This window comes from Camellia sinensis, chromosome 4 (assembly GCF_055761805.1).
Source record: "Camellia sinensis isolate YWXY chromosome 4, ASM5576180v1, whole genome shotgun sequence".
NCBI lineage: Eukaryota > Viridiplantae > Streptophyta > Magnoliopsida > Ericales > Theaceae > Camellia > Camellia sinensis.
The window spans coordinates 112,971,138-113,043,226 of NC_138964.1; the positions used below are offsets into that span (position 1 = coordinate 112,971,138).

General features: G+C 39.8%; 2 protein-coding genes across 17 annotated transcripts; one reads left to right on the top strand and one right to left on the bottom strand.

The window, feature by feature from the left end:
* The first annotated feature begins 29,818 nt into the window (after positions 1-29,818).
* Positions 29,819-44,282, top strand: LOC114289529 (protein MLN51 homolog). 16 transcript variants are annotated; one of them, XM_082865987.1, is made up of 12 exons: positions 29,837-30,718; positions 35,841-35,943; positions 36,050-36,249; positions 36,358-37,199; positions 37,466-37,580; positions 38,324-38,446; positions 41,977-42,032; positions 42,147-42,192; positions 42,330-42,399; positions 42,476-42,554; positions 43,217-43,306; positions 43,396-43,858. In XM_082865987.1, exons 1-9 carry the CDS (start codon positions 30,216-30,218, stop codon positions 42,355-42,357), a joined length of 2,016 nt encoding a protein of 671 aa, XP_082722113.1. In that variant the 5' UTR covers positions 29,837-30,215; the 3' UTR covers positions 42,358-42,399; positions 42,476-42,554; positions 43,217-43,306; positions 43,396-43,858. The 16 variants fall into 16 exon arrangements, with proteins under 16 accessions (XP_082722116.1, XP_082722113.1, XP_082722114.1 ...); XM_082865988.1 differs by having other exon boundaries at positions 43,217-43,301; XM_082865991.1 differs by having other exon boundaries at positions 29,843-30,718; positions 36,355-37,199; positions 38,201-38,446.
* A 14,030-nt stretch (positions 44,283-58,312) lies between these two features.
* Positions 58,313-59,221, bottom strand: LOC145823980 (uncharacterized). Its single transcript, XM_082923559.1, has 2 exons — positions 58,889-59,221; positions 58,313-58,756 (listed from the first exon to the last, which is right to left on the bottom strand). The coding sequence occupies exons 1-2, from the start codon at positions 59,219-59,221 to the stop codon at positions 58,313-58,315; spliced, it is 777 nt and encodes a 258-aa protein (XP_082779685.1).
* Between the last annotated feature and the right edge of the window lie 12,868 nt (positions 59,222-72,089).

Below are 72,089 nucleotides of genomic sequence, written 5' to 3' on the forward strand. Positions count from 1 at the left end.
TAGTATATTTCTACTGGGCTGTGGCTCACCCTTTATGGGAACATCATTTTCAGGTTCAGGTGATAAGCTACCTCCAAGGACTTAGCTTGGAAGGGACTTGGATTTTGAAGACTATCTTTAGTTAATTGTCTTTATTTATTAGTACATGTAAACATCCAAATCTAGGGCTTTTCTTGTATTGAGTTAGAACTCATCTTTTTGTATCCAAGTGTTGGCTTGGAAAGATGTAAGCCTGTAGGGCATTTTATTCGATGTTACATGTAAAGCTTTTATTTAGTAATACTCTGATGAATGAATTAATAAATTGTTTTTCTTTAAATAATGCATGTTAATGATATATATATATATATATAATGGGTTGATTTTGAGGTGTTACATTCAAAGTTTCGGCTGAGAGCCTTGCTTCCGAGCCTCGAAACGTTTTGTGCTTTGACTCGGTCTGCGGACCAAGTCTTATTTTTCTCTTCTCGGAGGGAGGCAAAGGTCTTGCAGACCATCTCTCAGTGGTCGTAGACTACTTTTCGTGGTGGTAGGCCACTGTTCCCGTTTGGAGACTAGTTTCTAATTTTCAAAGCCATCGGCCGCGCACCTCGGCTCGGGACAGCTTAACGTTCTCCGTTTGGCACGGTTTTTGGAGCACACCTTGTTTCCCCTGTCTAGAGGGATGCTGTGGTCTAGGAGACCACTTTTGTGGCCGTACGCCACTTTTGGTGATCAACAGCCAGTTTCAGGGCAGCCGGCCGCGCGCTTTGCCCCCCGAACTCTCGTTTTGCATCCCTGTTGGTTTGCTTTTGGCATGAACTTTATTTTCCTTGTTTGGAAGGTGATACAAGGGTGGGAGACCACCTTTTATCTTGCAGACCACTTCTCTCTCTGCCAGCCAGTTTTCTTGTCAGGAAACTGGTCTCCTTGATTTTTGAGCCACATTTGCTGGTCTCCCACCATACCACTAGCTTGCATTTAGTTGGGAGACCATCAAATGGGCTGGCCGACCACTTTTCCTTGAGGGAGACCACTCACCCTGGTTGGCCGACCAGGGGAAGTGGTCGGTCGACCACCTTAACTGGTCGGCCTGCTCCCTCCAGTTTTGTCTCTGTGAGTTGTTGCCAGCTGTGCCAGCTGGAAGGCACAGACTGCATCCTCCATACACGTGTATGGAGGATCTTTGGCCTTGGTTTTCAGCTTCTTTGAGAAGCTTTGGCCTCCTTTGTCTATAAAGGAAGGCCTCCCCCTCCTTTGTGAAGGTTCAGATTTTGGTTAAGGCACATACACATATCTCTCTCTTTGTCTCTATATTTAGGCTTAGGAAGTGTATTGTTCTTGACCCTTTTGCACCACACCTCATAGCCTAACACTTCCATCGTCAACCTAAGGTTCTTGGAGGTCATTTTCAGAGGTTAAGGAGCTGGGTTTTTGGTCTAGAAGTTGCTGTCTTTGTTAAGCTTCAAGGGTAACTCATTTTCTCCCTTTTTAAGCATTATTTTAATCCTTCTCTTAGCCTCATTTGCATGCTTATTTCAGGTTTGTTGTCAACTGAAAAAAAGCTTTATTTTTAAGCATTATTCATGTTTGTTTAAGGCCATTTTCCTGTTGGAGGTCATCTACCCTCTTGCATGCTTCATTTAGTCTTGTTTTGAGCCATGCCTTAAGGCCTTTGTGTTGACCTTTTCTTGGCCTTTTAGCCACTAAAATCCAATGGATTTTCAGTGGTTGGCATGCTATTTTGAGGGCCAAAATTAGAGAGGGATGACCCTCTCTCTTTTGGCCTTGTTTGTTTGTATATTTGGCCTTTCCAATGAGCCTATATTTTCATACTTCCTAGCCTTGGTTCAGGCCATTTTTAGTGGCTTTTAGGACCTTCCTAGACTCTGTCTAGGGCTGGTTTGGTCACCTCATGTTTACCTCTTGCATGTGTAGAATAATCCTCTTCATAACTTATCAAAGGAGCATGTCATTTTAGCATGTATTGGTCTTGTTTCAGTGGGTTTTTGGCCATCGTTTGGCATACCATGACTCGGTTTTTGCTTGGTTTGGTAGTCCTTCACATGCCTCATACACTTGTAGTGTAACTCATGTTCACTAGCTCACAATGCATGTTGTTTTGGCCTTCCATTCTAGCATATTTTGGCCATACTTCAAACCGATTTTGTTCATATTTTGGGCTGCCTTAGCTCTGTTTTGAGGCCTCTTGGTTGAATGATGCTTGCCATGTATACTTGTAGTGTAATATCCTTGCCTAGCCTTGAGTTTTGGGGCCCCTTACATGCTTAACTTGAGGTGTTTCCATGTCTTGGCATCATTGAGCATGTTACTTCAGAGCCTATACTTGTGCCATGTTCTCATGTTTTTCACTCTTTAAATGCGTTTGAGAGTTGTGCTTGTATACCTCATTTATGGGCCATTGCATGAGCTTCACTTTTGTGCATTTCAAGCCATCATCTTAGTCCATTTTGCTACTGTTTTAGGCTTGCATAGGGACTGTTTGGGGTTGGTTTGTTCATTTGGGCATTGCTTTGCATACCTCTAGTGTAATGCACTTCACTAGTTTCGGTATTTGAGCCATTCAACATGCATAACATGAGTTGTTTGCATGATTCGGGACCATTTTGTATGTTATTTTAGAGCTGGAACATGTGTTGTTGTACGCCATATTTCATCATTTCCATGCTTTCATACAGTTGTATCTTGTGCCCTAGGCTTTGGGCCCTTGCATCTTGCATGTTTGCATGTGTTTTGTTGCCTCATTTTCATCATGTATGGCCACTGATTTGGGTGTGGCTGAGGCCCATCCATTTTGGTTCAAGTCCATTTTACATTGAATATGCCATTGTAGTTCATAGCATTGCGCATGCCATGTAGTTCATCGCATTGAGTATGCTATTTGATATTCGCATTGTGTATGCTAGTCACATTTTGTCATATTATTGCATATGTTGTCTTGCATTGAGTATGTGTGCTTTAGCATTGTGCATTGTGCATGCCATTAGCCTTGTTAGGTTGTCCATGTTGCATTTCATATTGGCATTGTGTATGCCATCATGTCTCTTGCATATTCACGTGCTTAGGTTGCATTGCATGTTTGCATACTAGAGTTGCATTTGTGTATGCCATGCCATATTATTTGTTGCATTGTGTTTGGGATAGGAGTTAGCCCAGACACGGAAAACGAGGGACGTCTCGTACTCAAAGTGACGAAACGTGCCTCGATTCCCGGTCGTCGACATTCTTGACTACCCATGATGGAGTTGTTGGCTTTAGATGCTTACTTGTGCATTCATTTCCATATTGAGTTGCGCAATTCGGCCCCTCGGTCATCATGCATCGAGATGTGTGATTGGTGGCCTGAAGGTCAACAGCTATACCCCCTGTGAGCTCATGTAATGATAGGGAGGATAGTTGTGCATACATTTGTTGCAAAATACTTTGCCATGCCTCTCTCTTGCTCCTTGTTGCAGAAAACCAGAAACCAGAGGCAGAAACTGGTCGGCCAACCAGCTTTTCTGGCAGGCCGACCACCCCTTTTGGTTTCTTATACAAAAGGTGGTCGGCAGGTGGTCTCCAAGGCCAATAGCTGGTCCGCAACCTTCCCACAGATTCCCAGGGTGGAGTTTCAGCCTTCTAGAGCCTTGTGCAGTGTTCTAAGATCAATTGCAAACAAAGGCAAGTCGGGGATCGCGATGGATTTCCCGACAAGGCGACTCGAGCATGCATGCATCCTTTATCATTCAAAGTAGAGCTGAGGCAGCCCATTTTACATAGTTTGCATGCTAGTTTAGATAATTTGTTAATTAGCTAGTGTTGTGTAATAATTAGTTAATTCGATTCTGTATTATTTATTCGGACCCTCCGAGAGAGGACAATGTTGTAATAAGTGTGCGTGTGTGTGATGTATGTCTTCCAACCCCACGTCTTTCTCCCTTTTATTTATCAGCTTATGATGGTTAGTTTTAGGGCACGTTTCAATTAGCATCCTTATGCTCGTATGTTTGCATCCATTCATCTGTTTTGCATGCACCGGGCTCGACACATCATACTAACTGAATCGTATTTCAATTCCAAGTTGAATACATGTTACCTGTAGCATCTCATATGCCATCTTAGAATAGTCGAGCCTATCTTAGTTGCATTCTTGCATGTGCTGCATTAGGCATGCACTTTTAGAGTGTGTCTCTACAAGTTAAAACCCTACCCCAACATGGGGATATTTTGGCTCTCACTTGCTTGCTATGTGCTTTTAGAGTGCGTCTCTACAAGAATGCATGTATCAGTTTGCAAGTCTGGGTATCAGGCCTGCGGGCATCAGATTTGAAGAATCAGTTTTACCTGAGGGTATCAGTTTAGTGGCAGAGATTTGGGCAGAATTCAGTAGAGAGCACAGTCGTTCAGCTATGCTCATATCTGTTTTGGTGAAATCAGGCTGAGATGCTGTCTGTTTTCTTCTTTTGCAAGGTAGTCTCGGAATCATAGCTTCAGAAGGCTCCAACATCCCCCGGGTACATTGGACTTGTGCTAATAGACTTTGTCAAGTCAGAGATTCGATTCAAGGGCAATCAGTGTTCCTTTGCCAGAGGCAGGATAAAAGGCCAGTCAGGCACAGGTCACCAGTTCAACAGTCTCCAGATCAGCGGTCATTATCCGCATCACCTGTGCGCAGTTGGAGCTGAGATATCTGTTTCCACCTCAAAAAGGAGATACACACTTGTTCAGTTAGATCAGCAGTTTTCAATTAGTATAGAAGAGATGATGTGTCAACTCCAGGAAAGTATGCGGGTCATGCAACAGGATGTTGCCCGCCAGGTAGAAATGGCTACACACCAAGCAGAAGTAATAGCCCAACAGGCAGAGTTAATCGCCAGGCTACAGCAGCAAACCGGAGCATCTGCTTCACACCCAGTTCCTCCCCCACAAAGAGTCCCAATACCCGAGGAGACAGCAAATGTCCAGGAAGATACGGACATCCCAACGGGGCCGGCTCTGCCCTCAATCTTACCTCAGCTGTCCAAGGCACCCACACCTACCAATCTACCGGATTCTCCCTTTGAGTTCGAGGTGGACCCCACAGCGCTAAAAGTGAACAAGCTAGAAAAGTTGTTCAAGAAGTCCCAGGGCGTGAAGTCCATTCCGGATATTGAGGATGGATACACCGATTCGGCCGTGACTCTGTCGGACCGGTTCAAGATGCCACATATCGACCGCTTCGATGGTTCTGGAGACCCAATGGTGCACCTCCACCTGCTTTCTGATATCCTGAGGCCAATGGGCTTGACCACAGTCCAGAAGCTGTCACTATTTGGCCGAACCATGTCTGGGATAGCCGCAATCTAGAATGCGAAATTGGAGAACTTTGTGAAACAGAACTGGGAAAAGATGGCTGAGACCTTCATTGCTCAATACTCCTACAATACACAAATCAAGGTCACAACTCGTGATCTTGAAGTCACTCGCCAAGAGCCAAAGGAGAGCTTCTCCGATTTTGTGACCCGCTGCAGGGCTAAAGCCTCGATAATGACCATCAGGCCCGTTGACAAAGATCAGATTCGGATTGTTGTGCGCAACCTCCAGCCCAAGCTCATGCAGAAGATAATCGTTCTCCCCCTCCCCACCTTTGCAGATCTACATGAGATTGGGGTATAGATCGAGGACGCTATGAAGCAGGGCCTCATTGACCAGGAGAAGGAGCAGCCCAGGAGGGCGTTTTCCCGCAGTTCAAATGCGACCACCAGTGGTGATGCAGTTGCAAGATCTTCTGAAGTGGGCATGGTCACCACCACCACATCAAAAATAGCTACCCCATTCACCGGTGCATCCGGAAAGTAGCTCAACAAAAACCAAATATCCACCCCAAGTCAAGAGGGTTTTTACCCTACTTTATATGCCTTTGTCAAAGGTTCTAAGGTCTTACTCCGGAAGGGACATCTGAAACTGTTGGAACAACGACCTCTACCCGATCCTATCCCTCCAAAGCATGACTCGACTAAGTACTGTGCCTACCATCAACAAACCGGTCATGACACTGACAGTTGTTTTCGTCTGCTCCATGATGTACAAGATCTGTTTGATAACAGGGTCATCGCTGCACCAGTCTTGCAAAGTCTATCGGCACTCGATCAGTGAACTTGGGGGATAGTACGAATATGTGATCAGGGGATGAACCACCTGTGGGCGGCACTCAATTTACTCCAGATGCAACGTATGGCATGCACTGTTTTGAGCATTTGTGAATGCTGGTTTTCGTACTTTCTGACTCAGGTATTGAGTCAGTTTTGTTATGTCGTTTAGAGTCTGTCCCGTTGTATAAAGTCAGTCTTTTCATACTGAGTCAGTTGGGTCTGTCTTGTTGTATCGAGTCGGTCCTGTTTTGTTAGAGTCGGGTGATCCCGCAGGCGTTACCTCGGGCATCACTATTTTGTTTTGTGTTTGTCTTTTCGCTTTCTTTTGAGTTTATTTCTGCCAGGGAGCCAGTTACACCAGAAGGTCTAATTGAAATAGCTGTGGTTTTCATGCTTTTGTGCTTGTTTCTGCTTTGAGCCTGTTGTGCCAGCAAACTTGAATGAAACGACAATGCTTTTCACCTGCTTTTCTGTGCCTTTAAGTCACTACATCGACCCAAGTTTTTCAAAACCTTTTTTGAACATTGTGATGAAAACGAAGAGGGAGGAATTCCTCGGGTTTTGCAAAATTTGATCAATTGAGAGAAAGAGAGGCGTGCTAAGCCCTTAATGAATGAAATGATGTTTGTTAATGTGAGTACTAAGAAGGATCCTGGCTTGATCTAGATTGGTTCCGCACTGTCTTCAGCGCGAGTGACTAGTCGCTTTCTTAAAAGTTTTCAAAAAAATGTTTTACGCAGTCCTGCGAAGACCTGTGTGGAATCGCTCTTGAGATTGTGTAGCTTAGGATTGCTCTCAGCCTCGAGACTCAACCCCTTTGCTTCCAAACTTTGAACCTTAATTCAGAATGTTCAACGGTCAACCACAATGTAAGGCCTGTGTGGCCGGATCAGAAGCAGCCCATGAACTAGGGGCGAGAATATCAGATGTGATCAAAGGAAGCTTGCGAAGTTAGATCAAAAGCAGCCCTTGAATTAGGGGCAAAAATGTCAGATGCGCTCGAAGCGTCAAAGATGAGTCATTTCTGCAAACCAGGGAAGACTGGCAAGAATGCCAAATCCCAGAAAGGGGAAAGAAGAAAGTATTGCTGAAGGACTGTTGTTCCTTTATTTATACTCGTTTCCAAGGCCTCGGGGCCTAGTCCACTTTTCGCTCACTATCTGCTTATTTATTCAACCTCATAGTTCAATAGTTGCTCGGCCTATTAATTGTATTCGGCCTCATAATTGTGCAGGTTAGGGCCGAGTAATGTCTATCAGCTAAAGCGTACACTTCTGATTCTGCTAATTGTTCGACTCCCACAATTGTCCCCCAAACTCTCCATTGACGGCAGTTAATTGGTGTGTTTGGTTTCGAATTTGAAAAGTCAAAAGAGACATAAATTAGGCGGTTTCACCTATCCCAATGTGAATGTCAGAACACGCATGTCTTTTGGTCATCATTATACGTTCCCGCCTCATTCGTGCATATTTTGCATTTATTCTGATTTGAAACTTCAGTCTCTTCGAATGCATACTTTTTGAATATTTGAGCCTCTTGGATTGCCAGCCGGAATCCCTCCTCTATTTCGCGTCTTCTGCAACTTCTTCCAGTCTCTCCTTGTCTCCTTTGCCTCTTGTAAGTTTTCTTCTCTTCTCTTTGTAATCTTATTTTCCGTGTTCATTTTTGATCTAGAATACCTCTCTGAGTCCTTACTAGAATGGCTAAACATTTGAAAGACCTCCTTTCCGAGGGTCATATTTCTGGGTTCCAGCGACATTTTTCTGTCCCTGATGATGTCCATATATCTCTAGTGACGGACAATACCCTTGATATGGAGAGGGAGGACCAAAATACCATCGTCTTTCCTTTCTTATCCATTGCGGAGGGCGGGGTTCGTTTTCCCTTACACCCATTTCTTAGGGCCGTCCTCCGCCATTGGGGTCTGATTCCTTCCCAAACTAATGTGAATTTCTTTCGAATCATAATGGGAATCGTGGAATTGAACCGGCGCCTTAGGATCAACCTTGGCATTCCGGCGATTCGGCACTGCTACGCTTTACCCAAATCCTCCGGTCGGCTCGGGCCCCACTTTCTCAGGGCCTAGGATACCGACCATCACTTGGTAACCATGCTTGCCAATTCTGGCAAACGAGTTGACGATGTAATGGTCAATGTCCGAGGCAACTGGGAATTCGGCGACGGAGAAGATCGCCTAAACCCTGTTCCCAAAAAGAGGGGCGAACCAAGTTGCCGTGTAACTTGTTGTGTTTATTGATCTTTCTTTTATTCGGCTTTTTCTTCAAGTCTAATCCATTGTTTTTGCAGGCAATAAGTTAAAGAAGGTTCTGACCTCGGCTGATGATGCAGTCCTTGCGGAGATTAAGACTGCACTCAAGTATTTTGGCCGTCCAAACGTATAGAAGCAGGGGAGAGCCGCCATATACTCCTGCGGTACGAGCCCACTTATACTACGTTCTCGGCCGCGGACGACATTCCGATCCCATCCGGCAAACACCACCTTACGGCTCTTATCTTCCCCAGCTTCAAGACCCTTAGGCAAATTGGTTTCGAAGCTTTTGATTCGGAGCAAGACATAGAGACGGTGGTCGAGGTAGTTGCCGAACCAACGAGAGAGTTCACTGCGGAGGCTGAAGAGGTTGACGAGGCTCTAAACTCAGTGTTTGAGGCAGCCGGCCTTAACCAGCCTGACCCACCGTCCACTTCGGGTCAGGCGGAGTTTTCCTTCGGAGATATTTTTACAGATTTGGGAGATCTACCCGACGATTTTTTTGAAGGTATGGCTAGGGAAAATCTAACGCAGATGGCGCGAAAGAGAAATACCGAACGCATGGTCGCGTGATGGAAAGCCGAGGCCACCCATTCTGGACCTGCCCCGATTGAATCTTCGCAACCCGTTATTGTAAAAGAGACGGCTCAAGTTGTTGTGGCCGAGTCGGATAAGGAGGCCGAATAGCAGATTCCAGAAGAACGACTGATTCAAGAAGAGCGAGGCAAGAAATGTACCGCCGAGGAAAAGGCCGACTCAAAATGAGAGTTATGCTGGCAAATGGCCTCGTCTAGAGGAGTCGGATGTGGTTGTTCCTTTCGTTGTTCAACCAAAGATCAAAAACACGCCGATCTCCTCTGACGTATCTACCTTGAAGGATCCAGCTGTAGCATTGAGCTTGGCCGCCTCAGTCTCGTTGCTGGCTGACAAGGCCACTTTTCGAGCAGAGCCGGATTTGGTAGCTATAGCGTTAGCTGCCCAGTCGGCCCTTCTGGTATGTGACTTGATCTTTTTTGGTTTGGTAGCTATGATATTTCTTGGTATGTGACTCCTTGTTTTATAAACGGTTGGAAGGATAGCCGAACTAGGTCGCCGCCAGCACGACGTCGTTGAAAGAATTGGCCGCCTAAAGTCGGAAGCTGAAGGTGAGAGGAGCAGGGCCGAGTTCAAGGCGATGAGAGCCGCGATGGAAAGTGCTCGAGCCGAAGCTGAGAAGGAGAGGGCTCAGACTGCTGATCGGCTCAGATCTGACGCCGAGGAAAGGGCAAACGCGAGCGAGGAATCGCTCAAGTTAGCCAATGAGGCGCTTGCCAAGGTGAAGGCCGAGTTGGAAGAGTTGAGGAAGGCCAAGGAAAAAGCCGACTCTGAGGCTTCTGCGGCGTTCGAGGCTGAAAAAGAGCGCCGCCCTTGAGAACTACATAGAAGAAGTCCCCAAATTCGAGAATCGGGGATTCAAACATGGGTGGCTCAAAGCCCTTGCTGCCGCTGGAGTTACATTGGCCATGCCAATTCCATACGAGCAAGTGGACGTTGAGCCACTTGAATCTGATCCTAAGGATTGATTTGGGAGACATTCTAGTTTTATTAAGTATTTTCAATTTCAATGTATGTGTTTGTTTAGTAGATTTCTGTTAGTTCAAGGTAATTTTCATATATAAATTAGTTACTATCTGCGCTCAATTTATTAATGAAAATTTTCTTTTCATTTCACTATGAGTTTTACGCAGTTTTTGATTTTAATGAAGAGTTTTTCTTTTCACTACCTTAGATAAAATGATTACTGTCTGTTGTGCTTGCTAACTATCGATCCAATAGGAAGTAAGATTATGAGATGAGTAGATTAAATATCCAACTGCATAGCTGCCGATTGGATAACAGTGTAACTTGGCAATTAATTTAACCTTAATTTATTTGAACAAGTAAATCGACTCAGTTCCCCGTCGCATGCCCTTGCTCTAGCTGGTTCATGAACATTAAACGCTGAATAACATGAACTTGTGAATATTGTATTGATGAATCGATGCGTGGAACGGCTAGGGCACTCAAGCCGATTAGATTGATGAATCTGTCCTTGCCCCAGCTGGTTCATGAACATTAAACGTAAAATAACATGAACTTATGAATATTGTACTGATAAATCGATTCATGGAGTGGCTGGGGCATTCAAGCCGACTAGATTGATGAATCTGCCCTTGCCCCAGCTGGTTCATGAACATATAATGCCGAATAAAACGAACTTATGAATATTGTACTGATGAATCGATTCGTGGAGCGACTGGGGCATTCAAGCCGATTAGATTGATGAATCTGCCCTTGCCCCAGCTGGTTCATGAACATTAAACGCTGAATAACATGAACTTATGAATATTGTATTGATGAATCGATGCGTAGAACGGCTGGGGCATTCAAGCCGATTAGATTGATGAATCTGCCCTTGCCCCAGCTGGTTCATGAACGTATAACGCCGAATAATAGTGGTTGATGGGGCGCTTGGAGCATATGACTCAGTCGGCGCCGGGCTGTTGACGTTTCAATATTAATGAGATCGCCTCGGAGGTGCTTCCCTCGTAGGGAATAAATGGGCGTGTATTTCGTGAACTAAGGTCCTATTTATGCGCTTAGTCAGCAACTCAGTCCAGCTCTTTGAGGAAGATTAAACAACTGCGAATGTCGAATAGACTTTTTTTCAACAACAGAGGGGAAGCGATGACGCTAGCTGAGCTGGGATAAGATATGAGTCGAAGTGGTGAACCTTCGTGCACAAGAAGTAGGACTTCGAGGGATCGGGAGAGACACCAATCTCTTCGTCGTCGAAGTAGGTCGCCTAAGAGGGACAAGCAGCCACAGGGCAAATCTCCTCAACCCCATTCTGAAAGGGAATCCAACGCGAATCCACGCCCATTGAGTTTTGCGGTCTTCGTGGGGAATAGACCCATGACAGAGGTAGATTCGATCGTTCGAGATCCAAATGTGGCAGTCAAGTTCGCTCGACAGATTTTTCCACCCGAGGTCTAGCAGTCAATGGTGGGTCGGCAGGACTTCGAAGTGTTTCGTGAAGGCGTTCATGGGGCAGTGAGGGGGCTGTACATCGCTTATGAAATCGACATGCGTCTCTGCGCCGCCCGGCGCGATATAGAGCAGAGGGATGAATGCATTCGGAAGTTAGAAGCTCGCGCGGAGAAAGCCGAGCATGAGCTAAGGAAAATCAAGTCCGCCGAGTCTTAATCAGCTAGCCATCCCAACCCGGTTGGGGAAGAGAGGGTGACCCAAAGGCTGATTAGTGATGCTATTGCCGATCGAAACACGGCTAGCATGTTCGCGATTGAGACTGCAAAGGCCTCGGCCTATGAAAAAGGCTTCCATGACGACTGAAAGGTTGGAATTCAGAAGACCAAGGAGAAGCTCGTCGAAGAAGTTTGCCGATGTGAAAATCGTGGGTTTAGGTACGGTTGGATCAAGGCACTTCAGAAAGCGGAGGCTCTCCAGGCAGTAGGTGTGAATTCGGCGCTTCCGTTGTACCAACAAAGTGATTTCCCCTTCTCTGCTTTCGCAATTGAGAAGAGTGATGATGAGGGATCCGCCGAAGAGAAAAGGAATATGTAATGCTTATGTAGAAATTATGTATTTATTGGCTGATTTTAATAAAACGCTTAATTCAATTTGTAGCGTACTTTTTATTTATGTCAGTACACTTGAATGTTCGCATGTTTTTAGACTATTTTTGTGCGGCTTGAACTATTCCATTTTGAATAGATGCATATTTCAGTAATAAACTTTGACTAGATGCATATTCCATTTTGAATAGATGCATATTTCAGTAATAAACTATTCCATAAGTCAGGGCGATGATATAATAAACTTTGATCGGGCCGAGTTAAGTAAGCATTTCATTTCGAATGTTCACGTGCTTTAATGTGTAAACAGTTCTTGCCGGCTCGATTTAACAATATATATTAAATATTTAATATTATTTGGCATGTATGCTTTACGCGCGGCCCTGGCTCCGAATCCGGAGGCTTTTTCGATCCAAAGACGTCCCAAAGACGTCATGCGCCGATGGGGCTTCGAATCCGGAGACTTATCTGGCCAATCGTGATATCCACGAAGGGCGCTCCGAATCCAGAGCCTTTAATCGGCCAATCCCGATATTCACAAAGGGCGCTTCGAATCCGGAGGCTTTTTTTGCCCAAAAGACGTCATGCGTCGATGGGGCTCCGAATTCGGAGACTTAATCAGCCAATCGTGATATCCACGAAGGGCGTTCCAAATCCGGAGGCCTTTTCGGCTCAAAGACGTCATGCGCCGATGGGGCTCTGAATCTGGAGACTTATCTGGCCAATCGTGATATCCACGAGGGGTGATTCGAATCCGGAGTCTTTAATTGGCCAATTGTGATATCCACGAAGGGCGCTTCGAATCCGGAGGCTTTAATCGGCCAATCGTGATATCCACGAAGGGCGCTCCGAATCCAGAGGCTTATCAGAAATCTTTTGAACTGGATTGTACAATGAATAAACAAGGATCTTTTCATTACAAAAGTGGAGCGTATACACGTTGAACCATTCAGAACTAGTATCATTCCCCACAAGTCGGGTTTAATGATAGAATTTTCATAAGTGCGTTGAATTCCAAGGCCATAGAAGACTCCGTCTAGACATGTCTTTTAGCCGATATGCCCCTACTCCCGTGATTGAGTCGACCTGATAGGGGCTGTCCCAATTAGGACCCAACTTTCCATCGGTCGATTTTCTGGCAGCGAGAAGTACTTTCTTCAGGACCAGCTACCCTGGTGAGTAGCGGCGCAGCTGAACCCGTTGATTATACGACTTAGCAAGCTACTGTTAATACCGCACCATGGATGCAAGGGCACGGTCTCTTCGTTCTTCAATTAGAACTAAATCCAAGGCATGCATCATGTCATTTCGGCCTAAATCAAAAACTTTCGATTTCAAGGTTGGGAGGCCGATTTCCAGGGGCATGATTGCCTGTGTTCCAAAGCATAGGGCAAACGGCGTTTCCCCAGTGGATCGCCTCAGCGTAGTTCGAAGAGCCCACAACACACTTGGCAATTCTTCGACCCATTTGCCTTTAGCTTTCTCCAACCTCTTCTTGATGCTGTCCAAGATGGATTTGTTAGAGGTTTCAGCTTGACCATTGCTTTGGGGGTAAGCCAGCGTGGAAAAGTAGGGTCGGATACCATACTTGCTACATAGCTCTCGGTAGATGCCACAATCGAACTGGGTGCCCTTGTCTGAGATGAGAGCTCTCGGAATGCCGAATCATGTTATGATATTTCTCCATACAAAGTGCTTGACATCGGCATCTCGAATGTACGTTAATGCCTCCGCTTCAACCCGTTTCGTGAAGTAATCTGTGGCGATGATCAAGTATTGCTTGTTCCCCGGGGCCCTTGGCAATGGTCCTACGATGTCAAGGCCCCACTGGGAAAACGGCCAGGGACTGGTGATAGAGCTTAACTCTTCAGCAGGCAGATGGGTTAACGCGGAGAACTTCTGGCACTGTTCACATTTCTTCATATCGCATTCGGCATCAGCTCTCATTGTCGGCTAGTAATACCCCTGTGTTATAGCTCTATGGACCAAAAAGCGCCCGCCAGAATGGGCACTACAACTGCCTTCATGTATTTCAGTAAGAAGCTCTTCGACTTTGTCAGGGTACACACATTCCAAATATAGACCAGAGAGGGATTTTTTTATAAAGCCTTCCTTGCGGATCCAAGTAGTATCGCAGGGCTTTGTTTCGCAGCTTGTGCACTTCTTTTTTGTCCTCTAGGAGCTATTTGAAAGACAGGAATGCAGCAATGGGATCCATCCAACTCGGTCCAGATTCTATAACATTGACCTGGACTTCCTCCGAAGGGCCAACGCTCAGCTCCAGGATGAAACCTACTTCGATGGTTCGTTTAATCTCTGAGTTAGTGGCAGAGGCTAGGCAGGCAAGGGCATCTGCATGTGTGATCTGATCACGAGTTATCTGGTTCAATTCATGATGGTCAAATTTTGCCAGCAAGGAGTTGGCCGTTTTCATGTAAGCCGCCATACAGTTGTTTCTTGCCGCGTATTCCCCCTTTAGCTGATTGATCACCAATTTTGAATCACAAAATACAAGCAAGCACTGAGCACCCAGAAGATGTGCATTCCGCAAACCGGCTAGAAGGGCTTTGTATTCGGCTTCGTTATTTGACGCTTCGAAACTGAGCTTGACAGCCTGCTCAATTATTGTGCCGTCGGGAGCCATGATCACAACTCTGGCTCCGCTGCCCCGCTGATTGGATAATCCATCACAGTACAACTGCTAGATGTCCCCAACATAAATTCTCTAGTTTGGGTCCGATCGAATGTCATCGGACTTGAAATCGGCAAGACCCCCAATGAATTCGGCAATAAAGTCAGCTAGCACCTGACCCTTGATTGAGGTTCTAGGTAGAAACTGAATGTCGTACTGGCCGAGTTCAAGAGCCCACTTTGAAACACGTCCCGATGCTTCTGCACTTCGTAGTACTGATCGGAGGGGATAATCTGTTAGCACCCCAATGCAATGTCCTTGGAAGTAATGCATCAGTTTTCTTGCCGCTATGACTAGGGCTAGGATGAGTTTTTCCAGCGGAAGGTAGCGTGTTTCGGCGTCAACCATTGCCTTGCTCACGTAATACACTGGCCGCTGCTCCTCCAGATCTTCCTTTATCAGTACGGCGCTGACAGCCCTGTCAGAAACTGCCAGATACAAAATGAGCAGGTCACCAGCAGCAGGTGTTGTCAAGAGTGGTACTGAGCGGAGGTAAGTCTTGAGGCCGTTGAAAGCGGATTCGCATTCGGCAGACCATTCAAAACCCTTACCCTACCGTAGTGTATGGAAGAATTGTCGGCAGCGATCTGTAGACCGACTGATGAACCTGTTGAGTGCCGCAGCCATCCCCATCAACTTTTGAACCTCTTTTACTAAATGAGGGGAGCTAAGTTCCAAGATTGCTGTGATTTGCCGCGAGTTGGCCTGGATTCCCCGGTGGTTGACAATGCAACCCAAGAACTTGCCGGAGCTGATCCCAAACGCATTTGGAAGCATTCAGCTTCATTTTGTATTTACGTAAGATGCCGAACGTTTCTTCTAGATCCGCTAGATGGGTTTTCTCTTCTCTGGACTTGACCACCATGTCATCAATGTACACTTCCATAGTGTGGCCGAGTTGTTCCTTGAACATAGTCGTGACCAGTCTTTGGTAAGTTGCCCCTGCGTTCTTCAGCCCAAAAGGCATAACCTTATAGCAGTAGGTTCCTCTTGGGGTGAGAAATGTAGTTTTTTCTTGGTCCTCAGGATACATGGCGATCTGATGGTAGCCGTCGTAAGCATCGAGGAAGCTCATGCGCTGATAGCGTGTTGTCGCATCTACGAGTTGGTCAATTCTGGGTAAGGAAAAACAATCTTTGGGACAGGCTTTGTTTAGGTCCGTGAAATCGACGCAAACTTGCCAAGTCTTATTTTTCTTCTTCACAACCATTGTATTAGAGAGCCATGTAGGGTAGGTCACTTCCCTGATTGCCCCGGCGTCAAGCAGCCTATCAACTTCCTCAACAACGGCGGCAGTGTGCTCTGCGGCTGACCGCCGGCTTTTCTGAATAATCGGTTTGCGTTTAGGGTCAACATTCAAACAATGCTGTGAAATGAACGGATCTATACCCGGAATTTTGTATGGAGTCCACGCAAAGACGTCAAGGTTGCTGAGCAAGAAAGAGATTAACTCCTGTCTGTCGGCTTAACTCAGGGAGGAGCCGATCAAAAGAACTTCTCTAGGCTTCCGTCAATTTCAACTCGGTCTAGGCCTTCCGTGGCCTTTTCACTTGGAAGCCGCCCAACATCGTCGAGGCTCTCCCGATCCAGCACCTCAATGGAATTTACTTGCAACTCCTTTGCCGTCTTTTCAGCGAGAAGATAACATGCTTGTGCTGATTTTTGGGAGCTGCGGATTTGCTCAATGCCGCGTTCCATCGGGAAACGTAACAGCTGATGATACGTACTCGGCACGGCCTGCATGGTGTGCAACCAAGTTTGCCCCATAATGAGATTGTACGGCAATGGCAGCTTGACGACCAAGAATTCTACATCCAATGTTCGGGAGCCCACTCGCACAGGTAGTGTGATTTTTCCCAATGAGTACTCTGGATTGGCGTTGAAGCTGAATAGTGGATAAAGAGCCAGAGAGAGTTCTGATTCGGAGAAGCTGAGTTTGGTGAATGTCTTGTAGTACATGACCTCCGATGTGCTCCCTGGATCAATGAGAACGCGCTCAACTGTGAATCGGTTTACGCGTAACTCAATTACCAAGGGGTTAATATGGGGCAGTGCCACTCCGGCCAAATCTGAGTCATCAAAAGTAATGCCTGCGGCTTCATGGGGCCATTTAGCCTGAGTGAGTTGATTTTGAGGGTCGGGATTCGACTGAATCGTATGCACCGCTGATGACATTGGCAGGCTGTATATCATGTGGATCACGCCGAGCGGGGGTGAATCCTGTCTTAAGGCTATTACTTTGGTTGAGTTGCTTTTTCGGACGTACTGTTGTAGGCGGCCATCTTGTACCAATTCTTCCTGGTGATCCTTCAGTGCATAACAACTCTCAGTATCATGGCCATGGTCCTTGTGATACTCACACCGTCTATCCCATCTTCTCGTGTCGCGAGGTCCCACCATTTTTTACGGCCACTTGAAGAACGGGAGGTGTTGGGTTTTGGACATAACCACACTGATCGGCTCTGTCAACTCCGTATATTTCTTGTCGGCACGCCTCGTGAGCCTGCTGTCAACTTGCAGTTGTTCATTTCTTGGTAGGAGCAGTGGTCGCTTGATCGGCGAGAATCCCGTCTCTTATCTTATTTTGCCCGATGTCGTGGTTCAGGGCTTTGAGGTGCTACAGAGTTTAACAGCTGAGCAATTTCAGTAGGAGCCGCCTTGTTGGGCAAATTTCCAGCTTTAACCCGCAAGGCATCATCTTCCACCTTACAGTATTCTTCAACTTTCTTCATCAACAACCAAACTGTTTTAGGGGGCCGTCTGGTCAAAGAGCTGCGAAGGGCACTGTCGGGATGTAGCCCCATCTTGAAGGCTGTGATGGCCATGGAGTCATTACAAGCATCGTCTACCAGATTAAAACATTCCCAGTACAGCGCTGAATACGTGCGAAAGGTTTCCCCCTGTTGAATCTGCATTGCCCAGAGGGAATCGGCTTGCTTTGGCTGGACCTCATTAGTGATAAATCTCGCCCTGAAGGATTTTTGGAGTTGGTGGAAACTTTTAATCGAGGCCGGCTCCAGTTTATAGTACCACCTGACAGCTAGTGGTCCCAAACTGCTCGAAAATATTCTGTACATGAGAGTCTCATCATCTGCATGTAGCGACATGGCTTGCTTATAATGGCAGATGTGATCGGTGGGGTCTGATTTACCGTCGTACAAGGTGAATGACGATGCTTTGAATTTCTTGGGAAGCACTGCCTTTGCAATCCGCCATACAAAGGGATCGTGCTGGTCTTCTTCATCTGAACTGTTTCTTCTTCGCTTATGCCTTATACGAGGACTTTCTTCAGAAGAACTGGTAGTTTCAAGTCGCCCCTTCTTCTTGGACTTCGGGGATAATGAGTCGAAGTCACTTTTAGTGTAGTCTTGTCGGGCTCGGGGTCGTCGACCACCTGCCCTTGGAGGTCACTCAAGATCTAGGCGTACAGCTTGTTTGGACTTCGCCACCTCCAAGGCCAGATCTTGACGGAGACGTTCGTTCTCAGTGGTCATGTTCTCCAATCTCTGTTCATTTTGCTTTGCATGTTCCATGATCGCTTGCATTGTCTCATGCTCCGAAATCGAGGGTGAGGCGAAGTTCAAAGCGCGTCTTGCGGCGATAGTCTCCGGTCCAAGCATGGTTGTTGGAGTAAGGTCGTCTCTCTGTGTGGTTTCATCGGTGACTATCGGAGGGTCTTCTGTTACACCCGCCATGGATGTATTTAAGTATTCCTACAAACGGCGCCAATTGTGGAGAAGTGGTTTGAAAATACTCTTCAGATCTTGGGGAACGCTCGTGATCCTCTGCTAGTCACCTAAAAAAGAATAAACGCTCCGGTCGGGGTTGCTGGAATTAGCACTCCGACGGGCAAGTCAATCTCTATTCTCTGGATTACTTGTATTTTAAGTTAAGTGTAGTAGTTTTCACATACCTTTCTTTGACTGTTGTTCCTTTATTTATACTCGTTTCCAGGGCCTCAGGGCCTGGTCCACTTTTCGCTCACTATCTGCTTATTTATTCGGCCTCATAGTTCAATAGTTACTCGGCCTATTAATTGTATTCGGCCTCATAATCGTGCAGGTTAGGGCCGAGTAATGTCTATCTTCTAAAGCGTACGCTTCTGATTCTGCTAATTATTCGGCTCCCATAGAGCGGGTTTGGGTTGTGACAGAGTGGTATCAAAGCACGTGTTCTACTGCACACACTAGTCCATATAAGCTTAGGATGTCCTAGTAAGAAGTAGGGGCATTGCATCTGCAATTGTGAGTGTGTGGTAATCTTTAAAAATGTGAAAACTGAATTTGAGATCTGGACAAGTAAATTAGAAGAAATGAACAAGATTATTCCTATGTTTATTATTATTTGGTGTCTCTATAGCATCATGGAGAATGTAAGGGGATCTGATACAAGTGAATCCTCAGAGGCTCGCATAAGCTGAATGGAACAGATGCTTGTAGCATTGACCGAAGCTATGATACAACAACAAAGACAACAACCTTTGCCCCCTCCGCCTCGACTGGTACAAGCTGAATCAGATAATAATGACATTATCAACCTGACATAGAAATTCATGAAGATGAAAACGCCAACTTTCTTAGGTGGGATTGAACCGTTGAAAGTGGAAACATGGTTGCTTGAGATGGAAAAACTATTTGAAGTTTTTCCCTATACTGAGACTCAAAAGGTTTTATTGGCCACCTACACTCTTAAAGATGAATCTCAGAGGTGGTGGCTACTAATTCGGAATACCAATGAAAACATGGCATGGGCTCGATTCAATGAAATCTTTTATGAAAAGTATTACCCTCAATGTTTCGGGACTGAAAAGTGTCTGAATTCCAAGAACTTAAGCAAAACAGAATGCCCGTAGCTGAGTACGAGGCTAAGTTCACTGAGTTAGCCAGATTTGCTCCTCACATGGTAGACATGGACTATAAGAAAGCCCACAAATTTGAAGGAGGATTGGACTTAGACATATTTGATTGAGTAAGCATATTAAAGTTTCCAACATATGTGTAAGTTCTTGACAGATCCTTAATGGCGGAAGCCACCCTAGCTTCTATGAGACAAAGTAAGACCCCAACAATAACAACAACTGAATAGAGAGGAAAAAGGTCTGGGTATGGTTTTAGAAAGGGTCGTTCTCATATAAGTAAAAAGCAGAACACGAGGTCTTCAAGCAGCTCGAGTTAGAGCAGTAGGTCTATTCCAGTTTGCCTTGATTGTGGAAGGAGCCACAGGGGTATGTGTTACCGAGCATCTGGCATATGTTTTCGATGTGGCAAGACAGGTCTTGTAGTGACCCGCTCGAGTCTGATAATGCCAACCGCCCTATGGCGAGTTCAGCTAGGTTCGCTTCTACAGTCAAAACAAATGCAAAAGCTAATGCTGGGAAAGAATCTCTGAGACAAGGTCGAGTATTTGCCTTAGTGCCTGGTGATGTACAGAACACCAAAGCTGTGGTGTCAGGTATACTCCTTATATGTTCTCAAAATTCAAGTGTACTGATAGATTCTGGTTCTACGCATTCTTTCGTATCGCATGCTTTCTCTCGGAAATTAACTAGACCACTAGAACCTATGACATATGTGTTATCTGTATCTATAGCGTCTGGACATTCTATGTTATGTGCTTATGTTTATCCGGTGTGTGATATTATGATTGGTGACATGACATTGTACGTTGACTTGTTGCCCTTGAACATTGATCATTTTGATTGTATTCTGGGTATGGACTAGTTGACTAAGTACTGTGCCACCATTGACTGTGCAAGTAAATCTGTTGTGTTTAGACCACCTGGTATGCCTGGATGTATTTTTACTGGAAATGGGGTAGTTCCTCCCCCATACTTGATTTCAGCCATAAAAGTTGTTAAATTGCTTAGGAAAGAAGGTAGGGGCTACTTGTGTTGTATACTGCCTGCATCATTTGATAGTGCTAATGTGGAAAATATTCCTATTGCTTGTGAATTTCCTGATGTGTTTCCGAATGACTTGCCTGGAGACTTAGTTGATAGAGAAATTGAATTCACTATTGAAGTAACTCCGAGAATACAGCCTATTTCCAAGACCCCCTATAGAATGTCAACTTCAGAAGTGAAAGAATCGAAAACTTAACTTCAAGAACTGTTAAACAAGAAATTCATTCATCTGAGCACTTCACCTTGGGGTGCTCCAGTCCTATTTGTCAAGAAGAAAGATGGATCTTTGAGGTTATGTATAGATTATCGAGAATTGAACAAAGTAACTATCAAGAACAAATACCCTCTACCCCGAATAGATGACTTGTTTGACCAACTTTAGGGAGCCTAAGTGTTTTCCAAGATTGACCTTAGATCTTGGTATCACCAGTTAAAAGTCAAGGCAGAAGATATAGAGAAAACTGCATTCAGAACTAAATACGGACACTATGAATTTTTGGTAATGCCATTTGGGGTGACTAATGCACCTGCTGCCTTTATGGACCTTATGAACAGGGTGTTTAAATCATTTCTGGATGAATTTGTTGTTCTATTTATTGATGATATTTTGATTTACTCCAAAAACAGGGAAGATCATGAGAATCACTTGAGAACCATGTTACAGATTCTAAGAGAAAATAAGTTATATGCAAAATTCTCCAAATGTGAATTTTGGCTTGATAGTGTAACGTTTCTGGGGCATGTAATCAACAGAGATGGTATTTTGGTTGACCCTTAGAAAATTGAAGCCATTGTGAACTGGCCAAAACCAATTAATGTGTCAGAAGTGAGAAGTTTTCTGGGGCCTGCAGGTTACTACAGAAGGTTTGTGAAAGATTTCTTGAAACTTGCTATGCCATTGACGCAGCTGACATGGAAAAATATGCCATTTGATTGGAATGATCAGCGCGAAATAGCTTTTCAAGAGTTGAAGACCAGATTAGTGATTGTACCAATCTTAACTCAACCTAATGGTACTAGTGGATTTTAGATTTACAGTGACACTTCATATGAAGGGTTGGGTTGTGTACTAATGCAGAATTGGAAGGTAATTGCTTATGCCTTTAGGCAACTTCGTCCACATGAAAAGAATTACCCAACCCATGACCTCGAATTGGCAGCTGTCGTCTTTGCTTTAAAGATTTGGCGACATTATCTGTATGGTGTGACTTGTGAAGTATATACGGATCATAAAAGTTTGAAATATTTCTTCACCCAATAGGAATTGAACATGAGATAACAAAGATGGTTAGAATTGATTAAAGATTATGACTTGCAGATTTTGTACCATCCAGGAAAAGCAAACACAGTTGCTAATGCTTTGAGTCGTAAATCCATGGGTAAATTGTCATGCTTACTCACTGGTCAGAGAGACTTGATATTTGACTTAGAAAGAAATGAAATTGAAGTCATACTACGTGAACAAGGCAAAATCTTAGCTATTATTTCTGCTCAACCTGCAATCATTGAAGAAATTAGAGAGAAACAACTTAAAGATGAGTTCTTGAAAAAGATTGTGGAAGAATTTGACTCAAAGCTAAGGTTGAGGTTTGTGTTTGAGAATAATGTGTTGAAATTTCATAATAGACTTTGTGTACCAGATTCCGCTGATTTAAGAAAGCGTGTTATGATTGAAACTCACAACTCCAAATTTGTCATGCATCCGGGGAACACAAAAATGTCTCATGCCTGGAGACAGAACTTCTGGTGGCTTGGAATGAAGAAGAGTGTTGCCAACTTTGTGGCTAAATGTTTGCACTGCCAAGGTAGAGTAACTGTTGCTGCAAAATAAGAAATATGAAGCAATGTTAAGTTTCATTACTGAAAACTTGTGAAGGGAAATTATTAGAGACATGAAAGGAAATTACCAATTTCAGAAGTGGTAACAATGGTTGAAGAATTACGAAGGGTATAATGTTCAGCAGTTTGTTGCCTCCTTGCGGTTTCTCTTTGGAGTGCGTCAGTAGCAGCAGCTTCATCCCTAAGTATTTGATGTTGTCTCCTCTTCTCAGCCCTCTGGAATACAATGATCTCTTTGGAATGTTTCATTTCTATTGTTTTAGCAGATGCTTCATGAATGGAATCCCTAGTGAAATCAGAGGGAGAGACCGCCATTTTCTTATCTTCTTTTTAATGGTGTCTCCTGCTCTTTCTCTGCTTCCTCTTCTTCCATGTGAGCCTCAGGTACCTCATCTTCAAGATCAAGCAGGAGTTTTCTTTTCCTTTGTTGTTGCTGCTTGCTCTTGAAAAGATTTAAAGGTTGAACTCTTTGAGGAGAGTCTCCCTGTGAGGCACCTACACCAAGGAATGAACTATAAGTAAAAAGCAAAAGCATCATAACAGAAAAGAAAAGAAATGAAGCAACAGTACGTACCTTTCTTCGAAGCAGCTCCAGTGACTCTAGGAAGAGGTGATGCAGTAGGAGCAGACTTTGTGGTAGCAAAAGTAACAGCTAGGGTAGCATGAGCAGGGGAGGAAGTAATAACTCCAGTCCCCTTGGACTTGGCTTGAGGCACATTTAGTACCACTAATAGATCTTGAGGAGAAATGGCCAAGTGCACCTTTATATTGGCCATCTACCAATTTTGGTACCTTTTTAGCGTATTGCTTTAGGGAGTGAAGAGTAGGTATTCAAAATCAATTAAGTCTTGGATAAACTTGGAGGTTGCCTTTTCTAATCTGGATCTTGGAACTTTCAGTTCTTTGCTTGCAAGGTTTGAGTTGGACTGACTGCAAAGAGGGATAGGGATCCTCTGAGAGAGTCCAAATTGCCTAGCAAATTGGACAGGGCAATAGGGCTCAGAGATACATTTATAAGCTCTAGGGTTCATAGTGCTAATGAATAGTTCCATCGGGATCAAAATAGAAGCCCACATATTTTTGTGCTGAGGACTAGAGCAGGACCTATCGCTAAAAAAGGTCCTCAACTAGGCTGGGCCAATATTGGCTTCGAAGGAACAGAAGAAGGTGTGAGAAGAAGGAGAAGCTGGGAGTTGGTGAAAAGAAGAAAAGTAGAAGGCAAAGTTGGAAGGATATAGGCAGACATTGGCTAACTTCATGCCATAAGTGGTAGGGTTTGGCATTAAAAACTTTAGACATTTAGAGCGTAAATCAGTGAACTATGCAAAACGCCAGAGTTGGAGTATCCAAAATGGGCCTCCTTGATTGGCATCCATGGGTTTTTCACAAAAGAGGGAATAAGCTCTGTAGACATGGCCCAAAACATATGGAGCTAAGGCCACCTTTTTATACAAAACAAAGGCTTTGGCAAGAGGGGCAAATTCAGGCATAATTATCTGAGAAGAAGTACAAAAGAGAAATTTGCAAAGCCAATACAATAAAAAAGAAAAGAATTCCTTATCAGTCACAGGGCCTTCCATTTTGTTCTTAGCCTTGACAAAGTCACTATATGACGAGTTCAGATGGGGAAGAGAAAAAGGGATGTTGAGGTCAGGGTAGTCTGGACCAAAGAGAGTACCAATAGGGGATAACCCTAATAGATGACAGATGTCAAGGATGGTAAGGGCCATCATACCACATCTAAATTGGAAGAAATTGAAAACAGAATTCCAAAAACAAAGAGCAGTAGGTATTAAAAATGGGTCTTCCTCCGAAATAGTGAACCTAGATAGTTGAAGGGCGTCGAATAGGCAAAGTTCCTAGAGATCTAGTGTCGATGCAGGGATGACCCGATCATACCATTCCTCACATTCTGGTCTTACTGTGGGCCAGCAGCGATGTGGTCAGTTCACTCTTCAACTTCCCCAATCAAGATCGCCTTCATAAAGGAGGCAATGGTCCTCCAAGCTCGGGTATAGAGCTAGAAGCTAAGTAGAGGCCTCTTTAAAAATAGGCCCAAGCACATATTCCTGTTGCTCATGGCGACGAGGAATGAAAATGCACCCATCGATAGCATTTTTCTCGCCTGCTTTGTATTTCTCACACTCTTCAGCAATGATCCTCTTTAAAGTTACGGATGGACTTACGCGCTCCATGACTGGTATCTTCAAGGAGGAAGAAGCCATTGACAGAAGTTTTCAGAGGACGAAGCTAAGGAAAAGGGTAAAGAAGAAGAGAGATCAATTGAAATGAACAGTTTGTGTGTTAGGCGAGCAAGTAAATTAAAAGCACGAAAGGAAAGGGTTTTTAAACCTTTCTGTCCGAAAGATACCCAATCAGTCTAAATGGGTAAAATTCATAAGAAGTACTGAAGGTACGGATATGAAAAGTTTCTCTCAAGAGTGATCGTTTGGGAGGGAAACATATCTCCAACACTCAGATTGGCTTTGAAATCAAATATTTGGCTTCGAAGCCAAGGTTTGGCTCCAAAGCCAGATGACAAACATCCAGCTAGGGCTTCGAAAGCAGGTAATTGACTTCGAAACACGTTTCATACTTAAGAGCACAAGAATGCTCAGGTTTTTCTTTGCTTTAGGGGGATTAAAGACTTACTTTTAAGTTTCTTGTTGAAAATAAAATCCTTCGAAGTAAACTTTGAAATACTCTGCAGCTAAAATTTGTTTGTTTTGGACTTCGAAGTTGCAAAAAACCAATATTTGGTTAAGTAGTGAAAGAACCCAAAGGGACTCACTCTGTAAGAATAAAACAGTGCAATCCCTAAAGAAAAGTTTCCATACTTCGAAACACGTAGACTATTTTTTCAAAACAAAGATAATTAATTCAAAGCTGTTGATTGTGTTAACCATATGATTAGAATGAGAAGACCAAAAGCAAAAATTGTCAATTATACTCTGTATGTTGGAGAAATTCAAATTAGGTTTCCAGTATTCCATTAGAAATGTTCTAATTAGGTTTCAAAGGACAAAATTAGTAAATTCGAAACTCTGATTTTGTTTGCTTTGGGCGAATAGAATGGTTACAAGTATGCAATTGGAATATAAAACCAGACCATGCCGAATAGAGAAAGAAAATCTAGCTTTATTGATATGAAAATAATTACATTAGAAAGCCTTCTTGGCTACAAATTCAATTTCATAAAAATAAAGAATAGAAAGAATAACAAGGTCATGAAATTTGCTCCAATAGTGGTCAATAAATTTATGTTCCTTTTTTATTCTGTTCTCTATCCTATCCAAGCTGGGTTGCTGTAGCTGATATGTTCTTATTTGATGGAAAAGTTGTTCAACTTTCATTTCAAACTCCATTTCCTTTAATCCTTGTTCCATCTCATCCATATATAGATCATCCCAGTATGCAGAATCTTTATTCTTGAAGTCATTATATTCGTCAATAAGATTCTCTACTTCATACTGGGTTTGAATTCGATGGGGCGAGATTTTGTCCAAAGATTGAGTGGTAGCCAAAGAAGTTTGATACCAATAGAGAAGAGGTGGGAGTTGATCCAAAAATATCTGAAGTTTTGCTTGAGCAATGGGGTTGAGGACATGACTATGAGTCATAATGTCACAAGCCCATCAAAAGTTCTTAAGAGAAATATCACCTCCAGGAACATTGAAGGGCAAGTGAGAAAAAACTGCAAGAAAAAGTTGAGCTTGATATTGCTCAAATATAGTGGGAAGATCTGGAGGTTGGTAGGAAGGGAGAAACTGATTCTCAAGAAGAGTAAGTTTTAGTTCTTCCATCCAGTGAGGGTTTTGAGGAAGATGAGACGTAGGAGGATCCATCCCAAAGGAACAAGGGAATTGGAGGTTATTCACACATTCAAGCCAGTCAGAAGAGCAAAATTTTGCCTTCTTGGCTAGGAATGACGGGTTGTATCCTTGTGCTTCCTCCGAACGAGGAGTTGCTCACACTATTTTCGTAGGCATGAAAGATGTGTACCACACTACAAGTAAGTTGTTCTCCAAACTGCGTCAACGATCGATGGATACATAGGGGTAAACCACCGAGCTCTGAGCAAAAGAAGGGATAGACAGAGGATTAGCGAATTCGATGAATCGATGGTGAATTCGCTCTCTTAGCTTAGATTCATCAAGTTCTGGCCAGATTCTCCAACCAGTAGACCAGGAGGAAGAAGGAGCAGCTGTGTCCCATGCAGAGGTTGGTGGGGTAGAGGAAGAAGCAGCTATGTCCCATGTAGAAGATGATAGGGCAGACGAAGAGTTTCCAAGGTCCATTTTTGCAAATGCTTGATCTAAGGGTTCGTAATTGGCAAACGTCGGGTCTAGAGGTTGGTACGTTGCAAAAACTTCCATGACTTGCATAAGTGAAGGTGAATAGGTGTAATTAATAAATGCATTGAGATTCTTTCGAGGCCTATAATCATCTTCCATAGACTTCTTATATGCTCGATCAATGTAAGAAAAGGTTTGCTTGGCCACGAGGATTGTATCAGTCTGTTTGAATGCTCAGATAGTGGGAAATGTTCAAGGCGTAGAAGAGAATTTAATGCAGTACAAACATTGCAATGATGGGCGTCGGTTGCAATTCTAAGAAGATACAAAGCCCATGCACATCCTAGGACGTGAGTAAAGTGCGTTGATCCACTAATATCACCAAGTATTGGGTATATTAGTGCGGGGGATAATGTTGGCCGTATAATTTGTAAAAGCCAATCACAATTCAACATGTGGCATGAAGAGGGCAATTTGGAGAGTTAATACAAGTTGCTAACCATAGTCAGACACGTGTCAGCCCGTATTGATAATAATAGGTCTGCGTAGCACTGGAATGATCGAGGGATATAAGGTGATGTGGCCTAACGGTAACTCACAAAGTTCAAATTCAAAATCAAGATCAAGAGGGAAGCCTAACTACAAAGGTGGCATAGTGGGACTGACTATGAGAGAGCGTGTTCAGCAATCATGGGAGGACATTTCGACGGTTAGAAGCCCACTTCAACGGTTATCATTGAGAAGTATAAATAGCAGAGAAGGCCTCAGAGTGAAGGATCCAGACTCAGATCAAAAAACCAGTTTTATTTACTTTGTTTTCCCTTTCAATTTTTACAATTCCTTACATTTCTGTATTTCAAATTCCTGTGCTGCACTTCATTCATAAAAGTAGTTTCAAATAGCTTGTTGCTGTAAATCTCTACGAGGCTGGATCAGATCATTGTAAGTTTTTTATTTTATTTAATGAAATTCTGAAATTATTCTTCACTTAATTGTATTTACTAAATTCTTCTAAACAAGCCACCAGTAAAACTCCTCTTTATTGAGGTTGAGAGAACTAAAACGCAATCGTCTGAAATTGGTTGACAATTAATCTTCTGTAAGGACTGATTGATCCTTACTGGCATGCTTAAAATTACAATATTAACCTTCGAAAGCTAAAAAAGCCAATAGGGATTGGCTTTTTTAACTTTTATAAGAGAAAAAATAAAATAATTATGTTTAGATGTGACATTTTATTTTATTGAATTAAAACATTTATTTTGTCATTTTATGATTGTTTTGGTCAAAAAAATTTATTTTAATTTATGTCATACGAAAGCTTAGAAGTCTGCGTCATCTTTACAACCTTGTGAATGATAGTTCAACCGTTGATTTTGTGCCTGTTGCATGATATCAACTTTGAAAGACTATACAGTTAAAACTATATTATTTTCCTTTATAACTAGAAAATTATGTTTATTTATTTATTTTTGTCTTTTTAAATGAAGAAGTAGATTCTTGGGTAAAAGTTTTGAGGTAGGAAAATAGCTAAAACTCTCATCGTTAGGCTTAGAGCATCTCTACCTTTTTATTATTTATTATTTATTATTTTTTTTATCTAATTTAATTTTAAATTTAAGTAAAAAACTTGATTTGATATGAATTGTTTTAACCTTTTCATCAATTTTATAAATTTTTTTTTTCTCTTATCCCAAATTTCATTTTTCATCAAATTTGATAGGAAAAAAAAAATCATCTTCAATGTTTTATTTTTAAATTTTTTTATTAAATTCAAATTTGATGAATTTTTAATTTGGAAAATTTTTCCCCCTTAATTTGATAAATATTTAATGAAATTATTAAAGATAATTTTTTTATTAAATTTAAATATAAATTTGATAAAAAAAAATACGGGGATTTGGTTAAATCCCCCCATAATAAAACTTTAACGCATTAAGGACAAGTATAAAAATTTTTTCTTGAAAAGTTCAACACATATCACCATTACTAAAATATTAAACTTTAAAATAATATAACTTTTGATTTAGATGTCAGTTTTTAATAAAATTAATATTTTTAAAACTCTCTCATTAATATCTATCAAATAAAATTCATATTGACTATGAAATTCTTTTAAAGAAAATAATAGTAAAATTATTACCGTCGAAATTGATGTAAACAGTAACATATTACTCTGTCTCACAGTAACATGTTACTTTTATTCAAAATAACATATTACTCTGGTAATATCATCCAAAAAAAAAAGAATATTCTACTTTGTCTTTACTCAATTATGTGTCTTCTCCTTAACGGGTTTAGAAACAAAATAAATTGAGTTGTCATCTTCACCAAATAAAGGTTCTGTAGAGGGATTTTGGCTAATTTTTTTAAAACAAATCTAAGATTAGAGATGCTCTTTCAGTGCAAAAAAGGGATAAACTCCTCTTCATATGTCATTTTGCCATATCTCTGTATATTTTTTTTGTGGGTCTCAACCTCATTCAAACCGTCTACCTTGTCACTAAAGGTTATCCATGCAAAAATTAAACTTTATCAGACAATTATAAATAAATGAACAAATGATTTAATTTTACAATAATATTTACCACTCATTTGATTTAATTTTACAATAATATTTACCACTCATTTTATAAAATAATAATAAAAAAGATTTATTATTCAATTAAGAAATAGGCTGTTGAAATTATTTATGTGAATTTTAATTGAAACTTACAATTTGAGGAGTTGTTTGGTAAGAACCTAAAACAGTATACTTATTATCTTTTTATTCTATTTAGATAACATTATCTCTATCATATTATACATCTTTTGATAAAAAATAAAAAGTTATTAAAGCCCCATTTGGGATGCCAATTTGGGTTAAAATAGTCATATAAGATAAAATAGGTTATTTTAATCAAATAGAATAAAATGTCGTATCTAGGTCATAATTATTTTATTTTTTTCTCACAAAAATAAAAAAAACCAAGAAAAACTATCCTAAACAAAAAATTTTAACCCAAAATTAAAAAAAAGTAAAAAAAAACTAAAAAAATTAACCCACATACTCAAATAACCTATTTTCAAATAACACTTGAGTACGTAAAAATATGAAGAAATGAAATCCAAGACCAATCCAATCCAGTACAATTCCGCATACCCATTTGTCACAAGTCTTCGCGGTCTCTCTCTCTCTCTCTTATATATCTATATATATACACATCGGATTGTTGACAACACACCTAAAAAGTGTAAAGTTCTAAACCATCTTTTCTAATTCCACAGCTTAATCTAGGGTTTCCACACCCTAACCTAACCATACATGGATCGTAACCCTAAAACCCCTACAGAATCGAATTCGATTCCTTCTTCAACCTAGGCTCTCATTTTATTTTTTTAATGTTTTTTTGTGAATTGGTGTGAGTTTGCTGAGAAATTTTGAATTTTTTTGCATGGTTTGTCTGTGAATTTTGGGGGAAAAGTTTGGATTTTTGTTGTGCGGAGGTGTAGAAATGGCTGCTGCTGGGGAAGAAGAGGTTGAGTATGAAAGTGATCCAGAGGAGGCGAAGCGGTTGCTGAGGATGCGAAGGAGAGAGGCTAGCGATGATGAAGATGAGGAGGAGAGAGAGAGGCCGCTGAGGAGGATTGATTCTAGGGCTGCAATTGGGTCCGATGGGGAATCGGATGGTCAGGGTGCAGCGGCGGAGTATGATGACGAAGAATCGGAGATAGAGGAAGAAGAGTTGGAGGAGGTGGAGGTGGAGGCTGATGTGGTGGAAGAGGGAGAGCATGAGGTGAGAGGAGGCAAAGACAGTGTCGAAATTGGCAGTGAGGATGAGAAGGAATTGGATGGGGATGCACCGAGATCGGTTGGGGAGTCAATGGAGCTTCTTCAGGGTGTGAATCAGGTTGAAGAGGAGAAGAAAGAGAATGAGCCATTTGCAGTGCCAACAGCTGGTGCTTTCTATATGCATGATGATAGGTTTCGAGACAATGCCGGTGGTGGTCGACACAGGTATATTGCCATTGAGTTCTGAATCTTGATCGTTTGTAGCATTAATTTAATTGCAATGTATGCGTTTATGTTGATAATGAGTATAAATATATTTTCAGAGTATTATGGTGTTGGGTCTTTATGTTCATTTCATAATTATTCATGGTTATAGTTTCCTTGCTTAACTCTTGACTTGTATATTTCTTGTGTTGTTTACAACTTGTCATACGTATTTGTGGAACTTTCATGTAGAAGACTATGAAATGTAAATTTGGTAGGGTTTTTTTTTTTCTTATCAAATTTTTAGCACCATATTGTTAATCTAAGTAAGTGTATTTTTTGACTTTTTACGAAAAAATGTGCAGAAAAGTGGGGAGGTGATGTGATAAAAAAAAAAGAAGATAAAAAGATAAAAAGTGTGCTTATATATCACACCCCAAACAAGTTCTTAGTTTTATTGAAGAGTGTATTTTAGTCCATATTTCTCACTGTTATGCATACAGATTCAATGAAGGGTGTATTAGTGGATAGTTCTCACTGGTATGCATATGGACACTGTTAGTTGGCAGTCCTGCAGAAAAGATAAAGTTTATAAATAAGAAATAAGCTTAACCTTAATGTAGTGTTTGGTTCATTAGAATGGAGTGGAATCGAATAATGATTCCATCAAAATATTCATTCTCATGTTTGGTTGATTAAAATAAATTATGAAAAATACATTATAAATGGAATCATCATTCACCATCGGAAGGGAATGATGTATCAAAAAATCAGTTTGGATTTATGCCTAGTAGATTAACTACAAAATCAATTTATTTACTGAGAAAATTAATAGAAATATACATACAGAAAATGAGGGATCTACATATAATTTTATACATCTAGAAAAAGCTTATGATATGGTGTTTAGAGATATAATATCGTGGGTGTTGTAGGAAAAAGATGTTACCAAATGGTATAGTGATGCGATAAAAGTCATGTATAATGGAGTTGTGATTACAATTAGATCATTTCTAGGAGAAACTAGTGAGGTTCCAATCATTGTAGGGTTGCATCAAGGGTTAGCTTTAAGTCCTTACCTATTTTCCTAGGTCATTGAATTAACTAAACACATTCAATATGACATCCCCATGGTGTATATTGTTTGCTAATTATATAGTTCCAGTAGATGAAACTAAGGAATTAACGCTAAATTTCCAGAGACTGGAGTCTCTATGTCACATAGTATGGGGCTTTGGTAGGGCATCGTGGGGGATGACATGACTTCATGCATTACATTTGTTTTCATTTTAGGATTAGGGGTAGTGTTGAATTATGGAGTCATTTGGTGTGGAGAGAAGCTTGAAGTATCTTCTTTTGCCTTTGCGTATATTGCTGTCAATGAAGGAATGAAGGAGTGGCATTTAGTGATTGTGCAAAAAGATTTATTAATGATTTTTAGGATATTACTTTCCATGAACAGTTGAATGATTGGAATGTTGGAGTTTTTATGGAGTACCTTGGTTGCCTTTTATAGTGTTTCATGTTTGGGAGGAGTTCAAGAATGCTCAACAAGTAGGCCAACTCAATTGATTCAATCATTAAGGTTGCTGAAAAAAATTGAAGTTCCATGATATTGATGCCGATTGGGAAAGTTCCATAGATGCCGATTAGTGTTAGAGAAAATTTCCCATAGATTGGAGAGAGCATTGTTTTCTAGAGGAGATAGGTATACCCACGTGTAGTGAGTTTTGAGCATTATTCCAATCTATTATTTACCATTGTTTAAGATTTCAATTGGGGTTGCAAATAAAATTGAAAAAATAATGAGGAATTTCTTCTTCGAAGGAAAATATGAGGGAGAAGGGCTTAGTTGGTTAATTGGAAAACACTCTGACTTCCTGAAAAGGGGAGTTTTTGCCATTGATAATATTGTGGAAAGGAATATTACTTTGCTTGGGAAGTGGTTGTGAAGATTTCCCAATGAGTGTAACGCTTTGTGGCATTCCATTATTAAGAGTAAATATGGGGTTCATGCTAATGGGAGGGATTTTATAGTGGCTTACATGGTAAACGGTTCATCTCCATGAAAATCTATCGTGGAATGGTTTCATTTTCTCTTACAATATTTTCATTGCATCTATGGCACTTTCCCAATCGACACCGATATTGTGGAATTTCATTTTTTGTTTTAAAAAATGTTGATGTTCATGATTCAATTGAGTTGGCATCCTTGTTGATCATTCTTGAATGTTTCTTTTTGAGGCTCAATGTCATTGATAAATGGGTTTTGTCACTTCATTCTTCGGGGATTTTCTCAAGCAAGTCATTTTTTCAACACAATCATTGATAATCATAATGCTCCTCCTTTTCTCGTTCATACTAGGGAGCTCAGTTGTATGAAGCGGGAGCGGGAGCGGGAGCGGGAGCGGGGAAGCGTGAGCTGATAGAAGTTTCTTAGGTTGGGAGCGCCTCAGGAAGCGATAATATATATATATATATATTTTTAATAGTTATTTCTAAAATATATTTATTATATAAAGGTGAGTTAAATAATTATTTTTAAATATATTTATTATTTTTATCTTAGATATTATTTTTATAGATAATATTTTTAATTTATTTATATATATTTTTAATTTTTAATTGATATATATTATAAATAAAAAACAGTAAAATAATAAAATATGTTAAAAAATAGTAAAATAATAAAAAATAGTAAAATAATGATTTATTTTATAAATCTTATTAGATTTTTTTTATTATATTTGATTTAATTAGATTTATTATATTATTATATTATTATCATTATATAACAAATTATATTATTTATTATATTTATTATATGTTAGAAACGGGAGGGGGAAGACGACGCAGATTGACAAGAAAGAAAGAGAGAGAGAGAGAGAAGAAGAAGAAGAAGAAGAAGAAGAAGAAGAAGCAGGAGGTGAGCACGATCGCAATGGCCATGGCGATGACGATCGAAGGCGATCGCGAGCAGATCGCGAGGGCGAAGACGACTGGAGGTTCGACGAAGGTTTGTCTTCTCACTCTCTTCCTTCACACACTCTCTCCTTTGTCTCTCTCTCCTCGCCGTATCTGACACCAACAAGCTAGGGTTTTTGTTCTTCTTCACCAACGATCCCATCTTGGCTAGGATCGCGTTTCTCTCTCTACGGAAATGCAATTCCAACACGTTTCTTTTTAAGAAACGCGGAATCGCGTTTCTTAGGAAGATTCGTCACCTGTTAGGACGATTCCTGCAACTAAGCTAGGGAGTGATTGTGCCTCTCAAAGTTGAGGCTTTTGTGTTGACTTTGGCTCATAAGGGTCTTATGACCTAAGAAGCATGGACGTGGCCATGTGACACAATACAGACATGCAGACACGCTAATTTTTAAATAACGCAAGACATAACACCTTGGGGATGTAAGGAAATCAAGGAGCCCACAAGTGCACAACAATCATTGGCCCAATCCGTCGAGAAGAAACTTCAGAGTCCATGTACTTAACATCATGGCCCAACATACATTATTTGGAACTCGTAGATTATTTGTAGTGTATTTTGGGAGTTTTTTTTTTATGTATAGATAATCTAGAATTTTGTTTTATTTATCCCTTGATGCCCTTTTGTTTCTTCTTCTTCTTCTTCTTCTTCTTCTTCTTCTTCTTTTGTTTTTTTTTTTTTTTTGTTTTTTTTTGTTTTAATATAAATATGATCTCTACTTATCCAAAATGTAAATAAATAAACAAACAAAATTGATAGGCAAATGTGTTTACCAACTGGTCCTACGGACTGAGCTTATTTACTCATAAGTCCTAAATATATATATATATTTTACGTATTTGCCTCTCATTTTGATAATGAATTTTGTTTGACTCTTTAGATGTATGTTTTGTGTTTGTAGAGTGATCATTTGGTACTGGTAATGATATTGAGAAATTGATCAAAATGATAAATGATTGGGACATTTGGCTTTTGTTTGTGATTTTTGATTTATTTTTAGTTTATTTGTGTTAGTTTGTGTATTGAAATATGATGTGAGAATTGCAAGTAGTTAAATTGTACTTTTAAAGATTTTTTTATAATGGTAAATTTATCATTGAAAATTAGAGCAAGACTTGTTGGTAAATAAATCTGGTCCATAGGTTCGGCTCGTAATCATCCCTAGAATTTTATTATTTAGAGCATCTCTAGCTGGTTAGTATTTAGGTGTACCCCAATACATTGCAATAAAAAAATTCACTCTAGCAATGTAGTAAATGTTGTACTAAAATAACATTCTGATGTTTTCTATGTCAAATTAGCATAGTGCTATTTTATGTTGCACCTTTGACAATTTGAATTTTTTTATATAAAATTACACATTTGCATTATAATTGGAATTTGAAGTCAGATAAAATAAATGAGTGAGAGCTAATTTTGTATAAATAAATTATAAATTAAGATATGTGTTCCATGGACTCTTCTATTTTATCCTAAAGTGTAAGGTAAGGTTGTGGGATATCTGTCCCTCTGTACCCGAAATTGACATTTGGGTCTATTATTTTATGATGTTTGAAGAAAGAAGAATAAACTTACGTTTGCTAGTAAAGAAACATTTCTAACCTCTCACATGGACGAGAGATAGAACTCATATTTTCAATAAATTTACATCTTATTTAAGAATATTATATAATATGCAATATATATATCCATGACGCTTCCGTTGTCCAACTTGTGGATACATAGTCTAATATCTTAAGATGTAGGTTTATGAAGATTTTTTACTATTACTCTTTTACTCACTTGCCCATATTAGAAGACTATAACTTTACCTTTACCATATCACAAAAACAATATGAGATCCCAAGAGGAAAATCAGCAATGAGTCAAATCATGGGCATGTTTTTGTGAAGAACTTGTTAGACACATTAAAGGACTGGAAAAGAGTTGTATAATTTTATATTTTGCATATGCTTCCAGATGCAACTGTCTATGGAACTCCTGCGTTCTGCTTTTTTTGTTATTTATTGCCATTAACATCATGCTCCTGTACACTTGTTTGTAAATTTTTCTTTTTTCATGATTCTTCTTTTTTGTTTTGGTAATATTTCAGTGTTGATTTGATTTTTTAATATTAACCTGCTTTTATTTTTGTGTTGGTTATTTGAATTTGTTTAGGCGGACACTTGGTGAAAGGAAGTTGTGGGAGTCAAAAGACGATAGGAAATGGGGGCATGACAAGTTTGAGGAGATGACTCTCCAAGAAAGGCGCTATGAAAAGGTGAGGGTTTCATTGAGCTATCTGGTTGATGAATGTGGCTCATATTATAAGTGACATTTTCCTATAAAAATCTGCCCTCTAATTTTTTTCATTATATATTTTCCAGGGTACAAGGAACTCTAGAGGTCATTATCGACCTCGTGGAAAAAATCGAGGTGCAGATCGAGGATTTCCTAGAGTAAACAAGTCTAAAGCATATGACAATAACACTCAGAACCATGCACCCAAGGGTTTTAGAGGAAGAGGCCCTAGAAGGTATGAACCTTCTAGAAACAACAGTGAAGCACCTCAAACACAACTCAGAAAGTAAGTATAAAGTTCGAATTTTATCTTGTTTATTCTATTTCTATGGGTTCATCAAGATTCTTTGAATAATGTTTTGAATAACATGCTGCATTTTGCTGTATTTAGTAGATCTGGGAAGTCAATTGAGAAAACTCTGCATGTTACTTCTGGGAGAGCACCTATGGCCACATCAAATTCGGAATCCAATCCAGTTCCTGCTAGAAAACAAGTGTTTGCATCAAGCTTGAATTATGCTTCCCCTCCATTCTATCCTTCTCTCTCGTCCAATAAAGAAACCACTTTGACACAGAACAAGGATGTACAAGCTGGAACTACCAACAGGAACCTTCGGTCTGCTGTTATGGATGAAAATTTTTCTGTGTCTCAGTCCAATACAATGATGCGAGGAAAGGATGTAGTTGATTCCATTGGCATGGAAAAGCTTTATATCAATGATTCCGTTTCTCCAGTTGCTGGAAAGCCTTCAACCAGCTTGCAGTTGCCACTTTCCAGACCTTCTTTAGTCAATAATACCCAACCTCTTCGGCCAAGGGCTCAGGGAAGAAATCTAGTGCCCTCTGGGCAGATGACTTGTCAACCAGGAGCACCTCATAGCCAAGTCACTAGAGCTTCTCCACCAAACCAACTCCACACTGTGCAGCGAAATCCTGTTCAAAGCCGAGTTCAACCTTCTTTTCAAGCTTCTGTTCAGTCTCCTGGTAGTGGATCTCAAACTACATCTCCACCAAAAGCAGCTTTGTCAATAAATTATTTTGAACCTGGAGAATTGGAATCTCCTCCAGAATCAAGTAAATCAAAGAATGCATCGATTGGAAAAGGAAAAGGCAGTGTTCAAGGTAGCGGAAGGGGCTCTTTTCTGTATGGTGGCACTCAGGTTATGGGAGCCTCTGGGAATATGGGCAGTGGTCACGGTGATCAGAACTTTCCTGGAACTCCAGCCTTCTTGCCAGGTGAAGCTTTACAATCATGTTTTTACCAGTCAGAGATAAGAAAATCCTATTGAACTGCTATTGTTGGGATGTACTAATTTGGATAGACCTAAGCTTGTTGGCTTTTATTGTGTACTTTTTTGTGGTTGATAATCAGTTCACTACGAAGTTCATTTTTGGTCGTTTGGATTTTGAAACTATCAAGATTACTGCTTCTTGTTCGTTAACCTTTTCTTAATGTTCTCAGCCACATTAAAGTTCTAATTTTGTAATGGTTTGACATGCAGTAATGCCGTTTAGTGGCCAGCATTCTGGTGGCATGGGAGTTCCTGCTGTTGGTATGGCCTTCCCTGGTTATGTTGCTCAACCCCAACTTGGGTTGGGAAATTCGGAGATGACATGGTATTGTAGCTTTTCCTTTACTCATGTAATTTTATTCGTATTGTTGCATCTTTTTCTGCTTGTAATTCATAGACCTTGGTTACCTAGTGTCTTGTATGGCATCCATTTTGGGTAGCTGATTAATTGGCAGTTTGCTGAATGATACATCCTATGGAGTGGGAAGATATGATTTTTTTTTCCCAATTATGAGTGACCTGTTAATAATAGATCTTTTCAAATTATCCCATAAATGTTCTGGTTGATTTATTGCTAGTGGAAGAGAATAGTTGCATGATTTTATTTTATTTTATTTTTTTGCTTTGAATCATTATTCTCAACTTTTTATTTTATTTATTTTTAATCACATTCTTTCTCATATGTTATTCGTCTTCAGAAAAATTGTACCTTATTACTACTACTGCTACTAGTACTACAACTACTATGAAAATTAACAGTTTTGATATTCTTTTATTTGTAAGCGGTGACAGTGGTCTTTCCTTTTCTTTTCTTTATTTTGTAGATTGGGGGGATTTGTACATTCCAGTAGATAAATAGGGGGTGGTTTGTTTTATTTTTTGTATCTTCTTTTTTTACTCTTTTTTTTTTGTTTTGTTTTTGTTATTTTGTTTACACTGTTGTAGGGTCATGTGAGACCCCGGGATGGTGTTCTGCAAGTTGTACATGAGAGGCATACATTTACTCGTCAAAAAGAAACTAGGAACAAAATAACAGGTTAGTGATGGTGGTTTGTTTCTTATGTCTAGGCTACCAGTTTTGGCTGGTGCTGCAGGAGCTTTGGGGACGACATATTGTTCACCTTATATTGCCGTCGATGGTGCTTATCACTCCCGTCCATCAGGGAAGACATCTTCATCAGAAGCTTCTAGGTTAGTTGCATTGGTTACTAGTCTTATGTTATTATTCTGATATGTTACTAGTCTTATATGTTTATTTGTTTGTCTTGCATTTCCTGCATCACCCTTGAATATGTGATGAACAAAGTTTCATTTTTTCTTCGGATCAATTATTAAGATGGTTTCTTCAAGTCACTCTGTAAAGTTATTTTCCCCCCTTTTCAATTGTATTGTAATTTTTCTGGTGAATGCCATTCCTTTATTTGTCATCCCAAGAAGAAAGAATCTCCTTGTTTTCACTTTCCAGTTGTCTGAAACTTATCAGCAAGAATTGTCCATTCAGGGTACCCCTTTATGAGCAGCAATCTTGTCTTCACACCTAAGAGCGCTCCGTTCTTATAGAAATAAACACTAGACATGCTTTCACAATTTATTTACATGAAATGGTTAGGGAGACGAGAACTTCCTTTTTTTTTTAGGGTACTCCTGGGAACAAATCCAGTGAAGACAATTGGGGTATGTTTCCAATCAAAAAATTAAATAAATGGGGCTTATAGGGCAGACGACTAGAGCATGAGGCTACAGATCACAATTTCGGTGGTTCGAATCCCTTACCCACAACCAGTCTGGAGGGCCTTTGTTATCCAAAATGCCTCAGATCTATGAAGCACGGACAGGTCCCTGAGGCTGGCGTATGAGTGTCTGACACGTGTCGGACACGGACACGCGTACGACACTCTGTTGACACGTGTCCGACACTCTCCCCTACGTGCCCCTTTTTTTTCAGAATTTTTCAGAGTCGGACACGAGGTTGGACACGGGAGGACACGATTCAGACACGCAGGTGGATCGAAGAAACCCTAGAACTGTTGGAGAGGAGAAAGGGACAGAGCCAGAGTCGAGACAGATCGAGGGGAGAGAGAGGGAGATAGATCGAGGGAAGAGAGAGACAGATCGAGGACAAAGAGAACAAGCCCTAACCTGTTTTGTCTTCGTCTTCGTCTTCTGCCTTCGTCTTCGCATCGTCTTCGCTGCTTCGTCTTCGTCTTCGTCTTCATCTTCGTCTTCGCATCGTCTTCCTCTTCCTCTGTCTTCGTCTTCCGTCTTCTATCTTCTGTCTCTCGTTCTGTCTCTTTCTCTTTCTTCTCTTCCCTCGTATGATTTCATTTCTCTCCACTCCACCACCCTTTGCTTTTTATTCTCTCTCTTTTTTCTTTTTTTTCTTTTGTTTTATTATTTATATCTATGTTTTTATTCAAATATATAAAATAAATTATTTTTATTTTAAAAAAAATCAATTTTTATTTTAAAAAATTTAGATAATATATTTATTAATTTTATTATTATTGTAATTTTATAAGAATTAATATTTTTTAAAATTTTAGATATAAAATAAATAAATAAAATTATATATATTAAACGTGTCCCCAACGTGTCGTGTCCCTTATTTTTTGAAAATTTGCGTATTTACGTGTCCGTGTCCGTGTCGTGTTCGTGTCGTGTCCCGTGTCCGTGTCCGTGCATCATAGGCTCTGATGATTATTTTTTAACATTTCAAGCCGTAATTCAAGCAGTTTGTGTCTGCTTATTTTCTTACTTACCTTTTGGCATTATTTTAATTTTTAGCATTCTTTAGAATTTCCAGCTTCTATCTTTGATCGGGGTGGGAGTGGTGTAGTATGAGATCCAGATTTGGGTTGAATCAGGGCCTTGATTAAGTATTAGGTCAGATTTTGGGTTTGAAGGAAGAGATAGAGGGAAGCCAAAAATGCGGAAGGAAGTGGCGCATAGAGAATACGAGGTCAAGGTGCATAGGAGAGTCAGTTTGGTGTGTCAAGAGAGGAAGACATGGGGCCTATGAAGCACGGACACGGGTACGAACACGGACACAAGACACGACCATTTCCAAAATATGGGTACACGGACACGACGGGGGGCACGACAATTTTCTAAAGGCTATATTTATAATATATAAATAAAAACATATATATCTACATATTGTAAGTATAATTTATAAAAACATAAATATATATATACATATATATATCTGTATACTAATATTCTAGGTTATACATATGTGTCTATATATGTCACAAAGCTTGATCGAGGAGAGAGAAACAGAGCTCGCAAAGGCGAGAGAGAGAAAGAGGGTGTCATTCGTCGAAGGTCAATCGAAGTTTGTCGGAGCTTCGAAGGTCGTCGTTGTTCGTCGAGATCGAAGGTGAGAGAGAGACAGATGGAGATCAAGGTCGTCGCTCGTTGAGTTCGTCGTCTCTTTTGGTTAGGGCAAATACCAGGTCACTCACTCCTCTCTTCTCTCTTTCTTCTCTCCTCTCTTCTCTCTTTTCTCTTTCTTCTCTTCTGATTTCCTTGCCGTGTTGCGCTGTACCCCCGCCGTGTCCTATACCAAAAAAACAAAAAACAAAAAAAGGGGGACAAGCCAAATGGTTTGTCCTGTACATGTCCATGGTGTGTCCCTGGCATGTCCCCGTTTCCAACACCGCTAAGGCATTGAGTTTTCCATGTCCGTGCTTCATAGCATGGGGCATCTAGGGGGAGGGCAGTTGTTCCTTGTGGGGGAGAGCTGGTGAGGAGTTCGTTATGGAATAGAGGTAGACACATGGTACGGGGAGGGAAATATATGGGGTGAGAGGATAGGAATGAGCCACATTTAATTATGAAAGGGGCCCAAGAAGATTCTTCTGATGGGAGCGGGAATGGTAGGGAGAGAAGGGGCTTTCACTTTGCTTGAAAGGATGGACCAGTCAGTGGGATATTCTCTTGGAATGATAAAGGAGTTGGAGATAAGAAAGAAAGTGAATTGGACTGGTAGGTGAATGGGGGCTAATATACAGTCCAGAAAAGTCACTGTTTTCGGCAGCCTAGTGGGCCCTCTTTGTTGATGTCAGGGTCTTGGACTCAAACTAGGTGAAGTTAGGGGCTTCGTGTTTGGACCCAGAGGAAGGGCCAAGCTGCTGCTTCTATACAGAGGCCTGAGCCAATTACAATGCGGTTAAAGTCCAAAGGTCCTGTTTTTGGCAAAGGTAACTTCAAGCCTTATTCTTCTTTTTTGTTTTTGGCTGTGTGAATTATGATATTCTTGGTTTTTGATGTGGAGTGGGTGATGCATTGTTCGGTTTGGTAGTTGTTTGCTTCTTGGAATAGGGTTGTCCAAGGGATACTTTCGCAATGCATGGGAGGCTGTTCTACTTTGCCTTATGTGGTATGTGTGGAGTGAGGAATCAGAGGTCTTTTGTAAATAGGTCAATTTGGGGTGTGAAAGGCAGTGTTTGTCTCAATGTTTTGGGAGATTTTTCCCTGTTTTTTTTTTTTTGATGGACTTTTTGGGGAGTAGTACATTCTCTGTAGTTACATAGTAGGGAGGGATACATGTTTGTCTTTGTTTTGCTTTCTATATACTTTGTGTGTACAAGGTTGCACCCATTTTTGTAGCACTTTCTTATGTTAATAAATTTTTACAAAAAAAAAAAATTATTAGATTATGTTATTCTTGCAGTTTGAATTAAGGGAGATTAATGTATGATTTTTATGTTCTTTTTCAGCAAAGAAGGCAATACAAATAAACCAAATAACGAATGGAAGGCTTCACAGAGACCCGGTAATGTAGTGCTGCTTTTATATTTTTCTGATTGATTATACTGGCTATAATTTATTAGCTTGACTACGTCATTTTTCATTATTTTGTGCTTGAACTAACCTTTTTTCTAAACAGAGGTTGCGAGTGAGGAGTTTGGTCAACGGCAAAAAAATACTCGCAGGCAAGTTGAATTTCACAATCTTTTCTCAGTGCAGAAGAGACCACTTTCTTCCATCATCTCCTTTTGAGTTGGTCTCTAGCCTTATGCTGTAATTTTATCTTGATTTTTGTTTTTAATTAATTTTATCTTTTGTGCAGATATACAGAGATGAATTTTGGTCAGTGAAGTACTTAGATTGATCAAGCCTATTTGAATAAGCAGATAGAGGTGAAATTTGCCCCCATTAAACTCCTGCAGATTTGGGTGTTGCAAAATTCTGAAATGTGCTTTCTTGGTGTTGCAGGCCTACGTACAGGCCCTTTGTGATCTTCAGTATTTGTTCTGGAGCACTTTGGGCCGCAGTATATTCCATGATATTCTAGGTAATGACTTTTGTTCTCTAGCCAGATTCAGTACTCAAACATGTTTAAAAGGTCCTAGGAATCATGATCCCTGCGTTGTGTTTAAATCATCTCAATTGCCTTTTGACTGAAAATGGCCGTAGTGGTGTTGGACATAGACATTAATTAAACTAATTTGTTCTCAAGAGACATGCCAACTAATTTTTTTTCCCTCGTGTAGTCCTTTTGATGGATGTTAGATGTTGGATGTTGAATATTTATTACTTTTTGCTTAGATTTAATAATTAATAGATCATCCATGAAAAAGACAAACGATAAGAGTTAACTTAAGAGTGGGGTTTTTTGATTATTGCGATGTCCTTGCCGTGTTCATGTCCGTGGCCCCATTTTTTTGAAATCACCATGTCCCATGTCCCAGAGTTTTTTTGTCTGAAATTAATCTGTTTGACTGCATTAAAATTGAGAACAAACAGAGAAACTTTGGATGTGTATGGCACTAATTACAACCCCCGCTAATAACATTTTCTTCAATATTTCTTGTTTTCCTGGAATTTAATCATATCAAAACTAGTTTAAATTGTCAACAGTTGATTATCTAAAGTTCTGCTATTGGATTTTTCTCCTGTTTAAACAACATATATGTTTCTTTCCGGTTATTGCTCCTCTCTCTCTCGTCCTTCTAGGTATATACGACAAACGCCTGATCATGCTGTGGTCATTTGTGAGGAAAACATTGCAGCCTGATGGGTGGTAGTTCTTTGTGAAAATGTGCGGTATGAATATACATTAAAGAACTAGATAACCTTGCAGCTTTGGTATATACCTTTAGAATATATTTGTGATATTCTATCTTTAATTTCAGGTTTTCCTGTGGCTTCATTTTTTTTTATGAAGCTTGTGAGGATTGTTGGTGGGCTTCTTCCAAAATTAAATAATTAAAAAAATAAAATAAAATGAAAAGAACAGAAAGAGTGTAGTATTGTGCAGCTGCTGTTTGCTTAATGAAGTTTTGAACTTCTCTGTCCTCAAGGGATGATTGGTTTTCCATGGGGTTTAATTCATCCATGGTGGCCTTAAGTTTCAAGTTGCTTGGTCATTGTCACAGTTTGAGGGGTAACTTAAATGTTTGGGATTTTTCTTATTTAAGTTTGAAATATTTGTCAACACATCATGGGTTAGAGAGCTACATTTGTTGAAAAGGACTGTTTTTAAGGTCGTTGCGGTGGTTGTATTGTAATGAGTTTTATGAATGTTCTTGTGAACTTTTGATTAACTGCTGCTTTCTAGGCAATGGAATATGTTTGAATTACAAAGTATCTTGAAAATCTTGCCTCGTCTTTGACTTTTTCTTGTTGATTTACACTTATTCAGATCTTGAATTGATATTTCTTTTAAGAATATTGGATCATTGTAATGGCGTAGAAAGCTTCAATTTCATTCAAAGTTTTGTATTGCGGTTTTTAGTTCCGAAAAGGTTTGAGACTCCCCTTACCCTGTGAGTTTAGTTTTGTGGTTGGCAGGCTCGGCAGTGGGTTTAATGGAAACAATCTCTCCGCATGTGATGTAAGATTATGTACATCTGACTTTCTATGGATTCCCACTCTTGTCTGAAGAGATGGAAAACAAAATCCAATCCAACTGTAGAATGGTTAAGGTTTTTAAATTTTATTTGTTTGAACTCTTCTTTAAAGTTTTATAATGTTTTCATTTTTCTTATCAATAATATTATGATGTTCGCATTTTGTCTTCCATTGTGTGGTAAAATTACATTGGGAATAGGCATGAGCGGAAGGAATAGCTATACCAATGCAAAAATAAGATGATAAGCAAAGATGTAATAAGAAAATATGGTCATTCAACTGTTATTGCTCTCTAATATATTAACAATTACAATGAAATGCATCTTTCAAGTTTAACACAAAATATAATTTGCCAAAATAAAAGTTTAATACTATATATGTAGGCTAAATTATATTGATCTTTTTAAGGTTTAGAAATAGTACATCAAAGTCCTATTTGGGAATTGATTTTTTAATTGTTTTTGAGGTGAAAAAATTATTCAGTGTGTTTGAAAATATATATTTTTTTCTGGTCGTATCGAAAAATGTAAGTGATTAAAGTATGTAATCTATTTTTAATGGCGTCATGGCTCTGTTAGGGTTTATTTATTTATTTATTTAACTTTTTGATTTCTTTAAACAAAAAGTCATATTTTTAAACGAGGTTCAAGTCCTATACGTTTGGCATGATTTACATTGGCTTCGCATTTAATAAGGTTAAATAAATCAAAATTGATATAAATGATGCATAAACATTGACATATATAATGGTAAAATATTCATTTTTATATAAAAAGTACAGGGACATTATTTTTTAATCCATACAATCAATGCATTACTAATGAAAAAGAATGAAGTGCAAATCTAGAAATAAATAAATAAATAAATAATGAAGTGTCATGTGTATTAAAATTTTAAAGGAGTTTAATATATCTATCTATACTATTATTCATGTGATGCCCTGAGATCAAGGTTTTAAAAACCGGATCGGCCGGTTCGACCGGTTGAACCATCGATCGGTCGGGGTTCCAGTTCAAATACACCCACTAAACCGTTTAAAGTGAAAAATCGACTTATTTTGAGAGAATCGAAAAAATCGGCGGTTGAACTGCCGAACCGGTTGACCAATAACTTGATTTGTGTTGGACATGTTTTTATATTTTGCGAAGTTAGACCCAAATCAAGATGAAGAAGAGGATTACGAGTTAGGTAATCTGTCAACCAATAAAAATTCTCGCTAAATTGCTTATGAATATGAATGGTAAATTACACTTTACATTAAATTTCATTTTGATCTCTACATATGAAATTATAACAGTCAATCTTCTACGGTTTTGGTCATATATCACTTTAGTCCCTACACATGAAATCATGACAGTCAATCTCCTATACTTTTGGACTAATACAACTTTGGTCCTTACATAAATGTTAATGTCAAACACCACTTTGATCCTTACATAAGTGTCAATGTCTCTCTTTTATTACTTCATTGTTTAAATGTTTAACATAATTTCACGTGACAAGATTATAACTACGAAATGAAGATAAGAATGGAAAATTACCCTCATTTCACATCAATATATATTTTGTCCTACGTGACAAACACGTAAGAGTTATATAATACAATATATATATATATATATATATAGATATGTTTGTATGTTGAAAATTAGGACAAAGAGGTAAGGAAATATTTTTGAAATAAAAAAAGGCAACAGAGAAATTGAAGAGAAAAAGATGGACTAGACAAAAGGCTGTGTTACTATGGAATTTGTAATTTCAATTTATGTAAAATCATAATTCATCTTCTTAATCGTTAACAATCTGTGTTTATATTTTTAACCTAATAAAATCATAATTTGATATAAATTTTGAGATAAAATGTGTATTGATGGAAAATGAAGATGATTTTTTTCTTTTGCTCTCATTTCATAGTGACATTCTTGTCACATAATTAGATTTTGTTAAAGATACAAACAATGAAATAATAGAATGAAGACATTAACACTTGTGTACGGATCAAAGTGAGATTTGATCAAAAGTGAAAGGAGTTGACTATTAAGATTTCATATGTAAAGATCAAAGTAAAATTTGATCAGAAATATAAAGGATTAACAGTCATAACTTCCTATATAAGGATTGAAGTGAAATTTAATATAAAGTGTGAGAGTTTAAAGCGTAATTTATCAGAACGTGAATTCTTATATATAATATTCGGTGAGAACTCCCCCAACTCAGTATTTTAAGAAAAATGCTAAAATCAATCCAATGGGAAAGGTCGAATAAGTAGGTCCACTGACAGCGTACTGAAATGTAAGTGTACCGAAATGTGGACAAGCCAGTTGTAAACTTGTATTCACTCTTCGACTTCTAAAAAAAATTATGGTCTACTATCAAACTCTTAACACTCTTCTAGAAACTAATCTGTTTACACATTTTAATGTGTGAATTATACACAAAATAAGATCAATTCAAGTATGTGGATTTATTTTGAAAAAATGTAATACAAAACTTTTATTAATTCAGAATTTTTTTTTAGATTTTTATTCATAATAAAATTGTGTGGTAAAGATTAAAGTGATGTAGTGTTAGCTCCACATATACAATAACTTTGAATCATTAATTAATTTTTTTTGGGTGGAATAAAAAATTTGAATATGTGGTACGGCTGAATGTAATGACCCCACTCAAAATTTATCATTCTACACCAATCAAAATGGACTCTCTCCTCTGTCATGAGTGAAAGCTCCTCTTCTTCATTTTTCTTTTTCTTTTTTTCCTTAGCCACACACTAGAAAACTGAACTCCCAAAGGTGTAGTTCACATTGTTATTCCATGCACTTGGTCAGATAGTGTTTCATAATTTCTATAATTGATGAAGTAATCAAGGTTCATAATTTCGTGTCAAGTGATGAAAAGTAATGAGCATGATGTATTATGATTAGTCTATGATATGAGAACAATGTACAGATAGAAAAAATATTGTAATAGTGACATTATTAAAAGAAGTATTAAAAGTCAATAAAAAGTTACAAAAGATCCAAGTAAACAAATCTTATTTTCCATTAACTAAACTTTATTATAATCCTTACCGTAAATTAATATTACTCATTGGAGAGACATAGAAATTTTTTTTTGACATATTGTGTGAATGGGTAACAAAAGAAGAGGCTAGAGCGTGCTGCGCTGATATTTTCCAAATGATAGAGATGTGGAAACGCATGTGAAGGTTTTGCTGTAGATTGAAATTTTTAAATGTGAAAAAGCAAAGGTCGGCCAAGACATGGTTATCTAACTCGATTGGTAATTTCCATTATTAGCTCTCAATGGCATCCACACTATTCACTTTATGCTTTCCGATGAAATGATTGGTTTTTTGACGACGGATTGGGTTGAGTTTGGAGTTATGTTAGAAAAAAAAGAGACAAAATAGGATTTTTAGTTTAATATAACAAAATATCACATTCAACTCATAATCATTATATTCTTTCACTCACAAAAAGTTAAAAAAGGTAAAAAGTTTTTCTCAAACTAGACTTTTTAACCCCAGGCTAAAATAGTAAAAAAGTCAAAAAGTCAACCCACTTCCAAACGAACCCATATATATATATATATATAAACTCTCCAAAGTTAGAGTTTTTAATTTTGTTAATTTAAATTATAAATTTCTTAAGATGTTCGGGCCAAAAATTCAAAATTAAATTTTCGTTGGATAGAGGTTCAGGCATTGATTTTCTTTGTCCATTAGGACAACCTTGTATAAAAGGACCACACTATCTAAGTATATATGTATATATATATATATATCATATACACGTGAATCAAAAACCAAACCTTATGTCCTCTCGCTCTCCTATGCGATGTTGCCTGTAGCAATTCTAGTTTATACTCGATCCATTTATTACTTTTGGATCCAAGAACCTATGTATTTTACTGTTGTTCAGTTCATTTCCATCTTGTTGTTTGTTGAGTTTGGGTATTGGGAGTTTTGGTTGTATTTGAAATAGGTTGGGAGGTTAGTTTCTCAAATAGTTGTTGCCTAGAATTTTGCTTGTTCGCTCGAGCAACCATTCCTGTACTCGAGCGGTCTTTCTTGCACGCAAGCGATCTTTTGCAAGTCTAAACTACTAAGAAGGGGTCATTGTACGATTGGGTGCTGGTTTTGGTCACTTGAGTGGTGTCACTTATTGTGTCTGTCGCTCGAACGACTATTCTTGTGCTCGAGCGGTCTGTGCGTATATCAGTCTGAAAAGAAGCCATTTTCAGTTACTTTTTCATCTCTCTGTGTGTGTGTGTGTGTGTAAACACTTCAAAAATCCTAGATCTTTATTCTCTCGCTAGTTCTTGAACTCTAATTCCAAATACTCTCAATCCGTAAGTTTTCTCACCCTACTCGTTTGGAGAAAAATGTTAAGCATGTCCATGGCTTTATTTTAATCGGAGCATTTTGTGTTTTTGACTCTAATAAGTTCTACCCTTGTTTCCTCGTCTTCTACTTTGAGGTAAGAATTTCTTTGACTCTATTATATGATTTTTAACTTAGTTATTTTTCTTTAAAAAGGGTATTGATTTGGGACATTTTGGGAAAAACCTAGATTTTGGATTTGAAATCAAAAGAGGGGTTTTCTAATTAGATTCTTGAAAATGGTTGTGGGGATGTATTTATGAGTGACATATGTTATAATGGTGGATAGTTATTCTTGAAATTGACTTTGTAAAATAAAGTGGATGTGCTCTAGATTTTGGATATTTGGAATTGTGAAGGGAAATGGAAAATGATGTTGGCTATTGTGAAATTGGAACGATATTTATGTTAATTATGATGGTAAAGTTGGATATGTAGTATCACTCTCTTTGTAATTGATGAAATTGTATATTTTAATTGAAAATTTTCTTTTGAATATAAATAATTGTTTTGGGCTATCGGTGAATGATAGTTTTGATTGTTGTAGATATTGCATGACAATTAGGTCAAATTGAAACTAATTTCTCATACATTGTGCATTGAGCATCATTTTATATTGAACATTGTAAATGTATTTATTTTTGAGAAAAAATGGATAAATACCTTGGTGAATCTGGGTATGGTTGTAGTTTTATTATGTCGGCCTGTGTGTCCTTGGTGAAAGTTCAGAAACCCATGCGGTTAGGTGCCGATCCTTCCGGTTAGTACCGGTAAAATGGCTTTGGTAATGCTTGTATAGCCTATTGGCAGACACATACCTAGAGATTCCTAGTGTGTTGTTTCTACTGCCCTGTTTTCTATTATAAATCGATTATTTTCATGAATTGATTTGTAATTTGGCATTGCATTGTTTTGAGATGGAAAAAGAGAAATGTTTGACAAATGGCATGTATGTGCATTCACCTTATAATTTTGTGATATCCATATACTGTGCTAGATTATCTCTACTGGACTATGACTCACCCTATTATAGAAAATTCATATTCATATGTTTGGGAATATTTTCCTATATTTCTCATTCAGAAGAATATGTATCTTTATAGTGTTACAATCCTCACAATCCTCCTAAATTAGGAAACTAGACAGCTCACACCTTGATTTTTGCCTAATTATAGGGGTATACACATATTAATAGAAATAATATAGCTCATGCTAACACTCCCCCTCAAGTTGGGCATGAGCATATGTATTGATCATGCCCAACTTGACAATTGAGTTGTTAAATACCCTTCTTGATACAGCTTTTGTGAGAGTATCTACCAATTGATCCTCTAATTTAACAAATGGAAACCATATAGTCTTTTGGTCGAGATTCTCCTTGATAAAATGGTGATCAACTTCCACATGCTTAGTACGATCATGTTGTATTGGGTTATGTGCAATCTCAATTGCTGCCTTATTATCACAACGTAAATTCATAGGCGTTGGATGTTTAAATCCTAACTCCTCCAATACACGTTTTACCCATAATAACTCACATATACCATGGGCCATACCTCGGAACTTTGCCTCGACACTTGATCTTGCTACCACCTTCTGTTTCTTGCTCCTCCATGTGACCAAATTTCCTCTTACAAATGTGAAATACCTAGATGTAGACCTCCTAGTGGCTTGATCTCTTGCCCAATCAGCATCCGTTTACCCTTTAATATTAAGACTATTGCTTTTAGCAAACAATAATCCTCTTCCTGGAGAGGTCTTTAAGTACCTCAAGATTCGATACACAATATTCATATGTTCTTCACTTGGTGCATACATAAATCAGCTTACAACGCTTACTGCGTAGGCAATATCAGGCCTTGTGTGTGACAGGTAAATCATTCTTCCAACCAAGAGTTGATAACAACTCTTATAGTTGGAACCTGATCTGGATATTCCTCGAGCTTGTGGTTCATCTCCATAGGTGTTTCGGCTGGTTTGCAGTCAAGCATCCCAGTTTCAGTCAAAAGATCTAAAACATATTTTCTTTGTAATAAAGAAATTCCTTGCTTTGATCTCGCAACCTCAATTCCCAAGAAGTACTTCAGTTGACCAAGATCCTTCATTTCGAATTCTTTAGCCAAGTATTCTTGTAATTTCTTCATTTCAACTCTGTCATCACCTGTTACCACCATGTTATCAAAATACACAATGAATGTTGTCACATTTCCTACTTTGTGTTTTATAAACAAAGTGTGATATGAGTTACTTTGTTTATAACCGAACACCTTCATTGATTTTGAGAATCTCCCAAACCAAGCTCTCAGTGATTGTTTCAACCCATATAGTGATTTTCTTAAATTGCAAACCTTGCCTGTATCAGAAAACTACATTTCACTACCGGTAGCAGATCCATGTATACCTCTTCCTCTAAATTCCCATTGAGAAACACATTTTTTACATTGAATTGTTGTAGAGGCCATCCTAGATTAGCAGCTAAGGATATAAGAACACGAATGGTGTTGATCTTGGCTACTGATGCAAACGTTTCTTGATAGTCCACATCGTATTTCTGCCTATATCCTTTCACAACTAACCTTGCTTTGTATCTGTCAATGTTGTCATCACGTTGAGTTTAACTGTGAACACCCATTTACAGCCAACCGTTTTTTTTTCCTTGAGGTATTGGCACAAGCTTCCAGGTGGAATTCTTCTACAGAGCCTCCGTTTCTTCAGTGATTGCCTTTGTCCACTTTGGGTCAGCCAATGCATCTTGCACACTACTAGGAATAGATACAGAAGATAATTGATTAATAGTAAGTGCATATGATTCTAACAATCTATGGGTGGACACATGGTTACTAATCGGATATTTAGATTTGGCTTTGGCATTAGGTTCATATTGTCTTTTTGGGACTCCCTTATTTGACCTTTGTGAGTATCTGAGTTCTAGGTTCCTTGCGTAATCATTCGAGTTAAGTTCATGAGGTAGAGTGTTTTGAATTACGCAAGGAAGAACATTTTGGGTTGATTCTTTAGTAAATGGTGTAAAAAAGGGCAATTCTTCATTTGACAATTCATTTTGCAATTCTTCATTCGACAATTCATTTTGTAATTCTTCATCAGTTCGCAATTCTTCATCTTTATTTGGTACCTTAGACATGTTTAACACATCAAGTAGCACCTCGGGTTTGTTGTTACCATCATGGATCGGTTGTATACTTTCATTAGAAACTTCTTTAGAAGAGTGCTCAAGACTATTTTCTGCCTCTAATCTATTTTCCAAAGCTTTGTCAATAAATGCATCGTACGCATCCTGAGTGTTCTCTACATTTTGTTTCTTTCCCTGAAGAGGAGGCTCAGAGGCTCCCCATGAGTAATAAGGTTCTGATTCATGAAAGGAAAGATCCAAGGTCACATACAATTGATGTGTTTGTGGATCATAGTATCGATACCCCTTCTGAAATTTTGCATAACCAACGAAGACACACTTAGTTGTGCGAGGATCAAGTTTACTTCGTTGATGCTAGGGGTGTGCATAATACTGCCGAAACCGCCAAAACCGCACCGCTAAGGCAAATTCGTTATTATTTGCCAATTGAACCGCCGATTTTTGGTAAGAAAAATGGCAAATTCCAGTGACACTTTTATCAATCCGCCGGTTTCTATTTTTCTTCCAAACCGCACCGACCCACACCGCTATTAAATCATGTTTTATAAGATTCTAAAAATTCTTTTTTACTTAAGTTTGCTTGTTGTTCTATACCTTAGAATATAGTATTACATTACTGCTCGAGGGGAATTCAAGATGTCAGTAATCCAAAATAAAGTTGGATTCCAATTCACTTTTCAATCTTTTTTTTTTTTTTTTTTTTCTGGTCATGTTGCAAACTTGCATCAGCTCGCTTTTCAATCTAAATACTTTTCAACAGTAAACATTTTTAATATATTGTAAACCCTGAATGATATTAATTTTATGTATTGTATTTGATCATTGTAACTTCCACAGATGCTTGTAATGAACTGATGGCATAGTCGTTGATATTATCATGTTGTTGCTACACTTGCTGCATCAGAAGAAAGCTTCGCAAGATGTTTAACATCCCGGTATCTCTCGCCTTTTTTTTACTCTTTGATTTAAGTTTTGTAATTTGAATTATATTTTTTATAAACCGCCAATCCGCCCGAACCGCCAAGGCAAATCCGCCATTATTTGCCAACCGAACCACCGGTTTTTGATAAGGAAAATGGCAAATTCTAGTGACACTTTTATCAATTCGCCACCCGCCATACAGTTTCTATTTTTTCTCTCAAACCGCACCGACCCGCACCGCGTACACCCCTAGTTGATGCCTTAGAATGTGAACATAGGCAACACACCCAAATACCTGATGTTCAAGATTAGGTAATGAAGGAGCAGACAAGAGGGACCAAAACTTTTGTTGAGGAGTCTGAAAAGCAATAACACGTGAGGGTGTTCGGTTAATAAGGTAACCCGTGGATCTCACAGCTTTGCCCCAATAGGATTAAGGCAGATTCATACCAAACTGAGAGGCATGGACACCTTCCATAATCTAATATTCTTTCTTTCAGTGAGGCCATTCTGTTGTGGAGTATCAGAATAAGAGTTTCGGTGGCGAATCCCATGGATACTAAGGAATTGTCCAAGTACAACATTTATATATTCCCCGCCATTGTCTGATTGAAGAACCCTTGCTTTTGATACTAAGTGGCCACCATACTATAAAACTCTTGAAAAATAGCCCGCACATCACTCTTGTGCTGAAGAAGTGAAACCCAAGTCATTGGGGGTACATTCATTAATAAAAGTCACAAAATAATAAGCACCAGACTAAGATGCAACTATAAAAGAGGCGAAACTTTTATTAAAATTGGGTAAACAAGAAATACGATGGCTCTTAACCAGTTCACAAATATGACATTTGAATTCGGAATCATGAACACGCGAGAACAAATGTGGTTATATTTTCTGAAGATAACTAAAAGATAAATGCCCTAATCACCAATGCCATATCCAAACAGTAGCTTTAGTAGCGTCCACCCCACTAGTAAGTTGTGCCTATCCCATCTGCTTTGCCCCGCCATTTTTCAGATCCAAATAGTAGAGATTGCCTCGTCTAACACCATAGCCAAGAATCCATCAGGTTAGAATGTCCTGAAAAATGCCAAAAAAAGGCCAAAACGTCACAATGCAAGCTAGAGTTTGGGTAATTTCACTAACATATAACAGATTGTATGAGAGAGATGGGACAACAAGGACTATATCCAAGGTGAGTGTATTAGATAAGGTAACAGGGCCTTCTCCAGTGATTGGTGAGGCACTGCCATTAGTAGCTGATATAATGGATTGAGATGATGACTTGATGGACTGTAACTGATGTGGGTTATTTGTCATACGATCAGATGCACCTGTATCAATAATCCATGAACCATTCTTAAAGTCTACAGAACAAACGCAGGCCTTACCATTATTACCCAAGTGGGCTACATTAGCAGTAGCAGTGGGTGTTAGCTTTTGATAAAACTCTCTTTAGAATGAACTATATTTTGTATTGAATTTTTATCACTTATTGATTCATATATATTGCCCATAGGCTTACATCCTTTTATATAGAGAAGGTTATACATAAGTTTAATGAATAAGATCCATGAACCTAAACAACCTTGTAATTAATTAGGTACATGAATATAATCTAGACAAAGTACTTAATAAATATAAAATACATGAATATAAAAATACATGAATACAAAGAATGTATGAACTCAATGTATCCAATGCATGCAATGTATCCAATGTATCTAATGTAAATATGGCATTAATTTTAACACTCCCCTTTAATGCCATATTGTGTGACACCCAACATTTCTCTAAAAAATTCAAATTTGTCCCTTGGTAGAGCTTTGGTGAAGATGTCCGCAACTTGATCTTCAGTCTTGCAATACTTGATTTGAATCTCATCATCTTCCACAGCTTCTCTAATGAAATGATGTTTGATAGCAATGTGTTTGGTACAAGAATGGTAGACGGGATTCTTTGCCATAGCAATAGCAGACTTATTATCACGCATAATTGGAGTAGCTTCACCTTGCTTCTCACCAAAATCATCCAAAATTCTTCTTAGCCAAATTGCTTGTGTAGTTGCCAATGATGCTGAAATATATTCGGCTTCAGCAGATGATTGTGCCACAGTTTGTTGTTTCTTGGATAACCATGAAATTACACCCGATCCAAGAGAAAATGCATACCCAGAAGTGCTTCTCATATCATCAACACATCCGGCCCAATCACTATCACAAAATCCAATTAACTTTGCATCAAGAAATTTCTCATAAAAAATTCCATAATCAAGTGTACCTTGAATGTATCTCAACACTCTTTTTGCAACCCCAAAATGAATTTGGCTTGGACTGTGCATGAACCGAGACAATAAACTTGTAGCATACATGTCTTTGCCTTTGACAACAAAGCCTTGAGGTTGATCAACATACACTTCTTCTTCTAATTTCCCATTCAAAAATGCTGACTTTACATCAAGCTGGTGCAAGAACCAACCCTTTTGAGCCGCCAAAGCAATGATAGCTCTAATTGTATCAAGTCGAGCCACAGGAGCAAAAGTTTCTTGGAAATCAATTCCAGGTTGTTGTGAATACCCTTTTGCCACAAGTCTTGCTTTGTTCTTTTGAATAGAGCCATCCGGATTGAACTTTGTTTTGAAAATCCACTTCACACCAATTATTTCTTTTTCTTTCGGTTTCTCCACTAACTCCCAAGTCTTGTTCTTCTCTATCACATGAATTTCATCTTCCATTGCTTTCTTCCATGCTTCATCTTTAATTGCCTCTTCAATATTTTCAGGTTCAACGATGCATAAATTGCATCTTGCATACACATCACTAAGACTCCTAATATTTCTTGGAGTTGAACTTGGAGATGAAGAACTTGAACTTGAACTTGGAGAAGATTGTGAACTAGCAATTGGTGACAATCTTTGTAGAGATTCAAGAGTTGCAACATCTTCAACTTGTTGACTTTCCGATTCTTCATTGAAAGTAATGCTTTGATCTTGGACTTTCTTTTCCTTCCAATCAAAAGACGCCTTCTCATCAAAGTGAACATCTCTACAAATAATCACCTTCTTTTGATCCAAACTGAAGAGTCTATAGCCTTTGGATTTTGAGCTATAACCCACAAAGATGCATTTCTTACTATTTTCATCAAGCTTGTGCCTCACTTCTTTTGGAACATGAGCATAACAAATGGAACCAAACACCTTCAAGTGATTCACCGATGGTTTCCTTCCACTCCAAGCTTCAAATGGAGTTTTATCCTTAAGAGCGTTTGTAGGACATCTATTCATCAAGTAAACTGCTATATACACGGCCTCACCCCAAAAAGTTTTGGGTAGCCCCTTCTCATGTAGTATAGACTTGGACATCTCCTCTATGGTTCTATTCTTTCTTTCCGCCACATCATTTTGTTGTGGAGTGTACCCAACAGTCAATTGCCTTTCCATTCCAATATCTTCACAAAATTTCATAAACTCATTTGAGTTGTATTCTCCGCCTCTATCACTTCTCAGTACTCTCATCAAATAACCACTTTGTCTTTCAATAAGATTTTGAAATTTCTTGAAGATAGAGAAAACTTCACTCTTTTGTCTCATGAAATACACCCAAGTCATTCTAGTAAAATCATCAACAAAGATAATAAAGTATTTGTTACCTCCATGAGTTGGTGTATCCATAGGTCCGCACACATCGGTATGGACAAGCTCCAATGGTGCTTTAGCTCTCCATGCTTTCTCCTTTGGAAATGACTCCCGATGATGCTTTCCAAGTGCACAACCTTCACAAATATGTTGCACTTCATGAATGGTTGGCAACCCAAAAACCATATTGTTTTGTTGTAGATGCTTCAAGCTTTGAAAATTCAAGTGCCCAAATCTTCTATGCCAAAGCCATGAATTATCAATCACATCCATCTTCAAAGCCGCATTTTTGCTATACCGAAAAATGAGAGGAAAACTTCTATTCTTCTCCATCTTGATTTGTGCTACAACTTGGCTTTTCCTCCCTATGTCAAAAATTTTGCAAAAATCGTCTTCAAAGTGAACAAGATATCCACGTTCCATAAGTTGTCCAACACTTAGCAAATTTTGCTCAAAGTCTGGAACTAAGAGAACATCGAAAATGAATCTTGTACCCATCTTGGTTTCTATAGCAATAGTACCTTTTCCTTTTGTTTGGACTAAGGCACCATTCCCCATTTTTACTTGAGGATTGGAGGAAGCATCCATTTTTACAAAAAATGCTTTCATCTCCTGTCATGTGATTGCTACATCCACTATCGAGAAACCATACATCCTTGGTTTGATTCGATGCCTTGTGACAAGCATAGAACATGTGCCCTTCACTTTCTTGCTCCTCAGAAAAATTAGCTTGTTGAGTGCTCTTGACTAGGCAATCCTTCTTGGCATGCCCAAATTTGTTGTAATTGTAACATTTTGGCTTTCCTCGAAACCAACAATCTTTATCAACATGATTGCTTCGGTTGCAAATTCCACACTTTTGTTGAGTGGACTCTTCATTTTTCTTTCTTTGAAAATTAGACCTTCCTCTTCCTCTTTACTCTTCCGGTTGCATTTCTTCCTGCTCCTCTTCCTCTTCCTTGGGAATTAGAGGTACTAACATTGAGCTTGGATTGAAAGGCACTTTCAATTGACTTTTCAGATTGCCTACTCAACCTTTGCTCAAATGTTTTAATTGAACCCATCAATTCTTCAATACTCAACTCAGCAAGATCTTTAGTTTCTTCAATGACAACAACAATGGGATTGTATTTCTCCGACAAACTTATCAAAATTTTCTCAACAACTCTTTGATTAGTAATATTATCTCCATAAATTTTCATTTGGTTTACAAGTTCCATAACCCTAGAAAAATAATCCTTCAACAATTCCATATCCTTCATCTTTAAATTTTCAAAATCTCTTTTCAATGACTGAAGTTTGATGGTTCTTACCTTCAAGTTGCCTCTATACTCTTTCTGAAGAATATCCCATGCCTCCTTCGCTTTTGTTGCATTGATAATTCTTGAAAAGATTGCTTCTGAAACTTCTTGTTGAATAAAAGAGAGAGCCTTTGAATCCTTCTTCCTTTGCTCTTTTAATTGGTTCTTTTGGGGATTTGTCAAAGCTTCTTCATCTTCAGGTTCCTCGAACCCATTCTCAACAAGATCCCAAAGCTCCGTATAGACAAAAATAGTTCTCATTTTCACATACCAAAAATCAAAATTTTCACCATTAAAGATAGGAGTGAATACATTTTGGTTGATGGGATTTGCCATGGATGTCGGTTTGTTCTTCTTCGGGACTTGTTTTCCCGTATCCGATCTCTACGCCCAGCTTGCTCTTGACCCAACCAAAGCTCTGATACCACTTATGTTAGCTTTTGATAAAACTCTCTTTAGAATGAACTATATTTTGTATTGAATTTTTATCACTTATTGATTCATATATATTGCCCATAGGTTTACATCCTTTTATATAGAGAAAGTTATACATAAGTTCAATGAATAAGATCCATGAACCTAAACAACCTTGTAATTAATTAGGTACATGAATATAATCTAGACAATGTACTTAATAAATATAAAATACATGAATATAAAAATACATGAATACAAAGAATGTACGAACTCAATGTATCCAATGCATGCAATGTATCCAATGTATCTAATGTAAATATGGTATTAATTTTAACAGTGGGCAAAGGACAGTCAGCCTCAGTGGTGGCCATAGCAGCTTTACTTGCTTTCAGGGCTTTTTGGTAAAATCCCAACACTCAGGATAGCCAATAATCTCGTAGCATCGTTGTTTGGAGTGTCTTGTTTCACCACAATAAGTGCACATCAGGCCTCCATTCTTGCCGTGAGTTTGAGGTTTACCACACTTTGAAAAGGAATTGAAGAATCCAGGTGATAAACCATGGCAAGTTCGGGTAGCAACCATAACCAAACTCTTAGAAGTCATACGTGATTCCCCCATTGTCTGACGTTGTTGGTGATCTTTTCGGACATACGCATAACTTCTTTCGAAGTTAAGCGGTGGATCTTTGTGCAAGATTTCACTACGGACTTGGTTGAAATCAGAATTCAGTCCACTTAAGAATATGTGGACTCTAAGTTTGGCCATTGTTGAGTGCAACCTAGTAACTCCTTTAACAGTATCTGCTTGGGACGCAGTCCTGTCATTAATTTCCTAAAAAATGGCAACAAGTTCACTGTAATAAGTGGGTAAAAGACGACCATTTTGTTTGGTAGAGAAGGATGTCCGGTTTAATTCGAATAAGTGGGTTTCATTAGACCCATCATAGAAGGTCTTTGAGGCCACCTCCCATATCTCTTTGGTCGTGGGAAGTTGAACGAAACGCTGCATCAATGATGTGGTCATTGAGTCAATAAGCCAACCTTTGACCCTGTTGTTTTCAACAACCCATGTATCATAATTGACATCTCCATGCGCTGGTTTTGTAGTTGTTCCAGTGAGATATCCGATTTTGTTGCGAGCACCGATACACATCTCTATAAGCTGAGACCATAATGAATAATTGGTCTCATCCAATGTGATTCCGATGGGGAATAGAGAATTGTCTTGGTGAACTTGTTGGATAATAACCTCGGGAGCAGCAACTGCTATTTTTGTTTCAATTGATTGATCACCCATTGAATCATAGAGTATAGCAACGCATGGAGACTTTGCTGAATCGATTCAAGAGCAATTTCTGATCATACTGATGGATCTGATTCGATGTGGCTTCTAGTTTACGAGTTACGATTTTACGAAGACGGATGGTGCAGTAGGACTCCAACGTCGGAAAGGCTGTGGATTCAAATTTCGGCTTTGGAACTCCTAGGGTTTCAAGGAGAGCTTTAGGATCTAACTTTTTGCTATGATACCATGTAGAAATTCATATTCATATGTTTGGGAATATTTTTTTATATTTCTCATTCAGAAGAATATGTATCTTTATAGTGTTACAATCCTCACAATCCTCCTAAAATTAGGAAACTATATAGCTCACACCTTGATTGTTGCCTAACTATAAGGGTATACACATATTAATAGAAATAATAATACAGCTCATGCCAACACCTATGTAGAAAACAACTTTCAGGTGTTGATGATATGCCTCCACCAAGGACGTAGCTTGGAAGGACTTGGAGCTTAAGGCTTCATTTTTGGTAGGGATGGCAATGGGGGGTAATGGGGTGGATATTAATTCTCCATCCCCATTCTCCTATAATAAATTTTCTTCATTCCCCATTCCCCATTCCCCATGGGTATCACCCTCCCCATTTCTTAATGGGTATGGATTTTCCCCCATCCACTTTAATCCCCATTTTTATTTTTTATATTTAATGTTAACAATCACTTTTTTTTTATTATTATTACTCCCTCCGTCCTAAAATAATGGTCCCTTTTGGGGAATTCAACTTTTTTTGGTAGTACAATTATTGTACTTTTAAAAATTTGATTTTCCAAAATTACCCTTTGATAGTACACTTTTTTGGGAATATCAATGTCATAATTGTACTTTTTATATTATTTATGAATTTAAAAGAAGGGCAAAATGAGAAATTTATATTATTTTTGTACTTGATTTTTAAAGAGGGACTAATATTTTGGGACAATGAAAAATGGAATAAGGGACTAATATTATGGGACAGAGGGAGTATTTTTTTTATTTAAGGTTCACAACAAAAACTAAATATACCTTCAATCTTTTTTCTTTCTTTTTTAATATATTTAATGTTAACAATTTTTTTTTTTTTTTTAAGGTTCACAACAAAAACTAAATATACCTTCAATCTTTTTTGTTTCTTTTTTAATATATTTAATGTTTACAATTTTTTTTTTTTTTTAAGGTTCACAACAAAAACTAAATATACCTTCAATCTTTTTTCTTTCTTTTTTAATATATTTAATGTTAACAATTTTTTTTTTTTTTTTTTTTTAAGGTTCACAACAAAAGTTAAATATAACTTCAATCTTTTTTCTTTCTTTTTTAATATATTTAATGTTAACAACCTTCTTTTTTTTTTTTTTATAAAGGTTTTATCTAAATATACCTTTAATCTTTTTTCTTTCTTTTTTAATATATTTAATGTTAACAACTTATTTTTTTATTTTATTTTTTATTTTTTATTTTTTTTAAAGTTCACATCAAAAACTAAATATACATTCAATCTTATTTTATTTTATTTGGTTCAACAACAAAATCAAATACACATTAATTAATTAATTAAAAAGTTTGTTTTATAATAATCAAATATATAATTTTGAGACAATCAAATAAATTTTAGTAATTGAAAAAAAAATGTGGAAGAACGTGGAAGATTAAAAAAAAATTACAACCATCTCTCTCTCTCACTCTCTCTCTCCCCTACATGTTACAAGAACCTGATTACAATGTTATAAGAGTCTGTTTGAAGAAATAAAATGTGAAAGAACCTGTTTTAAGAAAGTGTTATAAGACCCATATTAAATTGCATCAGGGCATAAATAAGGAATTGTTTGTTGATCTCTTAGCCACGGATATTTTAGACATTAAACTATCTTTCTCTTAGCAAATTTGAGCCATTCATTTTAATTTATCCAAAATCTAATTATACCTTTAACAAATCTGAACTATTCATTTTAAGACATCTATGCCTTACCACACCCAATCCATCCTCCATCTTCTTCCTTTAGTCCCCCACGAAGTTTGTTGTTTGTTACTTTTAAAAAACAAAAAATATTTTTTTCAATTAAATTTTTACTAATTTCACAACACCATCACCATTATTCTCACATTCACTGTCACACTACCATCACCATAGCCACTACCATCATCACTGCCGCCATCACCCCACTACTATGTCACAATCTCTACTTTCACCTTCGTTCCATCACCACCACCACCAAATATAAAAAAATATATTTTTAATTTTTTTTATAAAAAATATTTTTCATTAAAAAATATTTTCTATCTAAATAAATGAAGCATAACATTGGGAAACAAGCTGATTTCAGTTAAATCTGTTCATAACTAAGAAAAATTCTTTTATTTTAAAAAAAAATTATTTAGTAAGACTTTGTATCCCCTTTTTGTTTTTCCAGCAAATAAATCTTTGTACCCATCATTTCTAACCAATCATGACTCATACTTATTTTGATTCTCTACAATTTCCTTATTTTCAAATACATTCATATATATATATATATATATATATATATATTGTATAAATTGTGTGATAACATAAAACAAATTGATTCATACTCGTTAATTGAAATTTCAGAACAAGCAAACCATTCTGAAAATTACAATACATAACAAAATAAAATAACATAGAAAAGTAAACCGAAACCTGCACTAAACAGTGTCCTTAATTTTTTTAAATAAATTTAAAAAATTCTAGATATGCATAAAATTTGACAAGAATAATATGACAATGGCCTCGTTTGGCAAAAGGCTATTTTAGCCAATTAGCCAAAAAGTTACTAAATTAGTCAAAAAGCCAACCCCCCATACCAAAAAGTCAAAGATTCTCTTTTCTCTCTATCTATTAGATGTAATGTCTTTTATCCTCCTTAGCTTAGACTTTTCAACAATTATCTCAATTTTTTATTTGTTTTCAATTTAAATCATTTGCTTATTTTCAATTGGTAAAATTGATGAAAAAATAGGTATTTTAGTCTTTAGACTTAATGAAAAGTATATTTTAGACATTTTACGAATACCTACATCAAGTTTAATAATTATTTTTTTTCCCCTGTTGATTTATTTAACAAAAATAGATAACTAGTTTAAATTAAATAGAAATCAAAATATTAGGGTTTAAATTAATAAAATTAAACATTTAAAATTTATTTTGTTATAAGACTCAAACTTAATTTTTTATTTGTTTATGTGATTGTCCCTTGTTTTTTTATGATGGTTAATAATTATTTTATTTGAAATGTATTTTTCAATTAATTAAATATTATAATAAAATTTTGATAAAATGAGCATTTCATTCAATTTTAGTAAATTTATTTACAAGATGTAAACAATATATAACACTTGATTTTATTATTCTGAGCTGTTACTTGGACAATTTAACCAACCAATTGTTTTTGTGGGAAAATTCTCTGGTGTGTGCACGCCGTATGCAATTCTACCACAAAATTACGTAAGTTTTCGAGAATTTTATATATGTAATCTCATAAAAATGAATAAATTGAACACAAATTCATATAAGTCTTAAGTTTTTATGAACTTATACAAATTCATATTCAACTTATATATTTTTTTGAAATCACTTATTTAAATTTGTGAAAATTTACTTAATTTTATAATAGAATTACATACAATATGTATTGCAGACTTAAATATTTCCTTTTATTGTGTGTTGTTTATACTTGTGTGAACAAATCAACGCTCTAATAGGACTTGTGTAAACAAATCTACACTCTAATAGGACAAGCAAAACGCCTTTCTTTTTCATGCATTTGGCACTAAGCATGTGCATGGCAAGAAAAACCCTTTGTTCATATTTAAAATTGGGTAAAGGGTGACTTTTCTTTAAGTTGGGAAAAAATATAGAAACTTCAATAATTTTTTCATAATTATTGGCTTCTCTTAAATTTTTTTTTTTTAATATTCGCATAACATTAATTTTAGTTTTATTAGTAATTCGTTAGTTATATATAAAAAAATAATGTTATTATATTTTTTATATTGAAATATATATTATACTTTGTTTATTTTTATATTTTAACCTTACAAAAAAGAAGTCAATGTATTTGAGAGGGAGATTTATGAGCCGGAAGTGAGCCGAGATAAAAGCCGAGCATGTTGAAGGCCCAAGGGCATGTTGGGTCGAGATAGCTTAGTACTTGCCCGAAGTTGGGGCCACTCGGCCCGCGGCCGAACTACTCGTACCAGTGGTGACCGTGCAACTTGCCTTGCTCGGCCAGAAGGCATACACCTTTTGGCCGGCAGAGAAGCTCGTGCCAGAAGCTCGGCAGGAAAGCCTTTGGTTGATCGGCGTGGTCTTTCTGGAGCTCGACTTTGCCGGAATGCAGTCGGGCACAATAGGAACGGAGCTCGGCTATTACTACACTTGGTCATGAAGTGCAGCCTGGATGTCGGCAGCCGTGATGCTGTACCCCGGTTGCCAAGCTCCCAGCAGAGTAGGCTGGCAGTTGGGTTAGGTAATGTACAGCAAGATTTGTGCTGACGGATGGGATAGCAGCACCACGTGTCAAGACACGAATGGGAGTAGATTTGGGGCGCAGGGTCTGCGCCCCCCATGCTGAGACAGATGACAATTTGGTGAGACATACACTAAACACAACTCAGTCCCTCTCTCTCTATCCCTGTGTGTGTGTCTAACTTGATCGTCGGAGGGGTTTCCGGCCATACACCGCCGGGTAGCTCACCGCCGTTGTGCTCGCAGGTCGATCGGACAGATAGGAGCTTGGAAGAAAGGAGTGCGGGCTTGCCTGAATATTTGCCCCCCGCACAATTGGCGCCGTCTGTGGGAACTTGACAGACAGAACCTTGTCTTCCAGGCTTATCTGATCGCCGCCCATGGCGAACAACGAAGAGATTCCGTTGTCTGCCGTCAACGGAGTCACCCCGGAGTCAGGCAGACGGAGAGAAGGACATCCCACCATCGTTCCTCCGATGGCGGACCTGGAAACTTCTCCAGGAGGACATTCAAGAGATGCGTGGGATAAGCGCGGAAGAAGTTATGGTCATTCGCAGAGTCCAGACGGTCATCAGCGGCAGAGAGAATCATATGCCAGACGTCTGGAACACAAGTTATGGGACCAGGATGCCGTCATCCGGCGAATGGCGGCGGAGATGGAGGAGCTGAAGCGGCATGTTAAAGGGAAGGGTGTAGCTGGAGTAGGAGACCACAGTGAGCGCACCCAACCTCGCCGTTCGGGCAGTCAGAGTCAGCGACACACTGCGTCTATTTCCATCACCAGAAGTTACAAGGTTGGAGATTCCGACCTGCACGAAGAGAAGTCCAGCGCGCAAGACAGCACCTATCGACCCTCACGTCCAGCAACGACGTCGAGGTATTCTTATTCCGCTCGTTCAGAGGATTTGCGGGCAGTCTTAAAAGAACGAGCTCGCCGGTGGGAGGCTCAGAGGGTGCCGGCGTTCCAGCGACTATCCTATGGGGTTCACGCCAGCGAGGAGGTCGGAATGCCTCCACCCCGCCAGGCAACGCCACTCCTTCTAGATACAGACTTGGCAAGGCTGAGCGCCACCCCTTTCTCCTTGGAGATAGAAACGACACCGCTTTCGGCAGGCTTCCACCAGCCTAAATTCACACTTTACGACGGGAAAACCGATCCCTACATGTATGTGAGTCACTTCCGACAGGTCATGGCCGGGCATAGGCGGAATGACGCACTTATGTGCCTCATCTTCCCGTCAAGTTTAGGCGAACTAGGCTTGAAGTGGTTCGAGAGGTTACCGGAAGGGAGCATAGAAAGGTGGCATCAGTTGGCCGAGGCCTTTGTAACGCGCTTCAAAACTAACACAAAAACACCAAAGGAAGTTGACCAACTACTAAGTGTCAAAATGGAGCCGTGCGACACATTGAAGGCATACAACTCCAGATATTGGGAGACCTTCAACGAGATTTTGGATTGCCCGGTCAACCTTGCAATCACACAATACAAGCGAGGTCTCCCGGTCGGACATAGACTGCGGGACTCGCTTACCATGCACCAGCCGACATCCATGGACCAGCTAATGCAATGCATCAATGAGCACATCCGTGTAAAGGATGATGCGTCGGCATCAATGAACACATCCGTGTGGAGGATGATGCGTCGGCATCTAGCGCGAAAACAACTCCGGTAGTAGCGGACAAGAGGTCAGCTGGCAAAGTGCACGCGGTCGGGCAGGAGTCCAGCCGATCCAGCGATCGCGCTGAGGAATCGGACCGTGGCACTAATCGCAAAAACCGGGGTAGGGGACGTCAGAATGACCGGGATGACTGCCCCCGAGATGACGTAGCCGATACAAATAGAAGGTTGAAAGCAAGGACAGGCATCACCACGATCTTTAAGATTCTAATCTATCGCATATTTAGTGAAATCCGTGACGAGGAGTATGTCCAGTTTCCTGCTAAGTTAGGCGACGGACAGAAGGGCTTCAATCCGAGGTACCGTTGCACGTTTCACTAAGAGCGAGGCCACCGAACAGAGGACTGTTTGCCTTTGAGGCAACACTTGGAAGAGCTAGTCGCAGCCGAACACCTGGATCTTTACATTAATGGGGGCGTGAAGGCCAATCAAGCTCCAGTTGACCCGAGGGGACCGGATGACCGAGATGCACCTCCACAAGGGGTTATTAATGTCATCCACTGCATAGTGGAACCGGCGCGTGTATGCGAGCTCCGAGGTATAATCAAGAAGGCAGAACACATGAGGGAAGTTTCATCGGTTCAGCCTGCGATCAAGAGGGGGAAAACCGAAAAGAAAGATGTGATCAGTTTCTCCTCAAGAGACCTGGAGCGCATTCAGACGCCGCACAACGATGACCTAGTGGTTACACTCTGCGTCAAAGAATTTGATGTCAAACGGATCTTGATCGATCAGGGAAGCTCGGTCGAGATCAAGTACTACGACGCTTTCAAACAGCTCAAGCTCCGGGATACAGATTTGGCCCCGGCAATTTCGTCACTGGTTGGTTTCAATTCACAACCGGAGTGGCCTTTAGGAAAGATTATCCTGTCGGTCAAAGCGGGATCCGTGGTCAAACAAGTGGAGTTCTGGGTGTTGTAGGTGCCATCCACTTATAATTTGATCCTTGGAAGGGGATGGCTTCACGCTATGCAAGCCGTAGCGTCGACCTATCATTAGGTGATGAGATTCTCCTCGGTTATAGGGGCAATTGAGGAGGTTTGGGGCGATTAAGTCATGTCGAAGCAATGCTTCGTAGCGGTCAACGGGAGCTGAGCTGCCAAAGGCTTCTTCCAAATGATTGAGGGACCGGAAGACCGGGGAGTCCTTGACAATGTGGGCACCAAGGCCGAAGACAAAGCTGTCGAGGAATTGATGGAAGTGCACATTGATACAGAGCATCCGAACAAGTTCTTCTTGCTCGGCTCAAGCCTTACAGCCTAAGAAAGGACCGACATGGTTGAATTTTTGATGGCCAACATCGAAGTCTTCGCACGGTCACCTTACGACATGCCCGGTCTCGATCCGAGTTTTATATGCCATCATCTCAATGTCTTCCCCGGAGCAAAGCCGGTCATTCAGCGCACAAACAGATCGGTGCTGCATCATGCCGAGGTAGTTGCGGAGGAAGTGAAGAACTTGCTTGAGGCGCGAGCAATTTAGGAAGTGCACTACCCTCGGTGGATTTCCAACACGGTCGTGGAGGCCAAGAAGAATAGGAAGTGGCGAGTTTACGTTGACTACAAGACCGTCAACCGAGCTTGTCCGAAAGATAGCTTCCCTCTGCCTAGAATAGACCAGCTTGTGGACTTAACGGCTGGACATAACAGGCTTAGTTTCTTGGACGCCTACCACGGCTACCATCAGATTGCCATGCATGGGTCCGACCGAGAGATCACCTCGTTTACTACACCAAGGGGACTCTTCTTCTACCGAGTCATGCCTTTTGGTTTGAAGAACGTCGGGGTAACTTTTCAAAGGATGGTGACCAAGATGTTCGCTCCTCTGTTAGGCCGAACAATGGAGGCTTATAGTGATAATATGGTGGTTAAGAGCCGGCATCAAGTAGACCATTTGTCTAATTTGGCGAAGATGTTCGCCATTCTCAAAAAGCACAAACTATGCCTGAATGCGTCTAAGTGTGCCTTCGGCGTGGGATTTGAAATTTTTTTGGGTTTCCTAGTCATGAACCGAGGTATCGAAGCAGACCCTACACAAATCCGAGCCGTGCAAGAGTTAAAATAGCCTAGCTCGGCTAAGGATGTGCAGCATCTGGCCAGAATGGCCACCGCGCTTAACCGATTTATAAGTCGGTCATCAGATCGCTACCACCCTTTTTTTCAAGCCTTGAAATCAAAGTTCTCCTGGGATGAAGAGTGTGACCGGGCTTTGGTCGAGCTCAAGGAGTATTTGTCTTCAGCGCCGTTGTTGGTCACACCGGAGTCCGGAGAAGAACTTTACCTTTATTTGGCCGTATCGCAACATGCAGTCAGTGCAGTGCTTGTCCGGTCAGAAGGAATCAAACATCTACCCATCTTCTACGTCAGCAAAACCTTGCTATCGGCAGAGTCGATGTACTTGCCGCTGGAAAAACTTGCGTTAGCTTTGATGATGGCTTCAAGGAAGTTGGCACACTATTTCCATACCCATACCATCATCGTCTTGACCGAGTTCCCTCTCAAAGCTTTGTTCAAACGGGCAAACTTCTCCGGTCGGATTCTTAAGTCAGCGATCGAATTGGGACAGTTTAATGTGAAGTTCCAGCCGCGCACAGCCATAAAAGCCCAGACTCTGGCCGACTTCATTGCTGAATTCTCACCTGGAACTCATCCGGTGTGCCCGGTCGATATTACCGTGGCAGATGAAGAGGTGAATGCATGCTCGACTGAAATACCACAGCTTGGCGGCATTGGCGACGCGGAACTTGCACACCCCGCCGAAGCCCCTTCAGTTAATACGGTACTACAACCCGGTGATGCGATGATGGAGTTGGCTATCACTGACCAACCCGCTTTGTCCGACACCACATCACCGAGGAGGGAAGAAATGGAACCACTCAGCATAGAGCCTGTGGCCGGCGTAATACCGCAACCTGGCGATTCGCCTACGGACTTAAGCATTATGGATCAACTTGCTGAGTCCGACGCCAAATCACCAAGGGAGGTTGAAGTGGAACCGCTCAACACAGGACCGGAAGCCGAACAGCCAAGCAACCGTGATCCCATCAACCTTCAAGCTTCTCAGGACCCCTCAGAGTGTTGGAAGCTCTTTGTCGGCGAAATGTGGAAACTTTTTGTTGATGGAGCCTCGAACCGTCACGGTGCCGGGCTAGGTATAGTTCTGATTTCTCTAGACGGATTGACTATTGAACATTCTATCACCCTTGGCTTCCCAGTATCCAACAATGTGGCCGAGTATGAGGCGCTATTGGCCGGACTAAAAAGCGCGCTTCAGATGCAGGCATCCGAGCTAATGGTTTACAATGATTTTCAGCTTGTGGTTAACCAAGTTTCTAGGGTTTACGAGACAAAGAATGACAGAATGATGAAGTACCAAGCTCTGGTCGGAGACCACATTAAGCGATTTCAGGCGATCAGAGTCCAATAGATTGGCCGAGACGAAAACGGCCGAGTAGATGAGTTGGCCGGCCTAGCTTCTATGGTCGATAGCACATCTCCCAACCCTCTTTTGATTGAATTCCTTTCGCGGCCCAGCATTGAGGAAACTGGGCAGACAGAAGTACTCTGCGCCGAGCTAGGTCCTTCTTGGATGGACCCTATAATCCTCTTTCTCAGAGAACGGACCCTTCCAGCCGACAAGAAGGAAGCGCATAAAGTGTGGGTGAAGTCTGAGCGGTTTTGGCTCTCTCCATCAGGCGCTTTATACAAGAAGTCTTTCATCGGCCCCTGCCTGAAGTGTGTGCACCCTAGCAGCGTGGAAGCGTTCCTTTGCGAAATTCACGAAGGCATCTGTGGCAGTCATATAGGAGGCAGGTCCTTGGCCTACCGAGCTATTTCACAAGGCTACTGGTGGTCGTGCATGCAAGTCGACGCCCAGAAATATGTTTGCAAGTGTAAGAAATGCCAGAAGTTTGCCCACCAGATCCACCAGCTGGCCAGGGAACTTCTTCCCCTCACTAGCCCTTGGCCCTTTCCGATGTGGGGGCTAGACATAGTGGGGCCGTTCCCAACAGCACCAGGCAACCGGAAGTTCTTCATCGCGGCCGCAGACTACTTCACCAAATGGGTTGAAGCGGAGCCTTTGGCAACAATCAAGGAGAAAGACGTGAAGCGGTTTGTCTGGCAGAATGTGGTCACACAGTTTGGCGTCCCCAAAATTCTGATCTCTGACAACGGCATCCAATTTGACGGCCACCTATTTAGGGGGTTCTGTGAAGATTTGAAGATCGAATTCCACAACTCTACTCCGGCTTACCCGCAGTCCAACGGTCAAGCCGAGGCTTCTAACAAGACCATTCTTGATGGACTGAAGAAGCGGCTTGAGAAAGCCAAAGGAAAGTGGGCTGAGGAACTCCCCAGTGTCCTTTGGGCATACCGAACAACCCCGCGGCAATCCATCGGGGAAACTTCTTTTGCTTTGGCATATGGCATGGAGGCGGTCATCCCGTTGAAAGTTGGTATGCCCACCCTCAGAAGTGAAAGTTTTGAGCCCGAGCTGAACGCCGAAGCCATTGCCTTGGAATTGGACCTAGTGGAAGAACGCCGGGAAAAGGCTCTTATCCATGTGGCCGCCTACCAACAAGAGCTTTCAAGGAAATACAACAAAACCGTGCACCCCAGACCATTCAAAGTGCGTGATTGGGTCTTGCGGAAGGTCATGGGCAATACCCTGGTGCCAGGCGAAGGCAAACTAGGGGCAAATTGGGAAGGACCCTACAAGATAACCATTCTGGCGGGCAAGGGGGCATATCACTTGGAGGACTTGGATGGTAGAGGAATACCCCGGCCATGGAATGCAGCCAACCTCAAGTTGTATTATTTCTAGCTTTTGCTCTCTTTTTTGTGCAAAGGAATTTTTTGCCTTACACTTCATGTAATATTCATTTTTGTCAATATATAGAAGTGACTCATCTTTGCCTTAGCATTTTTTGTTGCTTTGAGTTTTGCGTATTCACAACCGAGATGTTTATTCCGGTTGAAGGAGTTGATGTTTTGGTCAACTTAGGCACTCTCAACCGAGATGTTTACTCTGGTTGAAAGAGTTGATGTTTTGTTCAACTTAGGTATTCTCAACCGAGATGTTTATTCCAGTTGAAGGAGTTGATGTTTTGTTCAACTTAGGTACTCTCAACCGAGATGTTTATTCCGGTTGAAGGAGTTGATGTTTTGGTCAACTTAGGCACTCTCAACCGAGATGTTTACTCCGGTTGAAAGAGTTGATGTTTTGTTCAACTTAGGTATTCTCAATCGAGATGTTTATTCCGGTTGAAAGAGTTGATGTTTTGTTCAACTTAGGTACTCTCAACCGAGATGTTTACTCCGGTTGAAGGAGTTGATGTTTTGTTCAACTTAGGTACTCTCAACCGAGATGTTTACTCCGACTGAAGGAGTTGATGTTTTGTTCAACTTAGGTATTCTCAACCGAGATGTTTATTCCGGTTGAAGGAGTTGATGTTTTGTTCAACTTAGGTATTCTCAACCGAGATGTTTACTCCGGTTGAAAGAGTTGATGTTTTGCTCAACTTAGGCACTCTCAACCGAGATGGTTAGCCCGGTTGAAAAGTTGATGTTTTGCTCAACTTAGGTATTTTCCACCGAGATGTTTATTCCGGTTGAAAGACTTGAAGTTTTGCTCAACTCTGGGTGTACTACCGAGATGATTTATTCCGATTATACGAGTTAATTAATGAAATTTGTCTTGCCAACATATTTTGTCCGGTTGAAGTTACTCAGCTCTAGGACCGGGCAAACACTTGGTGAAACTAGATCTTTTTCATTAATGAAAAAAGAAGTACAAAAGGAGGGGCAGGGAGCCCGGTTACATGTGCAAAGCAAAAAATGAAAGAAAACAGAAAACTATGCAAGGGGGGAAAGATTAGTGAATTCGTCATCAGCTGCCTCTAGGTTGACCGTTGTTTGCTCTTGGACACCGGTCTCAATTTCTCTAGGCTGCTCTTGGCTGCTTCCCTCCTCAGCATTGGCCTCGGTTTCTTTGGCGAGCTCTTCCTCGGCCTCAGCTTGCAACGCGCTGAAGACGTCGTTGGCATAGGGCACAAGGTACACCGGCAGGAAGGCAGCCGGTGGAGAGGTAAATACGTCGGTCTCGGGACCTTGACCGAGCTGAGCACAGGCAGACTTCCAACCAACTTTAAAGTAGATGTCTTGGGTGGCAAAGACTTGCTTTTTGTAGCTGTCTTCGGCCTCCTTAAAGCCGGTGTTATTGGCATCCTCAAGTTCTTTTTCCCTTGACTTTTTCGATGCATCCAGCTCGGCCTGGAGCTCATCCCTCTTCTTCTCGGCTTCGTCAAGTTGGCCGAGCAACCTATTGTTGTCAGCATTGGCAATTTACAGTGAAGATTTTGCTCGGCCAAGCTCAATTTGAAGACTCTGGACTTGGCCGGCAGTGTCATTCGCCTTCTGCCGCAGTCGATGGATTCGCTCCATGACCAAATGTTGCTTCTGGATGGCCTGCAAGAATAAAGTTTGATCAAAGAGGAAACCGGGCAAACACTTGGTAAAAAAATTTCATTGAAAGATTGAGACTTACCCTGGCCATGGACTTAACAGACGATTTCACCAACCGGGTGTCAGGAACGTGGTCGCTGCCGACCACGTCGCTCGGTAGGAAAAGGGCTTTGGAAAGGTCAAAGGCGAGCAGGTGCTCTTTGTCGCCCTTGATG

Excerpts from the sequence above, each read along its gene's own strand:
- LOC145823980 (XM_082923559.1), bottom strand. The coding sequence starts at position 59,221 with ATGGGTGATCAATCAATTGAAACAAAAATAGCAGTTGCTGCTCCCGAG. Across the intron at positions 58,757-58,888 it reads CGACCAAAGAGATATGGGAG|GAAATTAATGACAGGACTGC; the intron begins GTGGCCTCAAAG and ends GCCATTTTTTAG.
- LOC114289529 (XM_082865985.1), top strand. The coding sequence starts at position 30,216 with ATGGCTGCTGCTGGGGAAGAAGAGGTTGAGTATGAAAGTGATCCAGAG. Across the intron at positions 35,944-36,049 it reads AAGAAAGGCGCTATGAAAAG|GGTACAAGGAACTCTAGAGG; the intron begins GTGAGGGTTTCA and ends TATATTTTCCAG. Across the intron at positions 36,250-36,354 it reads CCTCAAACACAACTCAGAAA|TAGATCTGGGAAGTCAATTG; the intron begins GTAAGTATAAAG and ends TGCTGTATTTAG.